This window comes from Triturus cristatus, chromosome 5_2 (genome assembly GCF_964204655.1).
Source record: "Triturus cristatus chromosome 5_2, aTriCri1.1, whole genome shotgun sequence".
Classification (NCBI taxonomy): Eukaryota; Metazoa; Chordata; class Amphibia; order Caudata; family Salamandridae; genus Triturus; species Triturus cristatus.
This window is the reverse complement of record NC_140588.1, coordinates 1023375170-1023447258: the sequence shown is the minus strand read 5'-3', so window position 1 is coordinate 1023447258 and position 72089 is coordinate 1023375170.

The following is a 72089-nucleotide window of genomic DNA, read 5'->3' as shown; positions in this document are numbered from 1 at the left end:
TTGCGAAGACTTGCAATGCAGCTCTTCAGAACTGCCACATCGCTTCAACTGCATGACACATCCTCAGCGCAGGCCCTTGCATTCCTTGGGAGCCTCAACGACTCCGCATGTAGCCTCGTAGCTCTTCGGAACTCATGCATCACCCCGACTGCGGACCCATCCTCGATGCCAGACTTCATATCACAAGTCCTGTAGGCGGGATTCTTGATTACTTTGCAGGCCCTCGCATTCTAACCTCGCCACGTCTCAGAACTGATGCATTGCTTCAACTACATGACACATCTTCACTGCAGGTCCATGCAACGCTCCACTAACCAACAAGGATTTAAGGTACTTTGTTCAGCAGGCCTAACCAGGTCCCCGTAGCTGGCCCGTGCTCCATTGTGGCCTGCCTGAACTTGAGACTTTGTCCCTGTTCAGAGCAGTCAGATATCCACAATATTTATTAAAGAAAGTTATATTTTTCTAATATGATGTGGGATCCATTTTGTGTGGTGTTTTTACTTTATTACTTTTTCAGTTACAAATACTTTACACATTGCCTCTAAATTAAGCCTGACTGATCTGTACCAAGCTGCCAGGGGTTGAAGTACAGGTTAATTTGGGGTTTGCTTTTGGCTTCACCCTAGGAAGAATTGTGGTTGCTGCTAAAGAAGGGTTTCACTCCCTTTAACCAGTAATCTCTTACAAATAACATCTTTCGGGAACATAAGTATGAATAACTTCTCTTTTTCTAAAAACAAAATCATTTTAATGGTGTTAGATTTGGGGGTCTCTAGTTGGCACAGGTAGGTACTTGTGACAAATAGGGACCCTTGCCTCTAGTCAGGGTAAGGGGTACACTCCTAAAATAACCCCTGCTCACCCCCTTGGTAGCTTGACACGAGCAGACAGGCTTATCTCATAGGCAGTGTGCAAAGCATTTGTGAACACATACAGTAATCAAGTGACAACACTACAGATGGACACCACACAAGTTTAATATCAAAAATAAGTATTCTTTATATAGACTTAACACAAGACCATAAACAACAAAAATCAACAATACTGTTACTTCAAATGGTAGTTTTAGCTTAGTTCTCTTTAGTTTTTAAATGCAACACTTTTAGTTCAATGTACCTTTAGACGCGACACGCAGGGCAACGAAAGTGTTGCAACGATGGTGATGCGATGAAAGTTTGGTGCAAAGAAATAAAAACGTGAAGATCTTTCTGATGCGGCATACTTCTCCGAGGTTGCGAGAGGACTCGACTCGATGCGTCAGCTGCAGTGGCGACACCCTTGTTCCATGATGCGTCGAAAACGGCCTTGGCAGCAGCACTCTTCTCCGATGTTGCGAGACGCTTCAGCACGATGCGACAACTGCAGCGGTGACACCCTTCTTCCGTGATGCAATGGCAACAGCTCCAACGGTGGCACGCTTCTCCGCGGATGCGAGGTGCTTTTCTTGATACGGTGCTTTGCGACAGCTACAGCGGCGACATCCAAGATGGGACGGCAGCGGCTGCGACAAGTTTCTTCCTCGATGCGAGACACTTCTCTTGATGCGGTGCAATGCAACAGCTGCAGCGGCTGCGACACGCTTCTTCGGTGTTGCGGGACGCTTCTCGTGATGCGGTGCAGTGTGTCAGCTACAGCGGCGTCACCCTTGTTCCAGGATGCGACGGCAGCGGCTGCGACAGCATCGCGCTCCTTCTCCGTGAGTCGCGCTTCCAGCTACTTGCGACACGCAGTCCCTCAGAAGGCCCATAGCAGCAGCAGGCACTTCCAAAGAACTCTGGGGAGCTGGTGGTTGAAGTCTGTTGTCCCTGAGACTTCAGCAGGAGGCAAGCTCTTTTCCAAGCACTTGGAGATCCTACACAAATTGAAATGAAAATGCACACAAAGTCCTTTCTCCTTTCTTTGGCAGTCAGGCAACCACTGCAGGCCACTCCCCCAAGCAGCACTTCAGCTTAGGGATAGTCTCTCCACAGTTTCTTCTGGTTCCACTCCTCCGCAAAGGTTTCTTCTTGTTTCCCAAAGTGATCTAAAGTTCTTGGGTTGGGGTCCCAATATTTATACTAAGTTGTCCTTTGTTCTCTGAAGGCAGAGAGGCCTTTGCCTAGCCCAAACCAGTTCTGGTCAGTCCTGGAGCACTTTGTTTACATGACTCCTTTCCTTTCAGAGTGCATGGCAGAGACATCAGACGCACCACAGGAGGTGGAGCCAGCATTGTGGAGGGAAGGCACAGCCCTATTCAGGTCCCAGGTGCAACTCCTTCCTCCCATCTAGATGCAGATCTCTCTATTCACCACTGGGCTGCCTCCCCTGTCTCCTGGAATTTCCCAGCCCTGTCACTCAAAATCCAGACAAGGAATACACAGCCTAGCAGAAGCAGGTTTGAGTGGTTAGACAAGAAAATACCCACTTTCTAAAAGTGGTATTTTCAAACACAGAATGTTAAAGCCAACTTCACTAAAAGATGTATTTTATCCTTCTGAGTTCAGGCATACTAAATTCGAATTTCTACCATGTTCCCTGAGTCAGTTAGGATTATAGAATGTAATAATCAAACTGCCCATTCTGGCCTATGGAGAACAGGTAGCCTTGAAATAGTGAAAAACGAAAATGGCTGTAATTCTCTATTAGGACATGCCACACACACTAGGGCATGTCCAACCTTATACTTACAATGTACCCTGCCCTTGGGCCTACCATAGGGGTGTCTGATATGAAGAAAAGGGACGGTTTAGGGACTGGCATGTGGGTGCACTTGCCCAGTCAGCATGACAGTACCAGACTGCACGCAGGCTCTGCAATGGCAGGCCTTAGACACACTTTTACAGGCTGCTTCTGTGGGTGGCACAACCAGTGCTGCAAGCCCACTAGCAGCATTTGGATTTACAAGCCCTGGGCACTCCTGGTGCACTGTACTAGGGTCTGACAGGTAAGCCCAAAGCATCTCACACCAACAAAAACACATGAGGCAACAGCAAAAAATGGAAGGGAGACCCACGCCAAGGTGCCAGGTCTAACAAATGGCAACATGCAAAGACGTGCAAAGACACCATACAAATCTAAATGAAAAATGCCTCAGTTTAATTTTCTGAAGTGTCATAGTGTGTGCAAGAACATAGTTTCAATTGAGCATCAATGGCTATTGTCATTGTACACTTTATTTGAAAGGCAGGCTTGCTTTCTAACAGGATAGACTGCCTTTCATACCAGATGACTACATATCAAGAGGATATGCAGTTTTATAATCCAAGGATTTTACTTACCAGATAAAATCTTTCTTGTCTTGATTTCCTGCATTTGAACCACTAAGACTAACTTACTTTGAAACAAAAGCTTGCAAAGGAAAGCCCAGGACTGGAAGAGCTGTGGGGCATATTTACAAGCCCTTATAGCCACAGGAGCATTACTATCATGACGTTCCTCTAGCAAAATGTTCTTCACCTTATTTAAAAGGCAGCGTTAAGCTACCTAATGTGGCTTAACGCTGCCTTGTAAATAAGGCCCCCTTTCATGCTATACTTAGCTTGAAAGGGATGGGCAATGGATGTTACGTTGGGTGTTCAACTGCAACACCCATTGACTTTGATGCTGCCCCATATTTACAAGGGCAGTGTGAATATGGGGCAGGGCCAAAATTAAGAAGATGGAAAACCTGATCTTAACCTGGTGCAATGAAAGAAATGTTTAATTTCTCCTCGTTTCGCTGTTTCCATATGTGCTGCATTGTGCAGCACACATAGAAATAGCAAAAGGCATTTGATGTTTTATGTGCAGAAAAGTGTTCCTTTCTGCACATAAACAATCAATAAAAACAATGGTATTTTGAAGTTTCTATATGTGCTGCATTAAGCAGCACACATAGAAGTTTTAAAACACCATTTAAAGTTTGCTTATGTGCAGGAAGGGACATCTTCATGCACATAAACAATTTTCCCTCAACGCACACACCCTTGCACTGTGGTGAAAGGGGGCCTGCGTTGGCACTAGGCTGCTAAATTTAGCGCCAGCGCATGGAGAAATGCAGGGCTGCACCATATTGTTGTAGATATGGTGCAACCCTGCTTTTCAGAAGTGGCAGAGCATGGCATTAAGCCAAGGAGGCTAATGCCACGCTCCACCACTTCGCTAGTAAATATGCCCCTGTGTTCCTCTAGTGTTTCATGATAACCTGCTGCATGCCAGAGATGAATGGTGAAGAGAATTTAAAGCGATTTCAACTTATGCAGTAAACCATCACAGATTTTAGTATTATAATTTCTGATGTACAGCTCCACAAATGTTTCTCTGAGCAGGGCCCATAAATAACCATCTAGATTCTTTCATTTTAAGTCAGACATGCCTCCAGTTTATGTTTGAATTGATGGGTTTTCGGGCATCTTTGGTTAGTTTTTCCCATGCCTTTTTTTGCTTCTGGCGTTCTCTTTTTGACTGTGTGCTGCATTTCATTTTTGCAGGTTTTAGGACTCTAGGCAATTTACCACTGATGACCAGTGCTAAAGTACAAGTGTTCCCTGTGTAAAATATGACTGTGATTGGTTATCCATGATTGGAATATTTGATTTAGTGGTAAGTATTCAGAAAATGTGCACCGGGTGTGCCCAGGGCCTGTATATTAAATGCTACTAGTGGGCCTGCAGCACGGCTTGTGCCACCCACATGTGTATCCCTGCAACCATGTCACAGACCTGCCACTACATTGTCTGTGATGTTGACCTGGCACGTGCACCCACTTGCCAGGCCCAAACCTTCCCTTTTACTACATATAAGGCATCCCTAAGATAGGCCCGGTATTCAGTCATAATATCGAGTTGAAAATGTCGACTTACACTAATGTTGAGTTTTGAATATTGTGACACAGAAATATCTACAGGTGTAGATTGTGTGGTTTATAGGGGTAAAGGGTGGGAAGTAATTTATTTGAAATTAATTAATAATTAGTTGTTAATTATTATTATTAAATCAATTGACAATTAATTATGGTAATTGTGTAATTAATTTAAGGTGCGGGTTGTTAGGTGTATAATGGTAAAGGGTGGGAAGTAATTTCTTTGTAATTAATTATTAATTAGTTAATATTAATTATTTAATTGACAATTAAATATGGAAATTGTGTAATTCATTTTCGCCCGCGCAAGCACCCCTGCCGCATCTCTGAAGCGGAATCCCGAGCTCTGGCACTCTCCTACAATTCCCCACCCACCTCCCCTACCCCAGCTGACCTCACTGAAGACGAAATCCTTGCTATCCTCCAAGATTACAATACTGCCCTTGCCAACCCCTGCCCCCCAGTCACAGGTCATGCACACCCCATCAGCACGGTCACCATCAACCCCAACAGGCCAACCACACGACGTAACAGAAATGTGGTTAAAAGCAATCTTGCGCCAATTCTTCCATCCTCCCAGACACTTGACACTTCCCCAGACCCCCCACTATCAGGTCTCCTAATCAACTGTCGTTCAGCAGTTAAACATGCAGCCGATATCGCTGACCTCATCCTGCACAAAAACCTGGACTTAGCTATTCTTACTGAAACCTGGCTAAATGAATACTCCTCCCCTTGTCTGGACTTATTAGTCCCTCCTAATTACAACATTGCTAGGCTAGACAGGCAGTCGAACAGAAAGGGCGGAGGCCTCGCCTGCATCTACAGATCCTCCCTCCTGGTCAAGGAACTCGGAACGCTCACTACCGACTCCTGCGAGTATCTCTCACTCTCCCTCACCAACAACGCCCTTCACCTTTGTAACTTGCACATTTTTTACCCCCCCCCTGGCTCTAATGACTCTTTCACCGATCATCTACTGGAAGTCATCACCTCAAAAATTTCCTCTAATTCCAAAGAGATCTTCCTCGGTGATTTCAATCTCCACTGGAATGACCCCAATGACCCTCACGTCAATACCATCAAAGACCTCCTAAATGACCAAGCCCTGACTCAATCCTGCTCCCTACCAACTCACTCAAAAGGAGCCACCCTGGACTGGATCATATCCAAGGACTCCGTAGTTAAACTCATCTCTATCGACCCTTGTGACTGGTCCGACCACCACACCATCTCCTTCATCCTACCCGGATCAATCAAGACTAAGCCCCCACAACCGATGATTCCCAAACGCTGGATCAGGGACACCAAAAATCTGGACCTTACGAAGCTGGAGGCTCGCTGCAAACTTGAGCTCTACCCGACCTCGAACACTACCACAATCAATGTCCTCTATGACCATTATTCGGCGTCTATGTCGAACATTCTAGACGACCTTGCCCCCCTGAAACTAAAGAGAACACAAATCAAAGACAGAAACCCCTGGTTCTCCGCCTCCCTCAACTCAGAGAGAAGATCCCTACGTCAAGCCGAAAGAATATGGAGGCAGCACCCATCTACCGAGCACCTCAAACTTCTCCGGCAGGCAAGAAACTCCTACAACAGACACATCCTCAACTCAAAAAAAGATTACTTCAGATCCGAACTGGGGAATGCCACGAATAGGCCCCGCAAGCTCTTTGAACTGGTTAAACTTCAATCAAACAAGCTGGCCAAAACCCCTAAAGAATCACCGAAATCTCTTATATCGTCGGATGAATTCTCCTCCTTCTTCGCCGAAAAAACTGCCTCCCTAGGAATCGAACTTAGTACCGCCTCTTGCGCTCAACCCCCTCATGACCAACTGCCTCCCCATGCACCCTCATCCTCGACCTTACCCAAAAACGAAGCTTGCTGGACTGACTTCAAAATCTACGACGAAGACTCCATTGCTAAAATCCTCTCTACATTAAAACCAAACAACCACTTCAATGACCCGCTACCATCCAACTGCCTCGCTGCGGCCTCCCGTGCCATTGTTCCTTGCTGGACCGCGATGATCAACGCCTCCCTCCAGCAGGGATCGATTCCGGACCCCCTGAAAGCCGGCCAAGTCCTTCCTATTCTAAAAAAACCAACGCTTGACCCCGCCGCACCAGACAATTTCAGACCCATCTCTAATATACCCCTACTAGCCAAAGTGTTAGAGAAATGCGTACAATACCAGCTTAGTCAACACATCGACAACTTCCACCTGCTGGACGACTTCCAATCGGGATTCAGACCAGGGCACAGCACTGAAACAACCATGCTCCACATTGTGGACGACGCCCTCCAAGCCCTGGACCAAGGCAAAACATGCCTCCTAATCCTTTTAGATCTATCTTCCGCCTTCGACACGGTCAATCATGAAAAACTACTTGAACGCCTTAAACACAGGATGGGTCTGGATGGCGTTGTCCTTGAATGGTTCAGGTCCTTCCTCCATAACCGATCTCAAAGATTCCTCATTGACGGCAAACTATCCGCTCCCACCCCGGTCACGGTTGGAGTCCCTCAAGGCTCAACCCTGTCTCCTACCCTCTTTAATCTTTACTTGGAGCCTCTCACTGAAATTCTACGCTCCGCCAATATCTCCTCCCACATGTACGCGGATGACACCCAAATTTACATCAATATCTCCTCACTCAAGGAGGTCCTCGCCCTGAACGAAACCCTGAAACTAACTGTTCAGTGGCTTGCTACTAACCAACTAAAACTCAACGCCAAGAAAACTGAATTTCTCCTGATCTCCCCATCCAAAGCCAACCCGGAGCTACAGGTGTGGTTCAAGGCCATCACAGCCCTAAATTGTCCCCCGACCATCGTGGACTCCGCCAAATCACTGGGCATATTTCTTGACTGCAACCTGAACATGCGTGACCACATTAATTCAATGGCCAAGGCAGCCAGATTCCACCGGAGCTACCTCTGGAAATTAAAACCCTTCATCGATGCTCCAGATTTGAAAATGGCAGTCCAAGCTCTAGTCATATCCAGACTGGAATTTGGATGCTCCACCCTCACAGGCCTACCCAAGCGCTCCTTGGCACCGCTAAAAGCCTGTCTCAACGCGGCTGCCAGACTACTCACCGGCACCAGGAAATTTGACCACATCTCTCCACATCTGAAAGCCCTAAACTGGCTCCCTCTAGAGGCCAGAATACAGCTGAAACTGGCGTGCATTACACACAAGGCCTTATACGCAAACTCCCCTGCATACCTTTCACAGAAGCTGGTGCTATCGGGAGGAAATAGGAAATCTCGATCCACTAACAGTCTCCTGCTCCGACCCGCCCACTTTCGTAAAAAAAGAACCTACAATAGGGCATTCACCGGGGCAGCACCAAGAATTTGGAACTCCTTCCCGCCCGCTATCAGAAGAATCCCCACTCTTGCTCGCTTCAAGAAGGAAGCCAAAACCTTCCTCATGGGTAAATTCCTGTACTAAGTCCTCCTCTCAGCAGATATGACTTGCTGCCTGATTCCATGACTATTGCGCCTTCCGCAACCCTATAACCGGACTCCATCGAGACCCAAGGGGGCCACGGTCTCTGCCAACCCTAGCTTGAATTTTAGCTCTCATGTGTGCTCCCTTTGCCCCCATGCTACCTCATCCCCCCCCTTTATGCTATATTTCTTTGCTTTTGATACTTTACTGTTTGCACTGTTTCTCTATGATGTTTTTTTTTCCTGTTAACCATGTAAAGCGCTCTGATACCCTCATGGGTCATGTTCGCGCTCTATAAAACACTAAAATAAATAAATAAATAAATAGTGTGGGGTTTTTAGAGGCACAGGGTGGGAAGCAATTTGTTTGTAATTATTAAGTTTAGCTGTGGAGGGTTTAAAAGGTACAGGGTGGGAAGTGATATATTTTTAATTAATTAATAATTAGTTGATAATTAATATTGATTAATACATTGATAATTCATTAGGTTAATAGTTTAATAATTTTTTTTGTGTTTGTGTTTCGGATTTCTGGGGGCGAAGGGTGGGGAGTAACCTAATTTTACTTACTTTAAAATGAGTTGTTAAATACTATTAGTTTTTTAATAGCAAGAGAAATTGAGTAATTAATGTTTTTACAGTTCAATTTTAGGTGTGGGTTTTGGGGATTATATGTAAAGGGTGGAAAGTTAATGACATTTTTTGTTTTAATTTGTTTTTCAATTATTTAACATTTGCTTAATTGACAACTAATTATGTTAATTATGTAAATATTTATTTATTTTTTCGATGTGGGTTGTGAGTTGAATGGTGTTATAGGCTAGGAAGTAAATAGACTCAATCAATTATTTGTTAAGCGCAGCTACTCACCCGGTCTCAAAGGTGCTGGGGGAAGGGGGGCATGCAGCTCCTAAGCACTCGCGGAGTACCTGCGAGGGCCAAGGGGTTCAGAGGTTTACTATGGCTCGTCAGGGTATGTGGTGTGCTGGACGATTATGGTGAATCGTCAAAGAGCCACGTCTTGAGGTCCTTCAGGAACTTGGAGAGAGTTGGTGTCTGGCAGAGGTGGAGATGGAGGGTGTTTCATGTCTTGGCTGTGAGGAAGGAGAAGGAACGACTTTCCGTTCTGGTCTTCTTGATGGGTGGTACTGTGCAAGGGGAAACTGGGCTGAGCGGAGGAATCTTTGGGGTGCGTGGAACTAGAGGTTGTGGTTGATGTAGGTGGGGCCGGTGTTGTAGAGGGCTTAGTGGGCGTGGGTGAGAGGCTTGAAAGTGATTCTCTTCTCAACGGGGAACCAGTGTAGTGCCTGCAGGTGTTGAGTGATGTGGCTGTGGCACCGTAGGTTGAAGACTAGTCTGGGTGCGGCGTTCTGGATGCTCTGGAGCATGCGAGTGAGGTTCTTGTTGATGCCGGCGTAAAGTGCATTGCCATAGTCCAGTCTGGTGCTCATGAGGGCGTTGGCGACGGTTTTCCGGTATTCAAGGGGGATCCAGTTGAAAGTCTTATATAGGAAACGTAGGGTGTGAAAACAGGAAGAGGTGATGGCAATGATCTGGTGGTCCATTTTGAGTTTGGAGTCCAGGATGATTCCGAGGATGTGTGCGTGGGGGGGGTGGGACTCTGTGGGTAGGGGGCCACAGCATGTCGTTCCAGGCATGGGATAAGGACCGTTTATGAGTACTTCGGTTTTGTCTGTGTTCAGCTGTAGGCAGCTGTTTTTCATCCACCTTGCGACTGTTTCCATTCCTTCTTCAAAGCTGTGTTTCGAGATGTTGGGTTCGTTGGATAGTGAGAGGATGAGTTGTGTGTCATTCGCATATGATACGATGTTGAGACTGTGTGCTCTGACGATGGAAGTGAGAGGGGCCATGTAGACGTTGAACAGGGTGGGGCTGATGGAGGATCCTTAGGGGACTCCGCAGGTGGTTGGCATAGGCTCCGAGATGAAAGAAGGGAGTCTGAACCGTTGCGTTCTGCCAGAGAGGAATGAGTGGATCCAGTCAAGGGCTTTGATCCATATTCCTGCATTGTGGAGTCTGTGAGCTAGGGTGCAGTGTGAGACTGTGTCAAAGGCCGTGGAGAGGTTTAGGAGGATGAGGGCCACAGTCTCTCCTCTGTCGAGAAGGGAGAGGATGTCATCTATCCCGGCAATAATAGCAATCTCTGTGCTATGGTTCTTCCTGAAGCCTGATTGGGAGGAGTCGAAGATGTTGTTCTCATTGATGAAGTAGGCGAGTTGGCTGTTAACAGCTTTTAAAATGACTTTCGCTGTATGGGGGAGTAGGGAGATCGGTTTGAAGTTCTTAAGCTCTGAGGGATCCGCCAAGGGGTTTCTTTAGGAGAGAGTTGATCTTGGCGTGTTTCTAGTCATCAAGGAAGGAGGCGGCCTCAAAGGATCGGTTGATGATACTTTGTAGCTTGGGAGCAATGGTGTCTCCAGCTCTGTGGTAGATGTGGGGGGGGCAGGGGTCCATTTGGGCCTTGGAGTGGGTGGTCCTCATGCTCTTTAGGGTGTCTTCGATGCTGAGGGTGGTCCAGCTGTCCAGTGTCGGCTGTGTGGTGCAGGAGGCGGTGGGTGTCCGTTCCTCATGGAGGTTGTTGTTGTCGAAGCTGTAGTAGATGGTCTTGATTTTGTTATGTAAAAAGGTGCTGAGTTTGTCGCAGAGGTCCTGGAAGGGTGGAATGTCAGTGGACTCACTGTTGGGTTGGGCGAATTCTTTGATAATCTCAAAGAGTTACTTACTGTTGTGTGCGTGGGTGGAGATTCTGTCCTGGAGTACTTTCTTCTTTAAGTGTCTGATGAGTTTGTGGTGAGCAGTGGTGGCTGTTTTGTAGTTGACCAGGTTTGCTGGGGTTTTGGAGTTCCTCCATAGTTTTTCGAGATGTCTGCAGGTTCGTCTGGATTCTCGGTGTTTGGTGGAGAACCAGCTGGCTTTCTTGGAGTGAGGGTTGGAGGATTTCTTGAGAGGGCGATGGTGTTGGCGCAGTCGGTGATCCACTTGTGTAGGGTATTGACGGTGGTGTTGGGGTCATTGTCTGAGGCGATGGGAGCGGAGCCGCAGAGGGTGGCAGTGAGCTACTCATAGGAGATCTTGTTCTAGTTCCGGCATTGGAGCTGGGGTTGGCATCTGCGGGGGATGTTCGCTCTGTAGGTGAAGTGGAAGCAGCGGTGATCCGTCTACGAGAGATTCCAGGTGTGGCTGAAGGCCATGGCGTTTCCTGCTGTGAAGATAGTGTCAAGGGTGTGTCCAGCTGGGTGCGTTGGACCTGGAGGTTTTCTATAGGGAGATGGTGTTGTGGTCTTGGCGGCCGTCGAGGTGAAAGTTGAGGTCTCCCAGCAAAATGAGGTCGGTGGAGGTGATGGCATGCAGGGGGACATATGTCGATGATGGAGTCGGAGACGGGTGTGTGGGGTACATGAGGTCGGTAGAGGAGGGTGTTGCTTAGGGGGGTGGTCAGGTTGACCTGTATCTTGAAGTGGAGGTGTTCCATGATGTCCGTAGGTCCGTCGGTGTAGGTGCTCAGGCGCTGGGTGGCCTTGTGGGTGATGGCGATGCCGCCCCCCGGGCGGTTTTGGTGGTCCTGACGGGTGATTTTGTATCCGGAGGTGGAGTTTGTCCAGGTTTTTGTTTGAAAGGCGACTTCGGGAGCTTTTCTGTTGAGAATGTCCCAGATTTCCATGGCGTGTCTGTGGAGGGAGTGGACGTTGAGGATGATGCATTGCAGGCATTGTGGTGTGGTGGGGATGTTGCTGGTCAGCAGGGGTGGGTCCTGGGTTTAGGCAATGTGGAAGGAGTGGTGGCAGTGGCAGCAGTTGAAAGGACCATGGGTGTCGAGAGGTGAGGAGAGCTTGCAGTTGTTCTTCTTTCCAACGTTGACTGCATGGAGAGCCACTGAGCTGTAGTGTTGGTATGTTGGAGAACCGGGGTTCCTGGCGCTGGTTGCGGTCGGGTCACAGATGGGCACATACACTCTTGCTTTTGGCGCCATAAATTTATGTCATAATTAACATTTTCGTTTATAAATAATTTCTAAATAAAAATATTTATATGTTTCAAAATTATTTTTTTATTTTATTTAATATAATATTTGTAGGTGTTTGTGATATGTATTTAAAATTATAATATGTTTTTATTTTTTATATTAAATATATTGTTATTTTTATGTTTAACATATTTATATTTTTTTTACTTACTTTAAAAATATATATATTTTTATTCTTTTGATGATATTTTGTTTGTTTTTAGTTTTGAACTGACTAGAGTGAGAATAGTGAATTTTACCCTCCACAATCCAACACTTTCTCTACTGATGCACTGACTGGAGTGTGAATAGTACATTTTATCCCTCCGCTATCCAACACTTTCCCTACTGTTGCACTCACCGGAGTTGGAATAGTAAATTTTATCCTTCTGTTATCCAACACTTTCCCTACTGTTGCATCACTGGAATGGGAATAGTAATTTTTACCCTTCCGCTATCCAACATTTTCCCTACTGTTGCACTCACTGGAGTGGGAATAGTTATTTTACCACTAGGCTATCCAACACTTTCCCTACTGTTGCACTCGTTGGAGTAGGAATAGTAATTTCTACCCTTCCGCTATCCAACACTTTCCCTACTGTTGCACTTACTGGAGTGAGAAATGTAAGATTAAAGATTTTTAAATATTTTAATGTTTTAATTTATCATTGAATGTTTTTTTTTAACAGATCTTATGTTATTGGTATATGAGTATATATATTTATTTGTTAAATATTCCATAAATATTTTAAAATTATAAAACTACATTAAAATTATTAGTTTAATAATTGTTTTAAAGTAAATATATATATATATATATATATATATATATAATCTACTGGTGGTAGTTATAGTTAGGACCTATTTTCCATAGGAAATCTGCAACATTCTATTTGGAATAACGTTGGCACCGGTTGACGAATCCTCGTGAAATTTTCCAAACTTGTGGCCAGCTCCGCTCTGCTCCTACCCTGAATTTTTTGCGGTGATCCATCAAGCGGGGGCTGAGAAAAAAGGGGGGTCCCAAAACGCGTTTTCCCCATGCAATTTCCCATAGGATCTGTTGTCGCAGCTGCAGCCCGAACAGCTGAACGGAATGACACCAAATTTGGCAAAGAGGTAGTCCTCCGTTCGGACTCGTGCCTTTTGCATATATGGTGTGAATCTGTTCAGTAGTTCCTGAGAAAATTAGGGTAAAAAAGTTTGTGATATCTATGGCCGCGGAGGATCCGCGGACCATACCCGCACCGCAAGCGCACCCTCCCCGAACCGAGCGTGCTCCCTCACGATCGCGTGCTGAATGCTAATTGGCTGTCGAGTGCCTCTCTACATTCGAAACCAAGAACTGTTGGCGGCCATTTTCTGCCTCGGTAGAAGTGAGGCTGAAGATGCAAGGGGAATAAGTGTGTAAAACATATAAAGGGGGCAGAGTGGAAGTACTCTGACCCTCTAGAGGTGCTTAGGGGGTCCCAGAAGGACCCCCTGGGGCCCCCTTTATTTAAAAAAAAAACGGGGAAATGCGCGCACGGTGCGCGTATCCTATCGCGTTGGATGCACGGATTCTCTCGCGGTGGGTGCGCGGATCCACGGCAACGTTTTTTGAAAAACGACAAGAAATCATTGGTTATATGACAACTTTCTACACTGAAAGGTAGGGTGTATATTTCTGTTTTTTAAAAGGTATGATTGTTATTGGTTAACAAAAACAGATTGTAAGGAATATTATATATGATAAGCTGATATGTTGAAAAGTCAAGCACACTTCCTGTCTTGTGTAGGAACATTGTGTGCTGAACTTGTGACCTGTGAGCTCAGTGCAGTGTTCCATTACCTGTTTCTATGGTAACAGGTAGAAGGCAGATTGGGGGAAGGGTTGAAATGTATTTCAGTTGGAAAGGGTTGAAATGTTGAACCAATAGAAATGTGTGTTTGTTTTTGAGTTTATGTGCGAAGGATTGTGATTTGATGTTTACATGTATATGTGTGGAAGTTTTAGTAGCATTAGAATCCAGTCTTTGCTTATATGTTGATTAAATGAGTCATGCTTTGACACTGATGTGCTGTACTTAAATATGTAGATTGTGTGCAGTCCCCTTACCCCTTCCACCGTAGTGAATGAGTTTTGGTAAAGTCCTAGGATAGTGTTGATTGTCTAAAATCACACTGTGAGTCTGTGTGCATTTGGGTAAGGATTGTGAGAGAAGCATTTGGTAACATCGTGTATTTACTGACAGATAACTGTTTTAAAACCTGTCATGTTGTCAAGTTTTAGTAGCATTAGAAGCCAGTCTTTGCTTATGCGTTGATTACATTAGTCAGGCATTGACATTAAAGTGTAGTCGTTAAATATGTAGATTGTGTGCAGTTCCTTTACCACTTCCACTGTAGTGAATGAGTTTCGGTAAACTCCTAGGGATAGTGTTGTTTGTCTAGAATCACACTGTGAGTCTGTGTGCATTTGGGAACCACTGTGAGAGAAGTGTTTGTAACATTGTGTATTTGCTGACAGATAAGTGTTGTAAAACATGTCATGTTGTCAAGTTTTAGTAGCATTAGAAGACATTTATGGCTTATGCTTTCATTATATGAGTCAGGCATTGACAGTAAATTGCAGTTGTGAAATATGTAGATTGTGTGCAGTTCCCTTACCACTTGCACTGTAGTGAATGAGTTTTGGTAAGCTCATAGGGATAGTGGTGCTTGTCTAGAATCACACTGTCAGTAAGTGTGCATTTGAGAACCACTGTGAGAGAAGCATTTGGTAACATTGTGCATTTGCTGACAGATAACTAATTTAAAACCTCTCATGTTGTCAAGTTTTAGTAGCATTAGAAGCTAGTCTTTGCTTATGCATTGATAAAATGAGTCAGGGTTTGACACTAAGGTGCTGTTCCATGTACTATTCTGTTCACTGTGGCAGAACTGAAAATGTAAAAGTTTTACCTAAGCACTGTCCTAGAAGTAGTCTGATTATTTAGTCAGTTTCTAAGTACCAAATAGATTGCTTAAAATGTCTATGCAGTATGCATGTAGTGTTCTAACATACTATACACTTGTCTTTTACACATTCAATTCCCTAGTCAGTATCCATACACTTCCAGGAAACATCCTGTCACTTATTTTGCAGTTCTCTAGAGACCCATTCAACAGCAGGTACTAATCCATTCACTGTGCTAAAAGCCAAACACTTATAAATTCACCAAGACACTCTCTTTCCAGTACTCTATTGATTCAGTCACTGCCTAAGTATTCATGCACTGAGCCAGGTCTTAGCTCATGGACTTCTTCAAACCCCTATCCACTATGCATGCAGTCCTCTAACCATCTACACACTTGTCTTTCACACCTTCAATTCCCCAGTCAGTATCCGTTCACTTCCAGCAAACACCCTGTCACTCCCCTTGCACTCCTCTAGTGATCCATTCAGCATCATGTACTAATCCATTCACTGCGCCAACCCCTAATAAATTCGCCCAGGCACTCTCCTTGCAGTACTCTAATCATTCAGTCAGTACCCAAGTACTCATCCAGTGACCCAGGCCTTAGTAGATGGACTGCTTCAAACCCTTATCCACTATGTATGCAGTCCTCTAACCACCTACACAATTGTCTTTCTCACCTTCAATTCACTAGTCAGTATCCATACACTTCCACGAAATACCCTGTCACTCCCTTTGCACTCCTCTAGTGACCCATTCAGTACCAAGTACTAATCCATTCCCTGTGCGAAAAGCCTAGTACTTATAAATTCACCTAGGCACTCTCCTTGCTGTACTCTAATCATTCAGTCAGTACCCAAGTAGTCATGCAGTGAGCCAGGCCTTAGCACATGGACTGCTTTAAATGCCTATGCAGTATGGATGCAGTCCTCTAATCACCTACACAGGTGTGTTCACACCTTCAATTCCCTAGTTAGTATTCATACTCTTCTAGCAAACACCCTGTCACTCACCCAGTGTGTCTCCTTATAGTACTGTAATCATTTAGTCAGTTAGCATGTAGTGTTTTAGTGAGGTAGGCTTTAGGGCATTACCTGCTTCAAAGTAGTATGCACTATGCATGTAGTGTTTTAACCCCTTCCCCGCTCATGACGGAACCACTCCGTCATGAGCCACGGGTGCCGTGTGCTCATGACGGAGTGGTTCCGTCATGCTGTGGCCGTTGGCCGCCGCTCCGCCCATGCGGCGCTAATTCCCCGCCTGTGCGGGCCATTAGCGCAGTTGGCGGAGTCATGACGGAACCACTCCGTCATGAGCACAGCGCCACCGTGCTGCCCCCAAACCCCCCCCCAGCGCTGCGGCGGAATTCCTGCCGCAGCCAAGGGGTTAATGATCGTCACACTTGTGGTTCAGGGCTATAGTTTCTTAGTCAGTTTTTGTACAGTAATGGAATAGTGTAAATTTGAAAGTTATTAATATACATTTATTTGTGATTCTTTTTACAGATACAGAACAGGAGTGTTTCTCATCTGTTTGCACTCTTCTCGTGCAAGATTTTTTGGATGAAGGGTCCTTAGGTGTTTCATCATACTTGCTGTGCCGTACGAGTATTTTTTGTTAGGATCCCCTCGTAACAGAACTCTTTGGCAAATCTTGCGAATGAAGAAGGTGGCATTGGTCTATGTTCGCCCCTTGGAAAAAGTAAAAAATTTCTTCACCACTGAAGAAAAACGCTGTGGGCGTGGTGCCTTCTGCAAAAAACATTCCTCAGATTCGGTAAATATTTTAAAGCGGCAACATTTACAGTTTTTGTAAGTTAAACTTATAAAATGTTGTTAGCTGTATACATTTTATATATCTGTGATTTGTTTCTTGTGGTATTTTGTTGAGAATACCATGTTGGTTTTTTTTTAACAATCTTTCTGATTTTCCAGGTCTGTCGTCGACATCCGTGGTTCCCACAGGAGTGTTCCGCCTTGTTGTTTTGTATTATTGTTGTTACATTTTGTTTATTAGTTTATTGTTTATATTTGTGTTAATTAAAAAATAAAGTTTGAAAATAGTTTATCGTTTATATATTTATTATTATAGAAAATAAAGTTTGAAAAAAAAAATAATAATGTTTTTAGTTGTTCTCTTAACTGCTGTGTGACTCTTTCTTGTTCCTATTACTGTTATTTGCTGGAGTCCAACATGGTGTTAAATTTTGGGGCACTTATCGCTGGAATACTAGTGATATCTTCAGTTTGCACCAACTTCTGAATAGTGTGTTAGATTTATCTCAACTTTACTTCCGTTAAAATGCTGATAATGAAATGGAGAGTAGCTGTTCCCGTGCAAAAAGACACGAGGTGCACCATTCCGATTTATTCTAAATACTAAAATCCTGTATTTTATTGAACTGAGGTATTGGCTGCACTTACAGTGTACACACAAAATCTATTGAGAAATCTCATTGTATTTATATTGATTGGGAATAGTGCGTCAGGTGCTGGATCTTGACGAGATACACTGCTCAGTTCGTATATTGTTCTGCACACGAAAAAATCACATCACAACTTTCACACGAATAGCAATGCTAAACAAATTCCGGCGATAAGACACGTTAGCACCAGGGATTTTACACCTGCTTTCTGCTGAAAAGGAATTGGCATTTAAAAAACCTTAGAAATTCACTGAAAAAACCATAGGTTTTAGGGGTGTTATAGTTAGCTGGACATTTCCCTCGTACAAAACCCTAGAAGTTCCCCTGTTATAGTTAGTTCAGCTAACTATAACTCGCGCCCCCGCAATGCACTGCTGATGACGTTACATATTACATCACTCATGACATGGTCAGTGACATCACTGATGACATCACTGATGACATCTCAAATGACATCACTGATGACATCATCCATTGAGTATGTGTTTCTGAACAGTTTTAATATGTTTAATATATATAGGGAAAGGCCTGTTGAAAAATAAGTGGGTGTACAAGTGTGTGAATGGATGATTTTCTAGGTGCGTAACTGACTCTATAAGTGAGTCATTAAATGTATCTTACTGCAGACTAGTGACTAAACTGTGTGAATTACTGTATGTGTCTGTGTGTTGGTGTATAAGTGGCTGCATGGTTTTGTGAATAGCTATATGAGTGTCTATATGGGTTATTGATTGGTTGTCTGAGTATCTGTATGGGTGCCTGAGTGTTTGTGTGGGTAGGGTGTGTGTGACTCTGTGACTAGATGTGTGAGTGGGTAATTCAGTGGGTGCATGGTTTTAAGAGTGCATCTGTGATGGACTGTATGGTTGGGTGAGTGTATGTATGGGTGTGTTAGTGATTGAATGTATATCTCAGTTGTACATGTGTAAGTAACTACATATGTGAAACGCAGTGTATATGTGTGTAAGAGTATATAACTATCTATATGTGAGAGTGTGTGATTTTGGGAGTGGCTATATGCGCCATAGTGCAAGGATATCTGTGTCATGTGCTGTTTGTTTTTCTGCAGGAAGACACAAAATTTGCTAGTATTTTCATGAGTAAGTGAACTTGAGTGTGTTTAACTGTATAGGTGAGTAAATTGGACTGTGATTAATTATTTGCATGACTGACTAGATGTGTCAGTACCTCAATGGATGATTGGCGGTGTGTGAGTGTCTATATAGGTGTATAAATGCACAGAGTGACTGTAAGTATGAGTGACTGTACAGTTGAGTGAGTGGAGATGTACGTAGATCTAAGAGTCAATGAGTGGGTGTGTATTGGAGTATCTGGTTTTCAAAATGGCCGTCTGAAATTTTGAGTCGGTGTATCAAAGGTTATATTAGGGTGTGAGAAGATGCACTAATTTATCACATGGATGACGCCATCAGTGATGTCATCAGTGATGTCATTTGAGATGTCATCAGTGATGTCACTGACCATGTCATGAGTGATGTAACATGTGAAGTCATCAGCAGTGCATTGCGGGGGCGCGAGTTATAGTTAGCTGAACTAACTATAACAGTGGAATTTCTAGGGTGTTGTACGAGGGAAATGTCCAGCTAACTATAACACCCCTGAAAACCTATGGTTTTTTCAGTGAATTTCTAAGGTTTTTTAAATGCCAATTCCTAACTATAACGCCCCTGAAACCTTTGTTTTTTTCAGTGAATATATATATATATATACATATATATATGATTATATGTGTGTTTCACTTTTTTAAATTAAGTTTATTTGTTATATTTGTTAAAATGTATATTAAACCTAATAATTTTTTTATCAATTTTATTCTTTAATATATTTAATATTTAATAATTTATTTTATATATAAAAAAGGCTATTTTTGTGCAACTATATTTATGACATTGATATTTTTTCGATATTTTTGTTCTTACCATTATAAGTATAGGAAGTAGATATTTTTTACATCCATATAATGGTCACAATAATTTTGTATGGGGATATTTTGAGTGTTGATATTTTGTCAGTGTACCCCTGCTGTGAGGGCAGCAGCTGCGGCATTTGATTTATTATCCCTCGCTCACTGTCTCGTCTCGGGGGCGGGGCCATTTCTATTGCTGATTGGCAGCAGGAATGACTGCCCTAAAGGCTATAGTGCGCATGTCATGCTTGGCGGCCGTCTTGCGACAGCCGGCCCGACATGTACACTTCAACCCGCAACTATGGATTAGCTGAGTGAAAGAAGACGGACTGCAGACACAGGCTCCTATTCTGAAAAGGAGCGCTGCGTGAAGCTGCTCTGACCAATCATCATGCAAAAACAACAGTTGATGGACAGAATCCAGAACAATGTCATACATTCACCCCAGTACAGAGATCTGGGCCTAAATCCATTGTTTTTTGCTCACCATGCCATTCCAGTTTGAACCAGCCATATGCAAATCAGTCTTGACCCTGTGCCTCATGGGAACAGTCCAGCCCGAACTGCCAAGCCAGGTCCTTCCTGGACTGGAAACAAGCATCCTAGGACCGGTTTAGGGGTTTCACCCCTCTTCAAACAGGATAGCTTGATTCCAGTGGCATGGAGAGCACGGGACTCACGTCTGAGCATACCCGTCCCATTCGGGGTGACAAATGCAAAAACAACAGTTGATGGACAGAATGCAGAACAATGTCATACATTCACCCCAGTACAGAGATCTGGGCCTAAATCCATTGTTTTTTTGCTCACCATGCCATTCCAGTTTGAACCCATCCATATGCAAATCAGTCTTGACCCTGTGCCTCATGGGAACAGTCCAGCCCGAACTGCCAAGCCAGGTCCTCCCGAGACTGGAAACAAGCATCCTAGGAACGGTTTCGGGGTTTCACCCCTCTTCAGCCAGGATAGCTTGATTTCAGTGGCATGGAGAGCACGGGACTCACGTCTGAGCATACCCGTCACACTCGGGGTGACAAATGTAAAAACAACAGTTGATGGACAGAATGCAGGACAATCTCATACATTCACGCCAGTACAGAGATCTGACCAATCATCAGCCGCGGTCCTTACAGCCGTGGGGTGGTGGGGCCAGGTAAGGTGGTATTTCGAGGGAGAATGCCGAGGGTAAATTAAATAAATAATTAATTTTCCCTCTGCATCGTCCCTCGAAATACCCCCTTACCTGGCCCCACTGCTGTTACCTGCACGGACCGCGGCTTTCAAATATGGAGTACTCTCGCTGAGAGCAGCTACAGGATTGGTTAATTTCGTTGGCTCTTCACTTTAGGCTCCCTGCGTTCTTTCTGTGAACAAACTGGACCAGATTCCGAAAACTCCAGCCTGATTAACCAACGTCGTCGGTAAGTACTTTTGTCTGGTATTTATGTAAAAAGTACACGATTTCCTGGTTTGCAGGAGGTGTGCACAACCTTGTGCTGCACGGGGTCATGGCTCTGTCCTTCATGATGAGCCGTGCATGCACATGGGCTGGTGCGGCTGTGAAGCGGTTGTTGAAGGCACTGGCGTAACGAAACTTGAGGGGGCCTCCCTGCAAGTCACCTGGGCGGGCAGCCTCTGGGTTCAATCAGGAGCTCTGCAGCCAGAGTGCTGTGCTCAGGGGGCCCCCTGGAGCATGGGGGCCCCCCCACATCACGGGGGCTGCGGGGGCCTGTGTTACGCCCCTGGTTGAAGGTCTCTCCCACCACTGCACTTTCAATTTCCATCCATTAAGCTCTTTGTGCTTCACGGTCACAACTTCCAAATAGGGAGAAAAAATTCTCTCTTTTTATTACAGCTGGACTAATCTATAAAAAAGAGCCACTGGTTTCTCTACATAGACACCGGATTATGCTGCGAACTGCCACGTGCTTTATGGACATTTTCTGTCTGCAAACAATAATGATAATAATTCCTCACTTCGTTTGGTTCCAAAATAAAACGTGTCTGCAGATACCGCACACTAACTTGATAAGCATTTTTGGGCCTACTGAATTTGGAAGAATGTGGTAGCTGGCAACATAGTTTGTGTGGATTAGCAGATAATGTGTTTGAACGGAAATGTTTTTTAAAACGTTGACATATATGTAGCTTTTATTTTCGACTTCGGTTCAATTGTTGCATTGCCATTCCGAGGCAATGTTAGAAATGGGATTTCTGTTTGGCTAGGGCTTGTGCCAAAGCCAGGCAGAAACCACCACTCTAGTCAGGGCTGGGGAGTTACACGCCAAAGATAACCCCTGCTCACCCCCTTGGTAGCTTGGCACGAGCAGTCAGGCTTATCCCGGAGGCAATGTGTAAAGCGTTTGCGCGCGCACCCAGCAACAACACCCAAGGCCCACCACAAAGGAAACTCCACACAAGGTATTATATAAAAATAGCCTTTGTATTATACCAAAACACATTAGATAATATTCACACAATTTACACTGTGCCAACTGCCATGATGGATTTTACTTCATCGGCACGCAGCCCAGGGCCTCTTTTTAGTCGCGGCTCTTTTCAGGGCTGGGGAGTTACACGCCAAAGATAACCCCTGCTCACCCCCTTGGTAGCTTGGCACGAGCAGTCAGGCTTATCCCGGAGGCAATGTGTAAAGCGTTTGCGCGCGCACCCAGCAACAACACCCAAGGCCCACCACAAAGGAAACTCCACACAAGGTATTATATAAAAATAGCCTTTGTATTATACCAAAACACATTAGATAATATTCACACAATTTACACTGTGCCAACTGCCATGATGGATTTTACTTCATCGGCACGCAGCCCAGGGCCTCTTTTTAGTCGCGGCTCTTTTCTCTGATTTAAAATACCAAGACGCCCGAATTATCAATCCCCACCCTTTCATGAGAAACCCAAGAGCTGCACTTTTAACACATTCATGGAACCAAACTGTCCCAGGACAAGCCTCTTTTAACACGTAATAGTAATTTGCAGGCGGTCAGCAAAGGGGCGATTTACCAGGAGCCATGATGTGATTACAGCCTTCGAATTACAATATGCAGAGCTCTTCTCTCAGTATGCTCAATACCGCCAAAGCCCCAGACTTTTGATAGGTTTGCTAAAAAAATGTTCCCGCCAAAGATAACCCCTGCTCACCCCCTTGGTAGCTTGGCACGAGCAGTCAGGCTTATCCCGGAGGCAATGTGTAAAGCGTTTGCGCGCGCACCCAGCAACAACACCCAAGGCCCACCACAAAGGAAACTCCACACAAGGTATTATATAAAAATAGCCTTTGTATTATACCAAAACACATTAGATAATATTCACACAATTTACACTGTGCCAACTGCCATGATGGATTTTACTTCATCGGCATGCAGCCCAGGGCCTCTTTTTAGTCGCGGCTCTTTTCAGGGCTGGGGAGTTACACGCCAAAGATAACCCCTGCTCACCCCCTTGGTAGCTTGGCACGAGCAGTCAGGCTTATCCCGGAGGCAATGTGTGAAGCGTTTGCGCGCGCACCCAGCAACAACACCCAAGGCCCACCACAAAGGAAACTCCACACAAGGTATTATATAAAAATAGCCTTTGTATTATACCAAAACACATTAGATAATATTCACACAATTTACACTGTGCCAACTGCCATGATGGATTTTACTTCATCGGCACGCAGCCCAGGGCCTCTTTTTAGTCGCGGCTCTTTTCTCTGATTTAAAATACCAAGACGCCCGAATTATCAATCCCCACCCTTTCATGAGAAACCCAAGAGCTGCACTTTTAACACATTCATGGAACCAAACTGTCCCAGGACAAGCCTCTTTTAACACGTAATAGTAATTTGCAGGCGGTCAGCAAAGGGGCGATTTACCAGGAACCATGATGTGATTACAGCCTTCGAATTACAATATGCAGAGCTCTTCTCTCAGTACGCTCAATACCGCCAAAGCCCCAGACTTTTGATAGGTTTGCTAAAAAAATGTTCCCGCCAAAGATAACCCCTGCTCACCCCCTTGGTAGCTTGGCACGAGCAGTCAGGCTTATCCCGGAGGCAATGTGTAAAGCGTTTGCGCGCGCACCCAGCAACAACACCCAAGGCCCACCACAAAGGAAACTCCACACAAGGTATTATATAAAAATAGCCTTTGTATTATACCAAAACACATTAGATAATATTCACACAATTTACACTGTGCCAACTGCCATGATGGATTTTACTTCATCGGCACGCAGCCCAGGGCCTCTTTTTAGTCGCGGCTCTTTTCTCTGATTTAAAATACCAAGACGCCCGAATCATCAATCCCCACCCTTTCATGAGAAACCCAAGAGCTGCACTTTTAACACATTCATGGAACCAAACTGTCCCAGGACAAGCCTCTTTTAACACGTAATAGTAATTTGCAGGCGGTCAGCAAAGGGGCGATTTACCAGGAGCCATGATGTGATTACAGCCTTCGAATTACAATATGCAGAGCTCTTCTCTCAGTACGCTCAATACCGCCAAAGCCCCAGACTTTTGATAGGTTTGCTAAAAAAATGTTAATTCGAACTGCAGCTGACAGCCATGCTGTAAATGCATATTCCATTGCACACTGCTTGAAAGAGTTCTTCTAGACCTCCATCAAAGGTGCAGCTCACTCTACTGCGCTTCAGTTGGAGAAGTTAATTTTTTTTTTTATCTGAGGCTCAAGTGTGAGACTTAATCATTTTTAGGTCTCGCCTGACCCAGCGCATGCGCTGGTCTGGCGAGAAATTTTGTGAGGGCTCCAAAAAGTGCTACCAGGCCAGCCTAGACCTACAATGCATGTGCGCGGGCGCGCGCATCGCGCTTTACCGCTATTACTTTCACTTTCGCGGCCGCATGGACGCTTTGATGTTTGATCGTGATCGCTTTGATGTTCTCCGTGAGGCTTCAATAGATTGCAGCAGTTAAAACAAGCATTGGCATAGCCAATAGGTCTCGCTTTTGGGACCTTATAAGTGTTTAGTTATGGCTAAACACTTATAAGGTCCCAAAGGCGAGACCTATTGTCTATGCCAATGCTTGTTTTTGTATAGACTGCAGCACGATCTGAAGAGCCCCAGGCAACACATGTTCTTTAAAGTACTGAGGACACTGGAAATAAAAAACTGATTTGCCCAGGATCACGCAGTTTATTCAAGTGGGGAAACCGGGATTAAAGCACGGTCTCCTGGTGCAGAAGTCTGTAACATCTCTACCTAACCACACCCCTGCTCTTCTCCTCAGGATACTTTTCCCAGTGAAGACAAAAGGATGCATGCATTACAATGTATATTCTGAAGAGTAAAAGTGACGAGCTCTGTGCACATTATCCTTCAGGGCACAATATGCTGTGGTGCACTCCCTCTCTGATCATGATGTCTGTTTTTCCCTATCCCTGTTTCTTGTATTTCGATTGAAATCTCGAATAAGGTCCCTCTTGAGAGGTAAGAGTTCTTTCCAGTTTATCTCTTTTAGAAACACATTGAAAAGACGTCTTGCACTTACCCTTAGATCTTTAAAAAATCTCTCTTTTTATTCACGATATAGTTTTAAAATCTGCTTGGGGGGAGGGGACCACCATGCCCCCTTGATAGGGCAGCACCTGCTCAGTGACTAAGAACCTACAGGTTGCAGATCTACACTAGGAGACAACTGTTAGAGCTAAGCCCATTAAATCTCCCTCCATGTGTATTGAAGATGGAGCCTATCCACCTACCCGGGCCTAGCGGGACGTGTCAGCACTGCGGGTTCAAGTGGCCCGCTCCCAACGACCAGTCCCTTGGGTCTCCCTACTCCCATAATTCCACTTGGCATTTTGGACTGGTTAATGCCCGGTCAATCCCCAGGCATGCCTTAGACATCAGGACCCTGTTAGAAGAGGACTCCTTCGAAGCTCTGTTTATTACAGAGACCTGGCTCAAGGGAAGCTCCGGGCCAGATATTAATCTAGCATTCCCTCCTGGATACCATATTCACAGATTAGATCAAGAGGATAAACCTGGGGGTGGAGTTGCCATTCTCCTAAAAACTGCCTTCAAGTGCACCATGATCCCACTCTCTCTTCCAGAGTGGTAAAGTGTGCAGTTCCACATCACTCTCTCTCCCTTCCATAGCCACTCTAGAATCCTTGTTTACAGACCTCTGGGCCCCTGCCCCACATTCCTAGAGGTACCGCCGGATACCCTAGCCAGTTTATCCCTAGTGAAAAATTCCTTCACCTTGTTAGGCGATTGTAATCTTCATTTTGAAGCACTGGACACCCCCCCCATCAAAAGACTACAAGATGATCTGGAGGCTCTTACACAACTGGTCTCCACACCCACTCATGATAAAGGACATACGTTGGACCTTTTGTTCTCTAATGACCCCAGGTCACGATATCAGAGGTCATCCCAGTCCCATGGTCTGACCACTGTCTTATCCGGTTTGGACTGCCCAAACCTGCTAAGCAAACTAGGGATAAGGGGGAATCCACGATAACCAGGAGCTGGTCAAAGGTCAACACAGATGCTTGGTCATCTACCCTAAAGAACACATTGCCCAACATGGATGGCAGTCCAGAGGAGGACTTCAAGAAATGGGAGAACTGGATTAGCCAGTCTCTGGAGGTGTGTGCCCCACTAAACAAATGCCTAAACAAAAACATCAGACCAGAAAAGCACCATGGTTCAATGAACATTTGCTATTACTGAAGAAGCAGTGCAAGAGATTTGAAAGAGATTGGAGATAGGACTTAAAACCCGAAAAGAAAATCAGCTACAAATCCTCTATCAGATGCTACCATAAAGAACTAAAAATAGCACAAGCTAAATTCTACAAGGAGAAAATCTCTCAGGCACTTAACTCCCCAAAGGAACTTTTTAGAGTAGTAAAAAATCTGACCACTCCCCAAGAAACCAACAGACCTCCAACGGCCACGATTGAGAGATGCAACCTAATAGCCTCTTTCTTTCACAAAAAAGTGGCGGATATTTATGGGTGCTTTCAGAACACCACCCAGCCCGCTCAAGAAGAACCCCAGGAGAAAAGCATCCCAGCCCCCGCCCCTAGCCTGACTCATTTTCCTCGACTAGAGGATGATGTGCCCCCTAAGCTGCTTAGGTCCATCAAATCAGGGTCCCCATTAGACTTGGCGCCCCCGCGCCCCATTCTCAAGATGACTGAGGATATTCTTTCCCCCTAGCAAAGATTCTTTTAAAATCACTTGACACAGGGGTGGTCCCTCGAGCATGGAAGCACGCCATAATAAAACGCATCCTAAAAAAAAAACAGCTGGACCCAGACACACTCTGTAACATATGTCCCATTTCGCTTCTCCCCCTCCTTTGCAAACTCCTAGAAAGGCACGTCAACCAGTCTTTAGTCAACTATCTGGAGGAGAACAAGCTACTCCACCCTATGCAGATGGGTTTCCGCTCCCTTCATAGTAGAGATGCAGCGCTCCTGGTAGTCACAGAGGAACTGAAAGCCATACTGGACAAGGGAGGGTCAGCCGCCAAAATACTGCTCGATCTCTGCACGGCATTTGGTACCGTCAACCACGCCATTCTTAAAAACAGACTGAGAGAAATAGGTATCCGGGACAAAGTGATGGAGTGGCTAAGCTCTTTTCTGGACGACCAGTCTATCCAAGTGATGGATCATTAATGTCTCTCAGATAGCCTGCCTATGAAATTTGGAGTACCTTAGGGCTCCTCCCTGAGCCCCACGCTCTTTAATATATATGTTAGACAGCTGGCCACCATTATGCAGGAATTTGGCATAGAGGGAGTATTGTATGCTGATGACACCCAGATAATTGTCTCTCTGTCCCAAGACCACAAACAAGGCAACATGCAATTGGGTCCCTGTCTAAACAAACTGTCCCGCTGGATGTCAAACTGTTACCTAAAATTACATGACGAAAAGACCGAGCGTATGATTTTAGGCAACAAAGCCATCCCCAGGCCACTGAACAACTGACCGTCTTGCATGGGCAATCCCCTGGTGCCTAAAACGGTGGCAAAAGATCTAGGCATCTGGCTAGACAGCTGTCTCTCAATGAGCCAACAGGCCAACAAGCTATCGGGTATCTGTTTTGGGCTCTTGAGAATGCTCCGAAAGATACTGGACCTTTTACCGGAGCAGCTTAGGAAGACCGTTCTGCAGTCTCTGATAGTCTCACGTCTGGACTATGGGAACTCTCTGTACTTGGGTTCTCCCAAGTATGTGATCAAGAGGCTCCAGACGGTGCAGAATGCAGTGGCCAGGCTCCTGCTTAACCTCCACAGACACACCTCAGCATGAGAAGCCATAAAGCCACTACACTGGTCGCCAGTAGCAGCGAGAATAAAGTTCAAATCCCTGTGCATCGCCCATAGGGCGGTAAATAATAAAGGCCCAGAAAAACTAAGACATCTAATCTCTGTGCATGTCCCCAACAGTCAATTTAGATCCTCTCATCTACACCTTCTCCGTACCACCAGAATAAAAAAAATCTAGGTGGGGAGGCAGATCCTTCTCACACCTGATTCCAAAACTATGGAACGAGTTGCCTCAGGACCTTAGAGAGCTGAAAAATGAAATGGCATTCAGAAAAAAATGTGAAGACCTGGCTATTCCCCCTAAAACTCTAATGGGCTTCTCCTCCTTTCACAGCTCTCATCGTCAGCACAGGGAAGCCTTAGTGTAACCATGCGCTATATAAATCCACAATCAAATCAAATAGCGCTTGTGCTAAAGAGACCTGTGAGGGTGGTACTGCGGAGAATAAGTGCTGTGTGTTGTGCTCCCGAGGTTAGCAGTGAGATCACACATTGAGAACTGTTGGTGTATCAGACCTTTCCTGCTGGAGGGACAGGAGTCCGGGTATGTTACCCTTGGTGTCTCGTTTTATTGTCTATTGCTATATTGCCATTAGTGTGCCTCGTGGTGTGTTTAGATTTCAGCTACCTTCACGCACTGGTCTTCAGGACTGCATCATAGATAAGAGTCTGGTGGTTGTTAGATTGGGTCATCAGTTGAGTACATGTGGTTAATATGCTTCATTGGCATGTATGTTTGCTTGTATGTCTGAGTGAGCATTAATGTTCTTTTGTATATTAAGAGGTCGCTACCAATAGGGGTTTGCCATGTTGTAGGGGTGGCAGACACCGAGCCAGCACATTCACAGCATTTGCCAGCCTACATTGCCACTTGATTAATGGTATAAGGATTGCCAGAGAGTGCTAAATTGGGTTGGCGGAAGCATAACAGCACTGATGAGGGCACTAATGAAAAAGAGCTTCTTACACTTTGTACTGATTGCTCAGCCTCACTCCATCACATGGAGATCACATTTTACTGGATATGATAAGCCATGCTTTATGTCTTAGATGTGTGGAGCATGGTAGCGCAAGAGGTTGTGCCAATAACTAGGGAGGTGAACTGTGGTTATACTGAATAAGCAGCACCCTTACGTCATTATCATATAAAATCTCTTTATTGATGTCATACCTATAGTTTCCCAATTGCCTTATCAACCTTGCCTACTCAAATTAGCTTGAAAGTGCACCATTTGCCCTCTCTCTTTTTTCAAAATTTTCTCCGCGGGGAGAACTCCCCAAACCACCCCCCCATAACAGTCGGGTTCGATCGCTACGCTTGCGCGCCATAGGGCCCTCATCAGGAATTTTTACGCCTTACCACTTTCAACTGGCACCAGCCACCACTGGTGCAGTGTATTTAAAAGGAAGGACATGTACTGGTGCGCTTTACATGTCCTGATAGTGAAATACTGCTAATTTCGTTTTTCACTTTTGGACTATCTCCCCATAGATTATTATTGGAGCTGAGTAACTTCCAATTGGGAAGAGATGGAGATTTGGAGTTTGGAGTCCCTGAACTCTCAATTTAAAAATACATCCTTAACAGAAGTTGTTTTTTTAATTGCATGTTTGAAATTGCCACTTTTATATAGCTGCTGGCAACATGAGAACAGCAACAGTATTGGCCTCAGCGCCCTCAACTTGCGCTCAGGCCCTTATTTGGTGTCTATCGGGCAGTTGTTTCCATTGTATTGTCAATTGATAAAACTTTTAGCTAATGCTGAAAAATTATTGGTGTCTGTAACCTAAGGGTTGTCTTAATGAATTAGGAATTATTTACAGTGATTGGTTTTAGGCTGCTGACATCTCGAATGATCTTGCGTCTTGGCTACTATGTTAATTAGGCCCCTAAGAATATATGAAAACACTGATGCCCTATCATTTCTTGTTTGCACAATGGAATTCATTGCTTAAAGTCTAGCCCTCAGGCAATTTCAGATAACAGGCCTCAAAGCATACAGAGATACCTTATTGCTTATTTGCATGATTATCCGTAATGTTATAGTTTGTGCACATTGGCACTTTATAGCATAACTGCAAAATTTAATATAATGTGTTGAGTTATTATTGTATACTCCTGGAAATGTAACCATAATAGGCTATCAGTTTTATGATTACAGTGCATTCGTGATAAAAGATGTTAATATGTGGTTTCAATATTCTAGTACGGCATGTAACCATTGAAACATTCTTCTTGTACAGGCGAACATTGTTTAAAGAAACTGGGAATCGTTTTTTTTTTTCCTATTTAAGTTTTTAATATTTTAATTGCAATTATTTTTATCAATCAAGCAGTAAAGAATTAATTATCTCTCTTCTCTCTTACAGCAGTAGGCTTTCGTTAATGCACTTGTCTAGGCTAAGGTATAAGCCATTATCGACATCACCTTAACTATCATCACCACTACAATTACTGTCATCCCTACCACTGCTACCTCTATTATCACCACCATCACCATCCGCGGTAAACAACGTTTACCACAAAACTTTTTCCCCGCAGGGAATCACAACGCGGTTGTTACAACGACCGCGTTGTGATTCCGCATACCATTACTCCGCAAGTCGGAACAACGACTTGCGGAGGGGGGGTGGAGGTGTTGGATTTAAAATCCAACACCTTCCCTAGTGTGCGCACAGACTGGAGTTGGAATAGTAAATTATACTATTCCAACATCCAGCGCCCCCCCCCTCCGCAAGTCGTTGTTCCGACTTGCGGAGTAATGGTATGGGGAATCACAGCGCGGTCATTGTTATGACCGCGTTGTGATTCCCTGCGGGGAAAAAGACGGCGGGAATGCGACCTAGATTCCCACCCGCACCATCATATCCGTTGTTATCATTACCAACAAAGGTGCCATCACCATTACTGCCACCATTATAAACATTACCACTTACACTATTGCCATCACCACCATTACAAGCAACATTGCCACCAGCACTATTACCGCCACCATTACCAATACCACCACAGCATTACCCTCACCACCATTACTAGAACATTACTATCACCACAACTATCACTTTTACTGCCACTAGTACCACCACCATTGCCACTATCACCATTAGCTTCACCACCATTATATCTACCTTATGACCACAGCAGTTGCACGTGCCTTTCTTTGCATGCTTTACATGAAAGCTAGACGCATTGCCTTTGTCAGTGCTTGTTTTTGTCCGGCCGCTTCAACATAAAGTGATTTAAAGTGAATAATAACATGATATGTTTGGTGCCATCGAAAACAAATGACATGCGTGCAGCAATAAATGCACAAAGGGTCAAGGGTTTTGTCTGCAGCCGTTTCAGAGAGCTTCCAATGCCGCGAAGCTTGATTTGTATGCTGGCTTCGGGTAATGCAGGGGTAAAACAATTCATCAGAGGGAGGCCGGCCGGCGGTGATTATGATAAGCCTCGCGCTGATAACAATCTGGTCTGTCATTCTTCTCTTACGCTGAGCCTACACCGAGAACGTCTGCCCCTCGTGCGATGCTTCAACCGACGTCATTGGGGCCCGAGGGAAGCAGCGCTTCCTTCTGCTTTGAGATAAAGCCATTTCTGAAGAAGCGGAGGTGGTAAACCTATTTACATCCCCGGAGGGAAATATGCTAAAATGAAACATCGGTCTCTCTTCCTCAGACAGAGGAGGAGAGCCCGAGGCGCGCTGAATATAATGTTGCCTTTTCCATCCCTTTTAGAATGTTTTAATAAAGTTTGATGACTTTCTGGATTTTTGAATAGATGTCTGTTAAAGTTCAAAAGAAAGCACGATCATGCAACGCAGATAAAAAGAGGCCTACATTAGTGTAATTATGATTGCAATTAAATAGTTATAAATGTTGTTCGGTTCCATAATGTATCGCACACTGTACTGTTTATAACTAATATCCAGGGCCGCAGGAATTATGTGGTAGGGTAGGACCAAACTATGTGGAAGGGCTGTCTAAATTGCGCGGCAGGAAAAGGAAATTTATGTGGCATGAGTCAGCATAATTTGTGATACTACAAATTCATTATGTTGTAATTTTTACTCCTCAACACTGAGAAAACTTTTCACCTCATTAACATTAGTTTAACAGCCAAATATAGCATTAAGAAACTTAAACAAGCATTTGCAATGCAATAGGACTCCCATTTACATTAGAGTTATTGCATTGCGGGTGGGCGAGAAGGAAGGCGCGGACTGTGGGGGGGAGGCACAGCAAGAAAATAGTGCTCACAGTATAAATAAAACATACTGTTGAGCACTCAAAGTAAAGGGGCCAGTAGCAATGGAAGGATACAAATGACGACATGCTCATCATAAATACGGACTAACAAGCCTAAAACCAATCGGCAGGCAGGATTTAGGAACTAAGCTGGTGAAAAAGATGGGCGGAGAGTGGGCGGAGCTTCCACAGAGGTTCCACTCCATACTAAACACTGCATGCCTCGCAAAGCGAGCAGCACATGCGCACTGCCGCTATATGGCTAGACATGCCCCAACATTATTAGTAACGGTGAAATTGAATTTCCAGATCTGATTGACAAACCGTTTTCAGACAAATGTATTTTCCACTCCAGGATTTCGTGGGTTCTACTACCAGAGCTATTTACAGGGCTAGATTTAACGTGCCAATGTAAATAGCTGTTTTCTACTAGTGTAAAGCCACAGTTGGCATTGGAAAAAGGGCCTTTTTGCACACATGAAACAATTTACCCACACAAAGGCATTTGCATGATTTCGTCTACTCATAAAGACAAGAAGTGCGCTTTTCAAGGTGGGAATGTAGTGTCAGTCTAAGCACACACACTGCTTATTTCTAGGCACTTGCAAACTTTACATGACCTCTGTAAGAGGACATTTATAGAGAAATTAACAATTTTTGTCAGAATTTCAAAGAAATTCATTATTTTGAATCTTCAAAGCTGCAACTTTGCTTGCATGTGTGCAAATCTATAACTTCCAGGAATTACAAAGGTTTCTTAGGTATGCAACTGGTGCATGTTTCAAGGTGTGCTTTCTGGAGATTAATTTCAACTTCCTGGTCTTGGCAAGTGCAGCCCTTGTACGGTTGCATCCTAGAACTCCACTCAATGAGTACCAGGGAATTCCCAAGTCTGTTTCATTTCTTTGGGTGCCCTAAAGGTGGATGAGGTGCCCTAAGTGCCATTGAGATCCTCTGGGTTAATATGAATATTAACTGCGCATGTGCAGTTCTTGCAAGATGTACGGGAGGACGAGGAGGGCAGTCCGGGGACGCTGCAATACCGGTTAGTGACTTTATTTCTTTTAAGTTAGCTTGTAAGTATTTTTTATTAGGGGGGGTGGAGGCGGGGAGCCAATTTAGCCGGGGGGGGGGGTGGCTAACTCCGCTCTGCTGCGGAGTCGGAGTTTTGCCCTTTACTGCGCGTTCTCAGTGGAGCATGGAGTAGGGAAATCTCTGCACACTCAGCTGGCGGAGCGGAGTTCTCTGCCCGCCCTTACTTCTGATCTCCCTATGTAACTCAATGCAACTTCTGTTCTTTTCCCTGCAATCATATGTTGACATGTAACATCTTGATGACACTCTTCTTCTGCAAGCTTCCTAAAGTTTTGGTGGTATCTATTCTTTCTAAAGTGATGTTTCATTGAATCCCTCTCTAAGTTTGTATGTCCGTGCATGCATTGTGTCATTGGAAAAGACAAACCGTCTTGCAACACTCCCATCAGCTGACATTTGGATGTCATTTGCGTTTTTCTCAAAATCCGTTCTGATCCACCCTTGTTGTTCTGACTCTGAAACATTTTCTTGTACCGCTTTCAACTCTTCTCAAGCGTACGCTCTTGACATCAACATTGGATAGACAGTGTTCTTGTGAGATTCACATGTGAAATTTCTCTAAAATGTGTAAGTTACCAGGACACAATATTGGGTAACCGAATTACCATCCCACTTTCCTATGACAGTAGTGAATAACATTTGAGCAGTTAGACTGCATGCTATCGTAAGGACATTCAATTTTGTATCTTGTGCTGAGGTAACTTCCTGTAACCATGAAGCTTCGGCAACATAATTCATGGTGCAAACGGCATATGCTTCTCCTAATGTACCATTGTTACCTGATAGACATGGGCCATCTACAAATTGGACATGATTGGGCTCAATCAGGGGTTCATCATTAGTGTCTAACCTTGGCTTTGTGCATTGATCCATGACACCTAGCTATTCGTATTTAGTTTCTCAGAACATTTGAATTTAGACATGTTTCGAACCGAAGATTTTTCAGCAGTAAATTCACAAAACAAGAGTCCATTTCAGTTACTGCACATTCCATCATTCTATTCTCACTCTTTTATGACTGACATCAACCACAGCTACTAAATTAAGGCAGCCGGGCATTTCTGTGATGATAGGGTCAAGAGTCTTTTGGGCATATGTCACAGACTTTTCAATGTCTTCATGTTTTTGAACAAGTACTGAGAGAGTGCAGCCCTACCTCTCACTGAAATTTTGTGAATATTTTTTAATAAACTTGTATCCTTAGTGCCGGGGCACGACTCATTTTCTCTTTTGACTCTAGGCATGCTTTTGTGCAGTCGTTGTCCAATGGAAGCAGATCAGACACATCCTTGTGTGTCAGCCTCAGTAAAGGCTTAGCCACTAGGGAAAGGTTTGGTGTCGACTGTCTACAGTAGGTAACCATTCCCAAAGCATCCTAGCTTCTCTCTGAGTTTGAGGTGGATTCATCTGGTGAAATGCTTCCACTCTCTCTGGTGACACTTTTCTAGCTCCTTTTTCAATTATGTGTCCCAGATATTGATCTCCTATTTGGCAGTATTCCTGACTATCCTCATGCAATTGTAGTATGATATAAACAGTAAGCCATTCTTTAGTAAATGCAATTTAAAAAGGTATGTTGGCTGGATTCGGTTCCATAGGACAACACAGAACAATTACGCTGCTAATCTCCTTCACTATTCTGTACTTCACATTGGGTTTCTGTAAACCTGTGATCAGAGAGTTACATGAACTTGCAATCAATTCTTCTAAAAGTCCCTTGCTCAGTTTATCTTCAATTATGGGTGAAATTCCTGCAACTGTCTCTTGTGTCATCTTGTATGATGGTGTTCCTGAATACTGGCATCTGATTTTAATTTGACTAATACTTGTTCTGCACTTTTTATAAATCTGACATCTTTCTCTGTGAACTCAGAAACTGCTGAGTTCACTGTTTCTTCCAAATCATAGGGTCATTTTTGAACTGGCGTTTCTGAAACCAATCCTACAGCTGTCTCTTGTTGGACCATTCTAAACTGAACAACCTCCTCAGGGGTCTGATATTCAATATCATCCAGCGTACAGTAAGTTATGCAGTTTCATTTGCACCACAAATATTTTCTGTCAGGCCTACATTGCTTGAATTAAAACTCCTATCTCTGTCCTGCAACACCAAATCCTCCTTGAGCACCTTGTACTCCTGCTTGTGGAACTACACCTTGTATCTCACCTTCTTTCTATGCAATTCCATCTATCAACTCTCTATGCCAACCAACCACACTTTGCTGAATGTGCACACCGATCTGACCAAAGTTCATTAATCCAATAACAAATTGAGACACAAAGAATCTCCTGCCACTGACATCAGTACACTTACCTGCTGCTGTTTAAACTCCTGACACACTCTTTCATAAAATTCATGAACCAATTATTTTAGTTCTCGTGAAATTCTTTTGATCTTTACCCAATTAAGATCTTTTGGTGGCACTTGGCCCTTCAGAAAAGAAATTACGGCTTAATTTTTCTCCATAACAACAGAAGATGGTGCAAGAATCTCCTCACTTGGCCCTTGCACAACAACTTTACATTCAAACCACAATTTAATTGGCTTTGCAGTATCAAAGAACATTTTGAAACTAAATCACAACACCCCTGAGATTCCAATAAATGTATCAACTTGCACGTACCACAATACAGGCTTGTCTTCAATTTTGGAAATGTGTTCACAAATGCTGCAAGTTCACCTTCGTCCAATGGTACTTGAACACGCACTATTTCTCTCAATGGATAAGCTGCAGCCTCTCGCCCATCCTGTTCATTGTTTTCCTCAACTAATGCTGGAAGTTTCTTTTTCTTTTGTTTTCTTGCTAGGTCTAGTGGTCCCTTTTTCTTCTCATGTTTCGTTTCCTTGCTCACTTGTCTTTCAGTTCCTTAAAACCCTTCCATTTACAAATGAATTTCGTCAATTCTGTAATGTGTAATCGCATTCGTGAAGAACGCATTGTCTCAATTGCTTCATCCTCCATTTGTGCCCTGAAACTTTTCGGAAATGGAAAAATTCCTGAAACATCGATTTCATATTTTCGGGTTGAATCAGTCAGTCTGTCATGTGTAGTTACTGCACATTTAGCATTTTCTTTACTCAGGTCAATTACGTCTTTTATCTGATACTTGTTCACATTCTCAAGATCTAAACCTTCCCTGATATTATCTCCAAGTTCAGTTTTCAAATTTGAAATATTAAGTTGTCTCTCTTTCTCAGGTTCTCGGTCAATTTGTTCCATGAAGCTCTCTGTCTGATTCTTCAAACCATGATCAAAAAATCCCATCTTCAGATACATTTGTTTCTCCCTTGGTTATTGGTGTTGTAAAGATAATCCCTCCACTATCTTTCAATGCTTAAACCGTCTGGGGCAGTTTCTGTTCTACAACCTGTGAATTCTGAGATGTCAAGGCAAATTCTGATGTAATTACTCCTTCTGCAGTTCTTTAAGCTTCTTGAGTTGGGATCATATTAATTTGGACAGTCAGAATCTGTCTACATGCTGTTCGTGTAGCAACAGTTTGTAAAATGTGTACCGAATCAGTAACAATTGGAGCAGTAACATCTGTCAGCATTTTGTCAACCAGTGGTGGGGCAATCTGAAATGTTTGTGAAATTCTCTCAATCTGCATTTCTCTTGGTTAGACAGCAGTAGCCACTGTTGTAATTGCTGTTACACTATTGTCAGAATTTGCAGTGGAGACTACTTATGGTGCTGGACACTCAGTTAACACTGCATCCAATATTTCATCCCCTAAATCACTATCAGTTTTAGACTCTTTGTCATCCTTAATTTCCTTCTCCTGTATCTGATCCTTTACCCTTTAGTCCTCTCTTTCCTTATCTCTTGCTGTCTTTTCCCATAGGCTAAATGCTTCAAATTGTGTGGCTCTAGATGGTGACTTTATTTCAGATAACATTTCGCTTAATCTGTCAATAATTTGCAGATCAAAAGTAACATACTTCGGAAAACTAGGAGGACCCTCTTTCTCAGTAACCTTGCACCCGTGGCGAATCCACAAACATGAAAATAATCCCAAATTTGTTAACATAAAATGTTCAGGCATTCCATTAGGTGGTGCCTCATCACTGACCCAAATCAAATTTGTTGATTTACCTTAGTAGTGTCTTAAAACCTTTAAACAATTAATTTCTTCAATAATCCAATCCTATGTTTTGATTCAATTCCATAAATGTAAAGTTGTCCTTCCAATCCTGTTAAGTTTAAATTCTTGAAGACTTTCAACCAATCTCAATGCGGTAATCTCACAACAGACCTATCACTGCACTGCACACTCTTATGTCACTCTCACTCCTTACAGCAGCTCAGCCTCCTTCACAATCACTCCAAGTGCATTCACCCTCGCACTCATAGAAGTATCTGTTTACCCTAAAGTTACAAAACCAAGTAACCACCTACCATGCAGTCACAGTAATGTGCAGTTACAGAAAACAAAGTAATTGTCTGTCGTGTAAAAGATCGATAGTATAATCTCTCTCAAGAACATTCACACCCCGTGACTCACGACCTGCGTTAGTCACTCAAATCGCTGCAGTTTACCCTTGTACACAAGGTTTTCCACAAACGACTCTATTGAATCCATTCACACAAAGTTTCCTCTTCCAAGTGAGTCGTTGATAGTGCTCCACGATGCCCATCTCCAATGATCGGACAATTACATCCAAGTGGTGCCTTTTACACCAAAAATCTATCCCGGGATCTTGGACTACTCTTGAGCCCGAATACCAAAACATCCTGGACCGCGTGCGTTCGGACCAGTAAACCGATAAACCCACATTCACTTGCCTTTCATTACAACTCCGCAAGACATCACACAATCAAATCATCACCGCAATCTAACACACTCACGCAATTACCACAACTGGAATAACCGCATGCCACAATCTAATCCAATGCAATTACTGCAACTGCAATTACCGCAATCAAAATTTACTGTGACCAAAATATACTGCAATCATTGCTCCTGATTGATACTCACGCCTTAATCAGCAACCGCCTTCTTGCATTGCCTTATATACCCGCTTTGCCAGTCTTCAAGTTCTGGGCATTGGAATTAGGAAACAGGACTTTTCGGGGCTTGGGCCTATTCTATTTTGGGACTATTTTTGTAGCTCTTTTCAGGATGTTAACCTAAACTCTGCTCCTTTTGGTCAAAGTGTATAACCTTACCTCTGCTACCATCCCAATGGAGAGAAAATCTCACGGTAATCTCTCTTTGAAAAATTCAGGAAATGCGGCATTATTACCTGTGATTACCGTTACCCTTGTTTCAGCTTAAGGTCGATAGATCTTTGCCACCGTGTTTTGACCCAAAAGCCTCCAACATAAATATGGCAATGAATCAAATGCAAATAAACATTATAGTCATTAATGAGGGTTGTGAGTAGTTTTAAAGGGATTTAATTGCAAGGTTCTCTGACTCATTAGTGAGAATTCAATTCGGTGACAGAAATGAAAATAGAAAATGTAAGTTGGTACACGCATATCATAATTTCCACACAAGCGTTCCATAAAGAAACAATCCCTGTGAAAGACAATGTGGCACAAATGATGTCAGTCAGAACTCATGCAGAGTTAAAGAATCATAATGCAAGAGTGAGCGTAGCATGAATCTACATCAATCATTAATAATTGCAGAATCTTTCATGAAGAGAAATCAAGCTTAAAACAAATAAGCCTTGCCAAAGCTTGGGATGTTAACAAAAGTCAAAATGGAACTAAATCTACATCTAAACTGCCTTTGCCTGCCTCTGATATACTATCCATCAAGTCTGCCCTCTCCTTCCCTACATCTGCAAATCACATCTGCTCTTCTCCTTTCATTTCTGCATCAGATCTGTCTGCAAGGGTTCTGTCTTTCGAAAAGGTCTCTGCAAGAGTTCTGAAAATGTTTTGAAAATTCCTAACTAGGGATGCATTTATCAAAGAATAATGTTACAAACATGTAGTGTGACATCTTCCCTCAACCGGAATCTGGCATTCTCCACAAGGACACTTGGGCAACTGCACACCTCATCTTATCAAACAAATGGATCTGTGAATCAACCCTTTATGTGAAACAAGCCTGGGACGTCATCATGTTTGCACAAGCACTACATAGTGGTAATGTGTCACAAGTCTGCTCCTTACAAAAATAACAAATAAATAAAAAAGAGACCTGCCTCAGACCCGTCACAGAGTGTACTGTAGCCATCTTTGCTTACACGCCGTGCACATCTGTGATTCCAGTGCAGGCTGCAGAGCAGATTTTTAAATGATTTGTGCTGCATGGCACAAGGGAGAAACGTAGTATAGAGTCATATCTACAATGATCACCTGTGCTGGTGCCTCAAACAGGCTGCTTGGCGCTTTCACTCACCTTGGTACCATAGTGCACAACTCTGCATTATGGTGCAGAAGTGTGTGTCATGTATAGCAGGTTTTGCCCTGCAAGAGATCCTCCTAGCAAACAATACTATACGTACACTACCTTTAAACTTTTCCTACATTATATTTGTGCTGTACAGTGCACAGTTTAACAACAGTGTGGAGATATCTGCAGTAGTAAATACCACACAAAGGGTAGGAAGTGGGTGTTCCAAGGTGTGGTTTGCAGTGTTGGACTGACCTTTCAGGTAGTCTGGTAGTCAGGCACGGCCAGATGGGTCAGGGTAGGAGCTGTTTATTTGGGTCCAGTGGGCAGTGATGGGGCCAAACAAAAACAGACCATTATCTGGTCCTTCCTAGCTAGCCCATCTGGCAGTGCCAGACTGAAAACCTGCCAGAAAAGGCAGTCCGCCTCGGGTGGTTTCCATTGTAAGTTTGTAAATACCCCCAAAAATGTACATCTGTGAGTATTCACATACTGGAATCCAATCCCTTCCCACCATAGAATGTTAACCAAGCCCAACAATGTCCCCCCCACCAAATAAGAAGAAGAAGAAAAAAAGTGCAGTTGACATTTGGCTGCTCTTCCCACTGTGTCGAATTGCACACTTTGCACAGTTCTGCAGAGAGAGATCAGGCACCCTTAAAGAGCAACATGACACGCCCAATAGTGTACCTGAACCTGCAACTGGTATGACGTTCTAGGTCTCCTATTACACCTGTTTGGTGAATGGCAAAAAAGTGAGAAGTTATATCAGACACTGTCTGGAATTTTGCATTTCTTTGGGGGATTAGGCCAACTGAGAATAGCAGATGGAGAGTTCGTTAAGGATTGGTACAAAGATAGACATCATGGTAATGCACTGAGATCCATGCAGGTTAGAAAGGAAAACTCCTGAGACTCTGACAAATATAACTGTGATCATCCATGTGTTCCTAATCAAGAAGCCCTTTCTGAGCCTGCCCAATCCATGTTTTACTTATAGGCAAGCACCGAGCACTTCACCATGACAGCTGGAGCCAGCAGCCTGACATTTAGCTCCTAAAAACCAGTGGGATTGACGACAATTAAATCTGCTGTTCAATGCATTATTTGCTAAATCGTGGTTCCCTACAGAGACAGCCGGACCTTACCTCTTATGCAGCAAAACTATTATCTAAAATTAATTAAAGCTGGAATAAACAACATTTGTTGCCTTTAAATGTATTCGTCCGTAGGTTTAGTATGCAAACCGTCCATAACTCTCTGAGGAAATAAACATTTGTTTTAGAGGTGAAATCGTAATTAGCAAAACAAATAGCAGTGAGAAAACAGGGGTATCTGAATCTGAGTCGTCAATGAATGCTAAATACAAACTGACATGACTTTTATAACAAGAGAGATGTGTAGCCATCCTATGTCATTGCTGCTTTATTTTACATATTAGCATAAAATGTATTATGCAAGAGAAATTCTCACTAAATGGTTAATTTTGAAAGCTGGAGTGTACAGAGTCGGACTGGGACAGAAAATAGACCTGGGCCCTAAAATGAAAGTGGCCCACATTAGTGAATTGGATAGCTAAAAAAATGCCCCATGTCCACAAATTGTTCGGGGTGGCTACCTCCTCCTCGCAGAGAGTTCACCTGCCCGTCAGCCACTGAAAACTTGATCCCTACCTCACAGAAACTCTGTGATGCCCTTGCCAACCACTTCCACAACAAGATAGCCACCATATACAGCACTGCGATCCCATGATCCCTGCCGCTGACCACCAGCTCACCACATGGGAACAGCTCAGTACACCAAACACAACTACCCTAATGAACTCCTCTACTACAATTTGGGTGGAATGTTATAGGAGAATGGCACTCTCAAGGATATCCGCATAAAGTATTTAATACAGTCAAAATTGTATGTGGTGCTAAAGAGGTAGGGAAAACCACCCTAGTCCCTGATATGCGGTCACAGATCACATGAAATGTATACAGTAAGCCTCTGCACACACTCAAAGTGTATAGTTAAGTGGCAGTAACATAAATCGTCTTCTTTGGTTCTGTAATTTTAATATTTGCTTTCTTCAGTAGATAATGTCTTTTTACAGCTAAATGAATCGCTTGCAGCCTTAGCCAACACGTTTTTCACCACCTTTTTGGGAAATGATTCCGCAACTTCTTCAGGGCTAGTGTACTACTTTATGGAGTCTTGCTGCTCCTGTTTCCCATCTAAGAGAAACCATCAACCTCTAAGTCACCAAACACCTGGAGAGAAACAACCCACTGGACCTCCCCCAATCAGGATTCAGAGCCAAGCATTGCACAGAGACTGCCCTGATCACCGCACAAGACGACATCCGCACCCTACTTGAAAGAGGAGAATTAGCCTCATTGGTCCTACTCAACCTCTCTGCACAGTGGTGTAGCAAGCAGGGTGGGGGGCGGGCCTTGGGCGGCATGAGTTTTGGGGGCGGCAGCTCCCCAACACCCTTACAGGAAATCTTGCACCCGCCACTTTTCTGCGCGGGTACGGGAGGCAATGGCAGGGACCGCCATGGGCGGCCAAGTGCTTAGCTATGCCACAATCTCTGCAGCTTTCGACACCATCTCTCACCATACACTTATTGATTAACTGTGCCAGGTTGGAATCAGAGCAAAAGACACACAATTGATGGACGGAATGCTGAACAAATCAAAACATTCACCCCCAGTCAAGAGATCTGGGTTAAATCCCTCATTCTTTTGCTCACCATGCCACTCCAGTTTAGACCTGGCCATATGCAAATCAGCCTTGACCATGTGCCTCATGGGAACAGTGCAGTCCGAACTGCCAAGCCAGGTCCTCCCTGGACCAGAAACAAGCATCTTAGGACCGGTTTCGGGATTTCAGCCCTCATCAGCCAGGATAGCTCGATTCCAGTGGCACAGTGAGCCCGGGACCCACGTCTGGGCATACCCGGTGCACTTAGGGTGAGAAAGCAAAAGACACACAATTGATGGACGGAATGCCGAACAAGAATCAGAGACACCGCGCTTAGATGGATGATATCTTTTCTCATGGGGCACACTCAGAGAATCCATTGACCCCACTTCACCTTACAACCCAAGCACACCCCCTGCGGCATCCCCCAAGGCTCATCCCTCAGTCCTACCCTCTGCAACATACACATGACTCCACCCGCAGACATCATCAGAACCCACAGCTTCAACATCATCTTCTACGCTGACAACACCTAACTTGTCCTCTTGCTCTCAGAGGACCCCACCACGACAAAGACCAATTTCCACAAATGTATGAAGAACGTCTCGACCTGGATGAAGTACAACTGCCTGACCCGCAACACGAATGCAACTGAAGTTCTGATCTAGGGCAGGCACACCTCCCTCCGGAATGACGCCTGGTGGCAATCATATCTCGGACCCACCCCAACTCCAAAAGATCATGCCCGCAACCTTGGCATCATCCTGGACATCAAACCACCCAGGAACCTCCTCTCTGCCCAACTCATGCTCGCAAAGGTTTGACGCATCTTCCGCTGCTGTACCGGCGGACGCTCATTCTAACACCTCACCGCCAAGTTCTGGAACACCCTTCTTCTCCACCTCCGCATGTCGCCGTTGCTGACAAATGCCAGGAGGGGTCTCAAGACCTGGCTCTCCAACTAACACCTGTAGCATAGTGCCAGGATACCCTTACGGGTGATAAGCTGTGCTTTACAGGTACAGTTTGATTGATTTATTGATTGATTTTACATTTATAAAGTATGTACATGTTTACATAAATGTGAACATATACAATATGAAAAACAAAATAAATAAAAGTATAAAAAACAACACGTGTCATTCACCATACTAAATGTTGTACCCTGCATCTACTATTCATATAAGTACTACATATGATGAAGATATTAAACATTAAAGTAGACACATTAACTATTCCCCCTCCAATCTAAACCATTTTGTGGAAGAAGTTGGATACTAGAGGGGTCACACTGATTAGCCCCACTCCAATCCAAACCATTTTGTGGAAGGTGTTGGATACTAAATAGTGCATATTTACAATTTCCACTCCAATCTAAGCCAATATGGGAAAGTGTTGGGCACTAAAGTGGTCATATTTCTTATTCTCACTCCAATCTAAACCATTTTGGGGAAGGTGTTGGACATCAGACAGGTCACATTTACTATTTCTACTCCAATCTGAACCATTTTGAGGAAGGTGTGGAACACTAAAATGATTCTATTTACTTTTGCTACTTCACTTTAAACCATTTTGGGGAAGGTGTTGGACACTAAAGTGTTCCTATTTACTATGTTCTATAAAATCTAAACCATTTTGGGGAAATTGTGGAACACTAAAGTAGGCACATTAACTATTACCACTCCAATCAAAACCATTTTGAGGAAAGAGTTGTGCACTAACGTGGTCATATTTACTATTACTGCTCCAATCCACACCATTGATGGGAAGGCGTTGGATGCTATTGTGGCCATATTTATTATTCCCACTCCAATTTTACCAATTTTGGGGAAGGTTTTGAACACTAAGTAGGGCACATTATTCCCACTCCAATCTGTACCAATTCAGGGAAAGCGTGGGACACTAAAGTGGTCATGTTTACTATTCCTACTCCAACCTAAACTATTTTGGGGAAGGTGTTGCACAGTACAGTGTTCACATTTACCGTAGGCCCACGCAGAATTATAATTCTGCTTGCGGAGTTGCAGTTGGCGGAATTTGCTAATGTCGAGCAATGCTTGTAACATGGAGTTCCCACTAAATTCCACAATACCGTGCGTGGCGGAATTATAATCCCATTAGCGCATGCAAGACTTGTGTTAGTGCGCTGGTGAGCCTGATGAAATTTGCCAGCTTCTATTACACACATGCATGATTTGCTAGCCGCTAGCACTCTTCTGGCCGACATGGCCTTCAGATGCATTTTTTCTGGTGCTGGCGAGAGGCAGCGGTGGGTTCTTGAGCAGATTTACTACTTGAGAAGCAGCTAAATCAACCTGAAAAGATGTTTTCAAGTCAATATTACCCTCCAACAGACCGTTCAGGTTTTATTTTAGTGCAAAAAGCATTAACTTTTTTAACAAGAAGCAAGTGCCCAACTCCCTCTTCCTGTCCAGCAGCCTCCTACCAGTGCTTTGTCCATATCCAGGTCACTTTTCATTTGGATTTCAAGTTGGAAAGATCACTCTATTTGTCTGCGATTCCTGCTACAAATATACCATTGGATTTTTAAGAACTTTGTTTTTGTGATATCACAAGTACGTTCAAAAACTGTTGTATAATTTTATGATTTGTTTGATAGAGATTATGCACCATTATATTTATTGTTTTGATTGTGGTTGTGGTGGGTGGCCTGGAGTTGCAGTAGGAGCCTAGTTATTGTTTTACATTTCATTTTTTATATTTTGTATGGGAAAAAAGGTTGCACAGGTCAGTACCTTTTCTCCATATTTGTTAAATTTGCACAATTAATTTATGATACTATGTGGCCATCCAGCCAGTACTAGTCATTTGGTACTTGAAACAACTGTTTCTGTGGAATGTGTTGTTAAACATCATTTTTGCCAAGGGTGGCATTGGATTAAATTGAAAATGTGGATTTTACTTTTTTTCTACAAAAAGTGTATTTTGGTTTGGTAAAAACATTTGAGGCCTTGAGAGGATGTGTGTTGTTGTAAAAAAATGTATAGCGCACTTTATTTTTCTTTTTAGCATTGCTGATTTAATGGTAGTGTTTTTTTTTTACTGTTTACCTTGCCTCCTTTGTCTGGCCAGTGTGTGTGTGTTTGCCATAGGCCACCATTTGTCTTTGTTTTATGTCCGGGGGCCATTTTGTGTAGTCAGTGTCCACAGGCCTGCATGTGTTCTATGTTGTCCATGCCTCCTTGCTTGTTGTTTGACCAGTTGACTGATGAGCATGTTGTGTAGCCACTAAGTGTACTTTTGCCATAGACCTGCATGTGTTTTGTTGCATCCAACATGCCTCCTTGCTTGCAGTTGTTGTTTGACCATCTCATTTTATGTAGCCAGTCAGTTTGCTTGCTTTTGACATAGGCCTGCATGTGTTTTTTGTTGTCCATGCCTCCTTGCTTGTGGTTGTTTTTTGACCATGTAGAGATCCCATTTTGTGAAGCCAGCCAGTCTGCTTTTGCCAAAGTCTGTATGTGTTCTTTGTTGTGTACACCATGAGTCCTTGCTTGTAGTTGTTGTTTGACTATGTGACTTGTGGCCATTTTGTTTAGCCAGACAGTGTGCTTTTGCCATAGGCCTGCATGTGTTCTTTGTTGTCCATGCGTCCTTCGTTGTAGTTGTTGCCTGACCATGTGGCCATTTTGTGTAGCTAGCCTGTGTGCTTTCGCCAGAGGCCTGCATGTGTTCTTTGCGGTGTCCACCATGGATTGTTTGACCACGTGGAATGTGGCCATTTTGTTTAGCCAGACAGTGTGCTTTTGTTGTAGGCCTGCATGTGATCTTTGTTGTGTCTACCATGCCTCCTTGCTTGTAGTTGTTGTTTGGCCATGTGGCCTGTGACCATTTTGTGTAACCAGCCAGTGTGTTTTTGTCAGAAGCCTGCATGTGTTCTTTTTTGTGTCCAACATGCCTCCTTGCTAGTAGTTGTTGTTTGACCATGTGGCCAGTGGCCATTGTGTGTAGTCAGTCAGTGTGCTTTTGCGATAGGCCCCCATGTGTTCTTTGTTATCCATGTCCTCTTGTTTGTTGTTTTTGTTTTACTACATGGCCAGCAGCCATTTTCTGTAGCCAGCCAGTGTGTTAAATCGTTCATTCATTCTTTCACAGTTTCCCATTTTCTAGGAAGACTGACAGAAGAGGGATATGCCTTTCTGTTTTCTGTTAATTCTATTTACCTTTTTACCTGAAATTAGATTAATGTGCTTGAGGATCTCTACGGTATATGAAATGAACAGTGTTTGGTAATATATGCACGTTTTCAATTTTTCCCTTGAACATCTTTGCCGCCCAGCAATTAATTTTTATTATTTAACATTGTTTTATTATATTTAAAATTGTATGTATTTATTTTTAATATTTTACCTTTTCCCTCAACCCCCTGCATGCCATAGATGCCTACCACACACCATCATACATTTTTTAAGGTTTGTCATTACTAATTTTCCCCTGGACCACCTGCCTGCCATAGGCACACACCAGCATTCATTTTTTAAGGATTATTTCATTTCTCCCTGAACCCCCTGCCTTCAATAGGCAAAGACTAGAATTTATTTTTTAAGGAGTATTCCATTTACACCAGACACCCTGCCTGCCAGAGGCGTACACCAGCATCAATTCATTGAGGGCCCTGAGTTGAGCCTTGCAGTCACATCAAAAATCACAAAATACTCTGCACAAACGCCTTTGCCCCCAGAGCAAATTGTGCACTCGGAGCACTCAGAGGTTTACCATGGCAGGAAGACCATATCCTTCACTCGGGAAGGATTAGGCAAGATCTGCAATCTTTACTCATTTTATTTATTTTTTATTTTTTCATACTTTTCGTACTTATTAATCATTGAATGTCTTTGAAAGTCGCACTTTACATGTGGAATTTTATAGAAGATTGAAAAACATAAACAAAACTGTGTATAAGAAAATGTTTTCATTAATCTGCGCTGGTGTTTAAATAGGAAAGGCTCTACAAATGATGCGAAGGAGGTGCTGAGGCGGCGGGAGACCTCAATGAGATATAATAAAAGACTAAAATGTCACACTCCTTGTAATTTGATACACTATGTATGAAAAATGAGACCGATTTAAAGTAGCATGATTGATTGAATACAGACAGGCACAAGAACCAGGAATGACCCGGTCTAATTACGGGTTGCAAACTATAATTTAGTTTGGCTTTAAAGTCAATAATAGATCATATGTGCAGATATTGCCCACTTCAATAGCCTAAGTACTTCACCCTAATTCTCTGGGATCCAGTGTCTAGTCAGCTCTTGGAAGAGGTCCTGCCTGTCTCCGAAAACAGATACGTGCTGCAGCTGAGCTAAATGCCAGCTTAATTTTAATGAGGCAGTTTGTCTGCTTTAATATAGGTGTCTATGCAAACTGATTACAGTTAAATGTGCTGTAATTGAATTAATTAGTGGAGTGGAGTTTACTGTCCAGGCCTAATTTGTAGACAGTATAATTTTTCTTTTAACAATCATAATTTTCGGAACTTTGTGGGTTCATGCCTCTATAAATTTGTATTTTTAAAACATAGATGACAGAACATTTAGCTACATATTAACTTGGGTCTCCGGGGCTGAAGGACTGTTTACAGTGTATTTTTATGAATGTTAATTCCTTCATTTCCTTCCACATCAGATTTGATGATGATGATGGGCTGCTCATCTACCTGATGGATATTGTTGCTGCATAGTGTTTATCTTTGTCACACATTTCCCCGACTACCAATTCCCATCCATTAATCAAAACCCTAACCCTTTTCCGTCAGTCTGTGTGATACATAAAGAGGTGTGACTTATGAATTTACCCCATAAATGAATTACCCACTTGGTGGGGTGGATGAAGTGAAAGTGACACCAAAACACTCTGAAATCTTCTATTACCTGAGCAATAGCCCACACAAGCCCCACACACGCATAAAAAGGAAACTTAACTTACATATATAATATCATTCACCAACATCATCATTTAGGCCTTGTGTTGCATACACCTTGTCCAGAGTCCACGTCTCCTGACTTAAATACTACTTTCCCAATGCTCAGAAGATGCTACTTCTGCTAGATTTTGTAATAATATCAGGTCTTTGCATCATGGTGCTAGTCTGGTCTCAGTCTTTGATAAGTTATGATATAAATAATTCACTAACTCTGTGCTTCCTTTCAATCTAGTTGCCTGTGATGGATAATCCTTTTGATTAATCCTACTGTTGTAGTTCACTTAGGTGTGGTTGGGACCTCGCTTGTGATGTCTTCCCTGTGAGCACGCTAGCCTGCTACTACCAGCATCATTAAGAAGGCCCCTTGGGAAATCCTGAAATAAGGTTTTGGTAGATTGAGAGAGGTAGAAGCCTTTGCTTTATCTATTCAGGTATGAGAACTATGAAGTGAAGTGAACTAAATTAGTTATTAACTAACGTGTACAAAAGATTAATATTTTTTGAATATATGTTGTTGTAGGCAATATAGGCATAGGTGTACCCCCTTAATGGTCAAGATAGTTACAGAGGGGGTAGGACACAGGTTAAACTTACTAGTACATACTTAGATAAGTGGATTATTTTAAAAACAGGCCATGCTGAAAGCAGTGCAAAGTAAAACACAAAAGACAGATTTTCCCCAATATAAATCCCACCCTCTCCACCCACAACAGGCCCACCCCTCTCCCCAAACAAATAAATAAATCACCCCAACCAATGTCCAAAGAAACTAAAGTCCAACAAATCCACAGCTCCTCTTCCCAATTCCCACCCTCTCCACCAACAACAAAAGTCGCTCCCACAAAAGCATAAAAAGGGAGTTAGAGGGCATCCATCTGAGGGCAAAGGCATGCCACCTCTTGGTGGAGCAGCTCCAGCTCATGTAGGATGGGGCATTGGAAGTAGTCTGTGGATGATGATGATGAGGAGGGGGGGCAGCGACAGCAGTGGTGGATCCCATCTGCCAGCAGTGCTGGCAATGGGGTGGCTGGGATGGAGGTACTGGCGGCAGGGAAGAGGGACTGGGGCAGTGACATGTGCCTCCTCCTTTTCCTTCTCCTCCACAGCCACCAGCCAGCGATAGTCAGTCTGGATGACCTCCATCCGTTGGCACCACAGCCAGAAGGTTATCTCCTGCCATGATGGTAGACCAGCAAGAGTATCTATATCCAGAAAGAAAAAAGAACACAAATTGTAATGCTCAGTGCACACAGTTTTTATACAGTGGTGGCACAGTAGCAGAACATTGCTGGTCCCCTAGTGCCATTTGAAATGTTGGTGTGATTACTCACAAGGCCAAGTTTTCCCCACACATGCATCACATAAAAAGTACTGACAAGGAATTAAGCCATAATACCACCAGATTAAAACAAAGTTATTTTTTTCTTTTGAAGGATTTATTTGTAAAAAAGTTAAACGTACAGTTTGTGCGGAAAAAGAAAAACAAGTTATCTCTTGTTAATGAGTAAGGCAGATATATGCAGCAAAATTAATAAAATTCATGTTGTGCAACATTAATGGAGACATGCTAGCGTTGTGTACTTTGCTACTCTCTGCAGTCTGCAGCACATTGTTGGGGCAGATGTACTGGAAAATGTATGACCTTACTTTAATTACAATGGCCCTGCTCTCCTGTCCGACTGCCTTTCAATTTTACTCTGACTCCAAAGAGGCAGTTGGGTGATAATAACACTATGTCACACAAGTCACTAATATATAACGCACATATCCTGCCTGCCCTAAGTAGACAGTGGAAAAACGATGCACTCTACAGAGAAGGGAACGGGATATAGATTTTCTTCGGCACGTCTATCACAGAGTATCCTGTTGCAGGAATTCTGCTCTGAAACAGAACTATGCTTTGGACCATAGAACACTGGTAATGTAGGAACTGAGTCACTATACCACCACAGTATCTATGAGCCTGAGTCTGACTAGCTATAGTGCCTCACTTGCCCTGCTAACCTTACCAGAGAGACAAGCAATATGATACCCCAGAACACAACAATCTCGACCCTCTCAGGAATCATGGTAACAGGACATACCATTTTGCTCTGTCATTCGTACCTGCCCACAATAAGATAAACAAGAGACACAAAGTAAGTTTAGAATATTTATTCAAACTAACATGCTCAAAAATGCAGTATTCGTGCCACAAACAGGAAACAAATGCATACTAAAAACAATGTTAGCATGGCTAATAAACTGTATATCATAAAGGGCCCTGTCATGTTATAAGACAGAGTAACCTAAACCCAACTTCCCTTCTACTGAAGATAAATGATTATATTTCAAAGATCTCCAGGATTAGTTGTGGAACCTGTACCTCAGCATATACAGATGAATGCTCCACATCTCTGTTGATGCAGTGCACCTGTCTCAGAACTCCCCCTCCACGTGTGTTTTTAGGACTTCTGTGCTCATATATATGATAAGACGTGTGCTCATAACCAACAGCTGCATTCCTGTGTTATGTCTAGGTGCTAGTGCTTGGCCAGAAAGAATAACAAGGGGCATTGTTGCTTGACCTTGTTTGTGGTGTGCAGACTAAATCCCAGGAAAGAACAGAACACAAAAACATATGCAGATTCTGTGTGAAAGTACAATCTGGCACAAAAGCAAGCATTTTTATATAGTAACATGTGCAAAGGGAAATGCTGCCTACTACGGGCACAATTAGGTTAACATAGGGAAAACTACAGTGGGCAATGCAGGAAATACAGGACAAGCCCATCCACACGCCTCAAAATCAGGCATTTTACTCACTGGCCTCTCCCTCCACCACAAATTATTTTCAATAAATACCTTCACTTGGCAGTAAGGAAAGTTACTCTACTGCAGGGTAAGTTAGAGGGATCAGGCTAGGTAGAGGTTTTGCTAAAGAATAGTGGGATATCACTTATCATGATGTGCTAAGCTGTGGCTTAGTCAGTCACTAAGGTTGACAAATGACGAAAGGGAACAATTTAAACAGGCGTAAAAGCATCATGGAAGCAATGAAATATATATATTCATAAATCATTTGGCCAGAAAAATGTGGCACATGGCAAAAATTTATTTTTTAATTTTTTTAGTATGCTTGGACAGAACTTAGGAAAGAATAATGGTGTGAAGTACTAGGAGGAGCTGACTTAGTGGGCACTGGGAAGAATACCTGGTTTTCGGTTTGTAAGGCATTGAAAACTTCGCAATGCTGCATTAACTGAAGAGGATGCACATTACACAGAAAATACTCCGTATTGAGTCATGCTGCTGTTAGGTCACAGGTGGCAAAACTCCAAGGGCAGGGAGGTGATGAATGATGATGGGTGGGATATCTGCCTCCTTTAACAAATACAAAATACTTAATTTGACAATGAGGAAACAATTTGACCTACCACCACCAGTCCCTGTCACAGCTGGGATTCCTCCCTGCGGCATCACTAGGGTTGGTGTCACCCAGTGCGGTAACTCATGGTGATGTGCGGTCCGCACCCCCCTAGTGACGCCACTGCTGCTGCTGACACCGGTAAGGCTTCAGCTCTTCTGTTTCCCCGTATGGAGCGATCTGGTGTAAGGTGAGAAGCGCCCATGCTTCCGGGCTAATGTGTCCCTGGGCTGGAGACGAACGCCGTGGTCGACATGGTGGCCAAGATGCCGGGGCGGCTGAGGGGGCTGTCCTCGCGCCTGTCTACTTCGTCTCAGGTAGGGGAGGGACACTTTCACGGTCGAGGTATTTATTGATAAATTAGGTGAAACTGATGACGGAAGGAGTGAGTGCGCACTGCGTGTTACTTGGGAGATCTGCAGACAGGGACTTTTGGTCACACTTATAATGTGACCATAACGACAGAAATGCCGTCCGCTTTCATAAAGAACGAAGGGCCTTATTTGGAGTTTTGCTTTATAGACTTCGGCACTTGTAGTACGGTGGATCTGGGATATTACCATGTTTGACACAGTATATCCTGCCCTCCATTCTCCACATTAGGCCCTACATTTGGTATTGTAACCTGGAAAGCTGCCGTGTCATATCTAATCCCAGCAATGCACTAACAGGCAGTGTGCTTTGAGAAGAAAGGTGCGCTCCCCATGGCAGTTTGCGAACCCCCTCCAGGATGTGCCGCACGCTGTCATGCAGTCAGCCTTCGGGGTTTGCACCTGTTGGAGGTTTGCAGCTGTGAAGTGTGGCTTCCTTTGAGAGAATGTGTATGGCTCCGTGGTTTGTGGAGCGGTGAGTAGTTGTGCAGTGCTTTAAAAAGAAATATAGAAGTGCAGGTACTCGCTATTTGGAGTTCCGGTGCCCACGAAGGTGACACATGCCTGAGCCAGCGCATTGTGTGGGTGAAAAGAGGTGCGAGCCTGTCAACTTTGAAATAATTTCCACTATGTGACGGTAGGGAGAACGAGGAAATAGCGCTTTGAAGGGGTAGGGCGATGACGAGGGGTGCTCCTTTCTACCCACAGATAGCCATACCTAATCAAACCCCCCCCCGCACCTTCAATTAAGAAGCGCTCTGCAGCTGCCTGTCTTGTCCTGGGCTGTTTTGTAAGCGTAAATGGGTTTGTGCAACTCGGAGCACGTGTGCACGCACGAGCTGGGAACCTACAATGCATGGTGGTTCCAGCTCACCCCACAGTTCACCGTGTGTCACACAGTTCTCGCCGGCCCAAGAGAACACGTGATGAGTGCCGAAGCCTTGTGTCACACAGGGCACCGTCTGTCGGTGTCACCCCATGCGATGGTGTCACCCAGTGCAGTCCACACCCCCCGCACCTCTCTAGTGATGCCACTGATTCCTCTACCTCCAACCAACTCCTAGGCCAACTCTGTTGTACTGGCACTGACGCTCCCAGCCCCAGCACTGGTGGTCCATGTGGCTAGAAAAATAAATTACATATTTTAGAAACCAGATTCCCCTCCTAAGGAACTATTATTATTTTTTACCAAAGTACAACGCCAATACCTCACTACAGTTTGGTTAGCAGTATCTACACTAACACTTTGGGAGGTTTGTTGATTGACAATGTTAGAAAAGCCAGATAGTCAAGCCACCCAAAAACGTTCTGTAATGGAGGGGCAAAGCTGTGATGACTCAGAGTCATTGAAGCACAAGGAATGTGTGGAATGGTCAATAAGGACATATGGTCTTAAACGGCAAATGCAATGGGATCTCATACTCTCCTGCCAAGCTGCACTGTCATGGAAAACTGCTGGTATACTGTATAAAGGAATGATCACACAATATTGGGGAGATGTCATGACAATGGCTCTCATTTGACTATTTGAGCATGAGGTGGAAAGCCTTCTCAACAAACATAGGTGATAAATAATTGCTTACTTCGGCCAGAAATCTTCACAGTACCACAAATCTGTTCTCTAAGTCTTATAGTACCACAAGACATATAAGTGGAGAGGGAAAGCAGGCGAAAGCTACAGACAGGAAGAAGTCCGCTACAGGAACACGAAACATAGAAAAAAAAGATAATGCAGGGATAACAAGAATTTAACAAACATTATTCCTAATTTCCTAAACCTAAGCCCTACTCCTAATTTCCTAAACTACATTTTGAACTGCTAATGCATTGTGATGAATCATCTTTGTTTCTCAAACCCCTTTGATGGGCCGACTCAGTCTCCCTTTTCAATGCATACTACACCTCACTGGGGCATTACGACTGTATGAGCTACATACAGAAAGGCACTGAGAACTATTATCTTAGTGTCAGGATTCCTGCCACAGGTCACCTCTCTTGACTATCACAATAAACAGGCATGACTCATTACTCCCAGCACTTATGAATAAATAAAACGTACCCTGACTTTTGACCATATTACATGCTGTTGGTAATAGCTAGCTGCTTCGGGTGATACTCCATTTTGTTTGAAAAGGCTTAACATCTTTTACAAATGCTTTACCAAATGTTTTACCATGCATGTGCAAGGTCAGGTTTCAGGCGCGCCAGAAACATCCAGAAAATTGACCAGAATAAGCATCAAGCAACCGGCAGAGATGACCTGAATGTGAAACTTCCGGATGACGGTATTCCTCAATTTAATCCCCTGCATCTGTTCTTTGCTATAAGCAATTAGAACTCGGCCTTTGTGCACATTCTAAAATACCTTCTAGAAGACAGCCTCATCAAATTAATCATCTGCACCTGATCCTTGCTACAAGCAATTAGAACGCAACCTTTGGGAACATTCTAAAGCACCTTCTAGAAGGCAACCTCATCAAGTTAGTCAAATGCACCTGTTCCTTGTTACAAATAATTAGAATGTGACCTTTATGAACGTTCTGAAGCAGTCTTATTTAAAGAGTGTCCACACTCGTCCCCTTCGCTTAGCCTCTTCACCTGCCCCTTACCTCTTTCCCAGCTTCCAGGACTCTGTCTTGCCATCTCCCTTGATCCTCCAGATTCACCTCACCACAAAGAATATCCTTCACACCTGGATGGAAAAAAGAACAAGAAGAAAAGGAGAGACGCATTAACAGACTTGCTTTTACTGTGCGCAACATCGTGCTGTAAAGAAAGGTAACCAGTGTTTTTTTTCAACTTGTGCATCCTATTTGCAGGGCTCTGCCAGAGAGGACTTGGGTGAATGTAACCCCGTCCAATTTTGCTTGTGGTTTTAATGCTGAAATCATACTCGGTACAGTTTTGAAAATTTTGATAAAGGAGCCTCTACAGACAATCTAGATGAAAACAAAACAACAACAAAACTAAAGGTTGGTTGAGATTTAAAAAGCTTTTGTGAGGTGATACCTTAAGAGATAGAGTTAATATTAGACTAAAGTCTTATTATGTGTTTATAGGTACCATATCTGCCAATAACATTCATCAGACTAGTGTGAATGCCTACTGCAGTGTTACTGTTGAGTAGACAAGCCACAGCATCTTTGACTCTACACGCTCTCTCCATTCCAACCCCCTTCTCCCTGGGATTTGTGTCTCCTCTTGTAAACCGAGGACAAGGCTGGGGAGGATTCAGGAACTAGTGTTGTCACCCCGTTGGAACCATCTGGGATCCAGATAGGTGGCTTATTACCCTTAGGGTCTCATTACGATGAAAGTGATTGGACCATCGACTGGCCGCCGATGGCAGTCTGACCGATGAAACCCATTCGGTATGACCACCGCATTATGATGCTGGTGGTCAGGTGCAAGACCGCCGCGTCCACCAGGATCAGAGATCTTGGAGGGGTGGTTGTCAGAACAGAATCTGAATGGAGGTGGTGCTGAGGCAGGCACTGCTCTCATGATTACAATATGCCTTTCTAACAGTCTTTTCAAAGGTTATCAAAAGGTGATATGAGGGACCTCAAACAGGGCCCGTTCATTTTGGGCCACTGAAAAGTGGCCTTGGGGGTACATGTAGTGCCCCACTCACCTCCATGCACCATGTGCATGGCACACTGCATGGATGTGCAGGAGGTGCTGCACAGCGGGGTCATGTGCTGCTGCCCTTTTCCTTGCCACATTTGCCCCCACCGTGGTACAGAGCACTTTCCGGCCACCAGTATGGTGGTCAAATAGAAATGTGTAGGTTGGACCGCCACATGCTTGTTGGGTGGTCTCTTTTCCACCGCAATAGTGGCTGCTGCAGTCTGACCGACTGACAAAGTAATGGGACCTTATGTAACAGGACGGAGGAGTTTGGGTCACTTCTTAAATAATCAGCCCAGGTGAACACTGACGAGTATGAGTAGATAGCACCGTGCACCTTGCTGGCTCAAGCTGGATCAGATATTACTCGCAACATAAACTTAACTTACCTGTGAGTGTGAGAGCAGCATGCTATTTAAACAAAATATTTGCATTTTTAGAAAACAAAAGATATTTACTTACTGATCCTTGGAACCTTGACACCCAGCAGGTTGAGCAGGTTCTGTTTACGATCTGTTAGATCCCCCATCATTGTGTAAACTGCTGCATAGCGCCCCTCACCCTGGTCATACGGCGCACGCACCTGTGCACTATCCCCGCAGCAGCCTATGCTGCACAGGATGTACCCTCACCCAAGCCTGCCGCCTGGTGTCAGCATGAAGGGGAGGTTCAGTGCATATAATAAACAAGCGCAGTCACCTACACATCTGTAAAAATGGGCCAGGTTGCACCACTGAGTGCCACTGGTGCCGCTTCTTTTTCTGCCATGGGGCAGGGTGAAAAAAAATAGGTCAAAAGTAGAAAGGAAGACCTGAAAGTTGTAGACCACAAGGAAGAAAGGTTAAACAAAAGAAAGTAGAAAAGGTCACCAAAATGTGTTTTAAAAAGACAAAAACGTAAAATGCACACATACAAAGACAAAAAATAAGTAAATGAGGAGTGGCTGAGTTGGATTGGGGGAGGATAAAAGTAGATTGAAAGGGGTCCAGCACCATACACAGAACCGCAGAGAAAGCAGGAAAACTAAATGGTCGCTCCCATTTGGACTGTGCAGTGCCGTTCACGCTGAGTTTTCACTATGGAACACGTTACTGGCCTGAAAAAGTGGTGGATACAGGCTGACGACCCCTCTTCTGCTTGTTTGTGTTGAGGAAGGTAGCGGGCACTAACGTGATCGCCTTTACTATTCTCACCTCAATCTAAATCATTTCAGGGAAAGTGTTGGACACTAAAGTAGTCACATATTCTATTCTCACTCCAATCAAACCCATTTTGGGGAAGGAGTTGCACACTAAGGCAGGCCCATTAATGATTTACACTCCATTCTAAAGTATTTTGGGGGAAATGTTGGACAATAAAATCGTCATATTTACTATATCCAGTCAAATCCAAAGCATTTTGAGAAAGCTATTTCACAATGAAGTGTGCACATCAGCAGTTCCTACTCCTATCTGAACTATTTTGAGGAAGGTGTTGAACAATTGAGGGGTCACATTTACTTTCCTTTCCCATTCTAAACCATTTTGGAGAAAGTATTGGACACAACTTACTATTCTCACTCAAATATCAAGCATTTTGAGCACATTAACTATTAGCACTCCATTTTAAACCATTTTGGGGAAGGTGTTGGAAACTTAAAGAGTTCCATTTACTATTCATAACCCAATATAATTTAATTAGGGTAAGATCTTTAACGCTAAATATATTAGAATTCATTATAGAAACTCATTTCTGAAAAATATTCTATAACATTATGAAAGGAATAAACACAATGTTTTATTAATGGAAAAATACTTATTTTATATAAAGAAAATGAAAAACACATTAATTTAAGTAAATAACACAGCTTTTAATTATGAATTAATACATAGTACACTAAAAATCAAAAAAACATTATGGACCTAAATTAAAATCCATCATAAACACCTCTTTTAATAATTTAGATACAACATCTGCAATGCAGTAGGTCTCGCATTCACGCAAATTTGAGCTGTTGGCATTGTAAATGACAATGTCTTTTATTTCTGTTTTGGGTTTTAAAACATAAATAAAAGGCATTGTCATTTACAAAACGAATAGCTTAAACTTTTGCAAATGCAGGACCTATTGCATTGCAATAAAGGGCCTTCTTGACCGCTTGTTAGATTGCAAATATCAGAGGAAGGGGCCAGCCTGTGACGTCTTCAAAGTAGTGATAAATTGTGCAGTGAAGAATATGTGTAAGTGTTGTAAATTACACAGACAAAAAGTGTGAAGTGAAAGCTACATGTGATCCAAGCTATGAATACTAACAAAGCGCTCCAACACCTTTCGATCTGTGATTATACTGTTGTGGCTCAGGAGGAAGAGCGAGAAGTGGGGGCTATTTCCTGCCCTGTCCGTGATTTGAGTTTGCAGTGTGGCATTGTGTAAAGTCATTGATATCTTTGGCCTAATAAAAAACACTCCAGCTGTAGTAGGGCCATGGCTTCACCTCCTGGTGCAGGGCGGGCTGTGCTTTATTGCAGGCATGAAGGGAGGGAAGGATGGACAGTCTCGGCTGCATCTCTGGCATCATACAGTGCCCCTGCATTTACTAGTGAGCGAGAGGCACTGAGGTAGTGGTATTTGTATTGGTGGTGGTGGTATTGGTGGTGCTGGTATTGGTGGTGGTGATGTCATTGGTGGTATTGTTGGTGGTGGTGGTATTGGTGGTGGCGGTATTGGTGGTGGTATTGGTGGTGTTATTGGTGGTACTGGTATTGGTGGTGGTAGTATTGGTGGTGGTGATATTGGTGGTGGCGGTATTGGTGGTGGTATTGGTGGTGGTATTGGTGGTATTGTTGGTGGTGGGGTATTGGTGGTGGTGGTATTGGTGGTGGTTGTGGTATTGGTGGTGGTGATATTGGTGGTGGTATTGGTGGGGTATTGGTGGTGGTGGAATTGGAGGTGGAGGTGGAATTAGAGGTGGTGGTGGTATTGGTGGTGGTGGTATAGGTGGTGGTGGTATTGGTGGTCATGATATTGGTGGTCGCGGTAATGGTGGTGGTATTTGTGGTATTGTTGGTGGTGGGGTATTGTTGGTGGTGGTATTGGTGGTGGTTGTGGTATTGGTGGTGGTGGTATTTGTGGTGGTATTTGTGGTGGTATTGGTGGTAGTGCTATTGGTGGTGGTGGTATTGGTGGTGGTGGAATTGGAGGTGGTGGTGGTATTGGTGGTGGTGGTATTGGTATTGGCGGTGGTATTTGTTTTGGCAGTATTGGATTGGTGGTGGTGGTATTGGATTGGTGGTGGTGGTATTGGATTGGTGGTGGTGGTATTGGTGGTAATGGTGGTAGTGGTATTGATGGTGCTATTGGTGGTGGTGGAATTGGTGGTGGTATTGGTGGTGTTGGTATTGGTGGTGGTGGTATTGGTGGTGGTACTGGTGGTATTGGTGGTATTGGTGGTGGTGGTATTGGTGGTGGTATTGATGGTGGTGGTGGTATTGGTGATGGTATTGGTGATGGTATTGGTGGTGGTGGTATTGGTTGTGGTGGTATTGGTGGTGGTTGTATTGGTGGTGGTATTGGTGGGGATAGTGGTATTGGTGGTGGTATTGGTGGTGGTGGTCATATTGGTGGTGGTAATGGTGGTGGTATTGATGGTGGAGGATGGTGGTAGTGGTGGTGTTGATGGTGGTAGGGTTGGTGGTGGTATTGGTGGTGATATTGGTGGTGGTATTGGTGGTGGTGGTATTTGTGGTGGTGGTATTGGTGGAGGCGGTGGTAGTCATGGTGATAATATTGGTGGTGGTGGTGGTTTTGGTGGTAGTGGTATTGGGGGTGGTGGTGTTAATAAAACAGGCTTTTCAAAACAACCAGTCAGGTGGCTTTAGTACAGATGACATGCAACACAGATGTGCTGCTGTTAGCTTCAGCCCATTAGCACAGGATTATGTGCAACCTGGAATTCACATGACGTAATTTGCTGATCGTTTCGAAATCCATTTTACTTAGGGGGTTGAAACAGACACAAGATAAAAGTTTAAAGTGACTGAAAGTAAGCTCCCATGATACAGGGGTGGCCGTGCTGCTTAAAAAATGGTTTCAGCTGAAGTAGTGTATGTCCGGCCTGCAGTAAGAGAAACTCAATAAACTAAATAGTGCTTTACAGACTAAATAACAGGTCCTGTGTAACAAGTAAAGGGGCCAGTTACCATGGGAGGGTACTAATGAAGACTACTAGAGACCATGGGCGGCGGGCCGGAGATGGCCCCTGACCTGGCCTGAGGCCTGGGAAGCTGTGTGCTTCACGCAGGATGACCACTGAGCTGCCGCCCAAGCCTAGCGTGCTGGCTGAGGCCTTCCCGGGCCGGAGGAGGCGGCCTCCGGAGGGTACTGGAGAGGGCAAAAACCGGAGGATGAGGAGTTGAAGTGCAGTGTCAAGGACCCGCACCCACATGGACTCTACCCACCCAACGGTCTCATCACCCCTGAGTTGCGGCACCTGCTGCGGCCGGCCAGGAGTAAGGGCCATCGGCAGGAACAGGAAGCAGGCATCCTCCCTCCCCTCCCCTAACCCAATCAAAACAGTGCAATAGCAGCATTGTGATTGGTGCGGACGGCACCCAGCCTGGCACCTGTAGGGAGGCCATTTTTTCTATGTAGGCTGCATGCAGCCTACATAGAGAAAATGCAGGGTGTGCATGGCTGGTTTGGTTGGCCCCAGAAGGCCGGCCAAACAGTCAGGTCCTACAGCATTGGGCAAGCTACTCCTCCCCGAGACGTCCGTCCGCCCCCAACCAGGCCTCCCATTTTGCTTTCTCGCAGCGTGAGAAGAGGAAACATAAAATGGTATTTAAAATACCATTGTATGTTTCTGCTTCTCGCACTTCGAGAAAGCAGTGGGGTGACTCTCCTCCGCTCCAATGGAGGAGCTGCCCTGGGTTGTCTTATGCAATTGTATTTGTTGCCTTCACTATTGTTCCTTTAGCATTCTCATGCTTAAGTTGATATTTTTTTCGACCATTAGGGTTTGGATTGTTGTAGCTTTATTGCATCCATCGCCCCCTCAGCCAAAATGTTGGTTGATTCAGTTCGATCACCCACTGCTGCTATTTTATCAAGTTTGGTGTTTAAAAAAATTTCGGTGGTCATGTGAGCCTTCGTGGATCATTGGACCTTTCTCATTTTCTTAAACTATTGTTCTGTTCTAGGGAAGGTACCATTATCAAAAAGTGTGTTGCTACATAGTCTGACTAGTCCCAAATTAAATATTTCTGTGTGAGGCAGGACACTGGGGGAGGGGAGGGGACTGTGGGTGAAGTCGTTTGTAGTCCCTGTTGGTGGATGGTGTGAAAATACAGCGTTGAAGCAAAAAGTCCCTCTGTTTTTTCAAGGTCTCAAAATAGGTTTTGTGAGCCAGTGCTTCCTCATTTTGTTTCATGTAGGTAGGTGAATGATTGGATACAATTCTGGTGCTTGGCGGTTGAATATGGGACACGAGTACTCAGCCGCTATACAGTAATGTATAACAATCTTTCTCTATCCAAATAACTGAATAACATATCCACCACTCAAATCACTTTCATATTTCACTATACTAATTCACCACTAATCCTTTATGAATTCCGTGGTAGTGTGCTACTCGCCAAAAGGGTGCTTCAACACCCCTTCAAGGGTAACAAGTGCTATATATATGCAAACCTTTTTCCCCTCTTCCATCCCTCTCTACCCTTCTCAATCCAAATAACTGACTAACATATCCACCACTCAAATTACTTTCATATTTCACTATACTAATTCACCACTATTCCTTTTATGGGTTCCGGAGTAGCCTGCTACATGCCAAAAAAGCGCTTCAACACCCCATCATGGGTAATAAGCACTATATAAATGCAAATCTTTTTCCCTCTTCTGTCCCTCCGCTTTCCTTCTCAATACAAATAACTGACTAATGTTCACCACTCAAATTACTTTTGTATTTCACTATACTAATTCACCACTAATCCTTTATGGGTTCCGGAGTAGCGTGCTACTCGCCAAAAAAGCACTTCAACACCCCACAGTGGTAACAGGTGCTATATAAATGCAATCCTTTTTCCCTCCTCCATCCCTCCACCCTCCACCTTCTCAATATAAATAACTGACTAATATCCACCACTCAAATTGCTTTCATATTTCACTATAGTAGTTCACCACTAATCCTTTATGGATTCGGGAGTAGCGTGCTACTCGCCGTATAAGCGCTTTGAAGCCTTGTCAGGGGTAGTAAGTGCTATATAAATGCAATTACCATACATTACAATTTACAGTAACAATCCACCACATAAAAACTACAATAAAATGCCAAAATGTATATAAATAATGATTTATTCATAAAATGTATGAACAAACATAAAATTACATATATACACAAACTATATTAATTTTATTAATAAATATCTAAAAATTGTAATAACAAAAACGTTTACAAAGGACAAAACATACATTCAAAATGTTTAAAATATAAAATTATAAAATAAAAATTATACAACTGCTACATCAAATTGTTATTCTTACTTACAGTATCCACATAAAAACAACATTAAAACAAATATATTTTAAGAATATGTTAAAATTAAAGAAATAGTATAATCATTTATTTAAAATAAAACTGAAAAATCTAATTTCTACAAAGAATAAATAAAACAAGAAATTACATTAAAAAATTACATGATACAAATAATTATTACAACACAAAAACATAGAAAATCCAGTATCAAAACAGTATATACAACAATAATTTTGCAAAAAATATTTTTGACAATAATATTAAAACAACACTTTCTTGCCTCCGTTGTTTATGTCCATGATACTTCACAATATTCTTGACACAATATTTCTGTTACACTATATTTTTATCCCAATATTCTGTTTAAATACCCAAAAAGCTCACTTTCTGGACCAAGATATAGCTTTCTGGCATATTTTGTGTAATTATGTTAATCTGTTTTGGCTGTAGCTGTGTGTAATTTTCCTATGGAACAATGAATAGGGAAAACGTTTTTAGAGAAACCCCCGCCCCTTTTTTTCAGCCCTGCTTGATGGATCACCCCAAAACTTTTAAGGAAGAGCTGAGGTGGATGAGAGTTTGTATGCATGAAGATTCGTCAAACAGCGCCTAAGCAAACCATAAAATGTTTTTCCTATGGAAACGTGTTCCTAACTATAACTACCGAGTGGCAACTGTGTCTAATTAATATTGCCTTTACACAGTTTTATTTTACACAGTACCCAACATGCACAGTAGGATCTGTGCAATGAAAGCTGGGAATAAAGCATGGGCAAAGGACATCTCTATACCCAGAATGTGCTTTGGATGCCCGAACTACATGTACAGTGGCTCCGGGAATAGGGTACATGTTCACACACAATCATGCCCAGATGTCATAACAAAAGTGGGGGAAATTGGGTTAGAAAGTGTGTGGCCTGCATAAGTAATAGGTCCACAATTCTCCTTACTGGAACCAAGCACAACATTGTAGCACTTTATTCTTTCAGGCTGGCAAAGCAGAGCAGTCCAAGGCTTAATCAAGTTCGGTGGTGTGAGCTACTAATCACTGTTCACTGGCACGTAATAATAATAATCAATAAATGATTGTCCGGTAAGTACTTTTTCTTTAGAAAAAGGCAAAGTACATTTATTGCAACACACTACTAAATACACCGCAGTCATTTACAGATATGTACATTGGCAGATGGAAAATACCATAGAAGAAATTACATAATAACCTTTGACCCCTTAACGGGTCATGCAAACATGTATGGTAAGTCTACTGGCTTGGTCAATATTTTGAACACAAATGAAATCATTAATAATAATCGTCAGGTGTAAATGCACTTACGAATGTCAATAAAGCATATACACTGTAATCAATAAACACTTTGAGCATTGTTATGTCCATAAAGTATTTAAAAATCAGTGAGACATGTGTCTGTGTGCTTTTGATAGACTTTAAAACCATGAAAATGCAATCATAAAAACAGCCCTGAGAGGACCTCACATTTTGACTACATAGACCAACAACCATAGACTTAGCCCCATAGACTTTAACATATTCAGGTCATTCTTGAACTCAGCAATAGAACATGTCCCTAGAGAGTGCAGCACTCCCACTTCTAGAGCAGAAGCTCCAGCCTTGGGAGTTCTTTAAAACTATATAAAAATATTTCGAGGGAGTCCTAGTGCCTAGGACCCGGCAAACATCGGCTCAGTTCCTCACAAAATCTCTTTAGGAGGGGGCTGCTGTTGTGCTCCTGCAGCCCCCACACTTCCTTGATATGGTTGGTTGTGTCCCTGCCCTCCTAGGGCCACCACATGTGAACAAAAATTAGGCAAATACCAAAAGGCCTGTGGGTGATTATGTTGTCCTCCAGCCAAGAGCAGTAAACATTTTAACAGCGGCTCTCCTGCTGTGCTGGGAGAGCCACAAAGCTTTTCTTTTGTGTTTTTTTCTCCTGTTTGTGGGGTGCCTGGTCCCAGTCGGACACCTCCATGTCTCTTTGACATTGGGGACAGCTGAGGGAGCTCACCCCTTACTGCACCACCAGTTCCCATGTGACTCGCACCTCAATGTACAATGTACAACCGCGGGAACAGGCAGCTTCTCCTCCCTGCTCACGGGGGCAGCAATCTAATTTCTCATGGTAGCCACTAACTCCCCCCCCCCCCAGACAAGGGTACTGGAAGCAGGGCTGGCCCACAGATACAACGGTGCTCACCCTTCATTGGTTGGTCTTCGGTGGTTGGGACTTTGCAGCGAAGCGCAGAGAAATCAACAAGAAAGAGCAAGTCTCCAGAGACAGGCACCCCTGGCCAATCCTAGGGTGACACGTCACCTCTCCACCCTCCTGCACATTGTACTGGGACAGTTCGAGATGGTGTCATTAGGAGTCACTAGTCACAACTCCTTTGGGGAGAACTCAGCTCCGCCTCTCACTGTCATCCCTGCCAGAACCTTTCTCACCAAGTTTTCAAAGGGGAGCCCCCTCCTGTGTTGGCTCCAGCGGTCTTGGTTTCCTCCTTTATTCAGTGGGCTTGGGCAGGCCCATCCATGGTACAGTGTGACAGCTGATCGATTGATGAAGTTCCTTCAGCCCCACCTCATTCCTCCTCATGAGCTGAGTGAAGAACTGTTAATAGCTTACTTTTTGTTGGGAGGTTCTTTGTTCCTGCTGGTTGGGAGAAATGTAATTAAACTGGCACAGCAGGGTTACAAAAGGCCTGGGCTCTGATACTGAGCTGAGCCAGAGAAATATGAATATTCTGAATGACCCATAAATTGTACAGATTGTGAGAAGTTGGCATGGTATATGCTGTCCACTAATTAAAGTGGGCACCTTGCACCAGTCAAAACGACCCTTATGATGTATGAGGTCAAAGATAACTTTTAGAAAGCTATCCTAGTGGGAGCTGTGGAGAGCAGCCTTCAGGTTTAGTCTTGAAGGAATGTAAAGCAGCTTTTTTTAACAGAATATCACCTTTAGTACTAATCAAATGAAAGGCGAACCACACAGTAGTTATACAAATATTTATTTATTTATATAACACTACCTAGTATCCCCTACATGAGGATACAACACAAAGCACACAATACTTTAGCAAAGAAACAGTTGTAAGTAGCACAATACACAGTGGGATCCAGGGGGAGACCAAACCATATACTAAAATAGTGGTATAAGAACCATGACTGAAGTCGAGACAGAGTCCAAAACACGTAGAATCGCTGGGACCCCAAGGAACCACCCAAGGTGAGTAAACAGGGACCCCACAGAGTACGGGTGCAGTGTGCTAACGCAACCGAGGGCTCAGTACAGTTCTATGGGGAAGTCGCGGTTACAATTTTAAAGTTTAAGGACACTTCTCGGTGGACTTCGAGGAAACCCTTTGGAACTTAGGAGGTTGGAGAGCCACCCCACCTGTGGATACCGGAGTACCTAAGTTACACATCCCAGAGGAGTCGGGTGCATAGGTCTGGAGTGGTGTCGGAAACCGCTGTCGTTTTCAGTGGAGGGCTTCAAAGAAGAGCTGTTGCCGGGAAGGAAGAAAGTGTCTGTAGGAATCCAAGGGGGGATTCGTGATGGAAGGAAACTGAAAGCAGAGGGGAAAGAGTCTGGGTTACTTCAGGGTGACCAGGGGCTCGGTAGACGAATGCCCACTGATGTCAGGTGCTTCAGGTGCGAAGAAGGGATGCAGCCATGAGGTCCAGGAAACATTTAGGATGACCAGGAGCCGAATGCAAGCTGTCCCACAAAGGATGTTGAGTGCTGAGGGGTCGGTGTCCAGCTGGAGCACCAACAAGCCTTGGCAAGGTCAAGCAAGTTATGGTGTGGGCCAGCAAGGTCCACGGGACTCACCAAGCAATGGGGAGTCAAGGCACATCTGGAGAAACCAGGGAAGCCCAACAGAATTCAAGATGACCCTCAAGAGGACCCACAGGTCGAATGACCAGGAGTCACAAGGGGACCTAGAGCAAGATCACAAAGTACCAGCCTACGGAGCACTCGGGGTGAGGAGGCTGAACCTCTTTGGTGGAAATACTACTCAGGGTTAGGACTACACACAGTCCAATGCACAAGCTATGGAATTGCCAACAAGCATATGCACTTGCAAAAGTACTCTGTGCACAGAGGTTCAGGTTATGAGATCCCCACGAGGGATACTGGCCTCAAACTCGGTGAGAGGGCAGCTCAACCTCAAGGAACTTCAGAACCCACCTCCTGTGTTGCTGGAGCCTTTGGAGTCCACAGGAGCTCAGGATCAGCAGACCCGTCTGTTGTGTTACCCAGACTGCAAATGCAGGGGAGTGACTCCTTCAGCCCAAGGCAGATTCTTCAGATGCCCTTAGTGCTCTACAGGTCCTGCAGAGAGCCTGTATAGTGCAAGGGTGCAGACAAAGCTTTGGATGGAAAGGGAGACGAATTTGGGCCCAGTCGAAGTCCAGCGAAGTCCAGGGTGTCTAGACGGTTGTAAGTCAGTGGTTTCTTGTTCAGAATCTTGTCCACGTCAAATCTAAGGTCCTACAGCCAGGTAAGCCCTTATGTACCCACGGGAGAGGGCTGGACAGATTTGGGGGACCCTTCTAGGGGAGGGTCAGGACAGGATGGAGGTTACTCCCATATACTTTGTCCAGTTTCATGCCAGAGCAGGAGCCAATTGCTCCCAGAAGTGGTTTGAGCTAGACTATGCACAGGGACACCAAGTGTGCCCCAGATGCAGACTTTCAGGCACCTTGAAAGTGCAGCCACCCAGCCCCAAGACACTAAATCCTGTCTGGGAAGTGGTCACACCTTCCTGTGACAGGATGCCTATTGTCCTGGCTTCCTCTGCTCGAGCTATGCTCAGCAGCAGGAGGGCAGAAATGTGTCTCTGGTGGGCAGCATCCTTTTTGTGCTGTCTGGGTCGAGAAGGCTGGCACCGGCAAGACAAGTGACCCCACGAAGCTCACTTCAGAATGGTGGAATCATAGCTATACACCGGTCACCGGTGTGGAGGTATGATTCCAAGGTGTTTGATACCAAGCACGACATGTTTTGTTTCAGACATCTTCAAGGTAGAATTTACCGCGAGGTCATAATGCACCTCTACCTATATGTCTGGCTGAGTCACAGACAACCCAGGAGAATAGTCACCAAAGGCTGCAGAGGGGTTCTGCTCATGCAGGGGCACCCTCTCACGTAAAACCCTGCACCCTGCTTTCAGGATTGTTAAGGCCTGCTATAGGGGTGACTTAGGCTCTCAGTCAGGCTAGTCAAAACAGTGTAACATCAAGCAAAAAGTGGGGGTAACCATAAGAAGCAGATCCTACTTTTCTACACAGATATCTTTTTGGGACTTTCCGAATTTAGTTTCCTGCACAGGTTACACCCCATTTCGTCACTAGGCCAAAGGAAATTGACACTGCATTTTAAGGCAGTTTTACTCCATATGTACTATAAAGGGTCACTACAGACAAAACAGTAAATCACCCATGAACATTATAAAGCCTACCCCAGATTGATATCTAATCCTGCTGAGTCCCCACTGTGCAACGGTACCTGTACACAGTTATCAGGCTTCGCATGACAATAGACTCCCATGTGCACCCTACATACAGGATAACCTGTAACCAGCCAAGTGCCCCTTACACTTGCGGCGTTGCAGTGGCTTTATCTTAAAAGGCAGACCCTGGTAGTTAACATGTGATTGTCATGGGTGAAACACATGGAGTGAGACTCACCCACAGTAAAAAGTCCAAAACCGGGTGATCCAAAAAGCAAACAATCCAGGCGTACTGAATGGGCGCAACCCAATTGCAACAAAAAGCAAAAGCAGTCACTGCAAACATACACTAAAGAAATCCTGGTTCTTTGCTGGGATCAGAAAATAATGTCTGCTATAAAATAAAAAGCATAGCTATTCCAATATAGAACATAGGAACTGATTTAGAGTTTGGTGGATGGTTTACTCAACCAGGAGCGTAAAGGATATCCTGTCCACCTCATTACAAGTGTAATATATCCTATGGCAAAACTCTAAATCTGGACCTTAAATCATTACATAACATAATTTCAACTAAAAGCTAACATCCGTTGATCCCTGGCAGTTATAGTGAGCTACAAAACCATGCCCATTGCCCAATTCACACTAAAGTGCAGGGGTTCCTGGGTTGGGTCCAGGCAACACACAGTGCGCTGGTGCAAGGAGAGAGCAGAAAAGCTTCATATCTTTGTAAATATGGAGCATTTCTGCTCTCGCCCTTTCACGCAACACAGCACAGAAAGTTCCCTTGCTGCACCGCGTTGCATCAAATAATGGTAAATGTGCCCCTATGTGCCTATTTTTCAAATATTTAATTTGTAAAATGAAATAATAAGTTCTGTCACTAATGAAACAACTATGACTAATTCATATTTCTACATCTAAAAACAATACAATTATTAAAGCACATATAAAACAATGACTGGCATATTGTGATCATTCATTAGTGGAACGCAGGTGTGACGGGACGTGTCCGAGCCAGCTCGAGAAATCCGACAGAACAGTACCACCTAACTAAACTTTTAGGTGAGTACAATTAAGAAAAACCTTAACTGCTGTAGGTCAAATAATTGTATATATTTGGAAATAAAACCTATAACTAGATGTTCTTCCTTTTCCAAGAAAACACAATTATTAATAAGTAAATCAACACCCACATGACAACACAAACATTACTGAAGTACCACCAGTACCTTCCTTAGAAACACGTTCTCATCTGAAAAGAAAATGAATCAAAAACATCGAATACTTCTGATTTTTTTTTAGGTAAAAAAAAATGTATTCTAAAAAACAAAAAAAAAACAGCTTTTCTCCTGAACATAAATAACAAAATGCCCGAATAATAAGAAAATCTAAAAAAAAATTCAAAAAAAACAATTAGGGGTGGGTGATAAACCTAGCTCTGCACTCTTACAAACACTAGACCAAAGAAAACTGGTCAGCATGCTGCTGAGGTATCACTGCTGGGTCAGATGAACTCTTCTGTGTGGTGGGACGGTCTCCTCAGGAAAGGCTGGGCCATGGTCTCTTTGAGAAAGGATGGGCTATCCTTTTAGGGATGGGCTGTTCTTTCTTACCATTCACTATGTCAATGGGGTAGCTCTGCCACCTAACCAGTCCCAGTACCGTAAACTTGCTTGTTCTATTTGTACAAACTAACTTACTGAGGGGCATATTATCAAGGACGGCGTTAAATATTATCGCCGGTTTAGCGGCAGAAAACTGCGGCAAAACCGGCGATAGTGGGCTTGATAATATGCTCTATGGAATTCCCATAGAAGCCCATGTTCTGGTGTGAACATGGGCTTCTATGGGAATTCTCCAGAGCATATTATCAAGCCCATTATCGCCGGTTAAGCAGCAGTTTTCTGCCGCTAAACCGGCGATAATGTTACCGCCGTCCTTGTTAATATGCCCCCGAGTGCCTCTCCCTGTCTTCACCTTTTTGAGTTAAGTCAAAAACAAGGCAGAGGTAGTTGGATTTTCCAAGTTCCTATGTCGGGAGGCGGGAGAAAAGTCCCACACCTCCTGCCTAATTCTGGGAGGGGGATTTAGCATCTATGCTTTGATTGTGTCTTGCATTTAGGGGCAGCGTGCAGCGGGGTATTGAGGTCGGGTTGTATGTGCGAAAAGTGGACCCCAGAACTGCTCGCACTCCGAACACAGGGGCATAATATCAAGGGCCTTATCTCCGCTTTTTTGGCTTTAAAAGCCAAAAAAGCGGAGATAATGTTTTCACCCTATTAACAAGGCAGTGCTCACATGAATTAGAGCATGTTAGCAGCCCTGTTATCGACGCCTCGCTTTGTATCTCTAATGAGATGCAAAGTGGGCACCACTGGGAAGTACATCCTTGCAAATATCGCTGATGTGCACATCGCGATATTTACAAGGCTGCCCCAGCATTTAAGCAGACGTTAGTTTTTGGAGAAAACCGCTGTTTTTGCGAATAACTAACGTCTGCTAAAATGCAGACTTACCTATCCCTAACATTGGGGTGGATTATGCTGATACGACCACAGGGTCGTATCAGCAAGGTTATCACTGTTTTGCAGGGAAATTGCTGGAAAACCAGCGATGTTCCCTGCAAAAAGGCGATTTCCACGCTACCGCTGGAATTTTTATCGCCCTGGAGAAACGCGTTGTTAATAACGCGCTACCAGGGTGATAAATTCTAGCGATAGGCGGCGGTAAATAAAAAAGCGCTAAGCGCGCTTTGCGTTATTTATCGCCGTCCCTAGATAATATGCCCCACAGTTTGTCAATCTTAGCATTGCCCTTAGTAACAAATACCTGTTCTAATGCCTTTCATTGAAGTTACACTCTTGCATTGGTTTTTGTTATGGGACCCCTGGTAAAAGTGTAATCTTTTGCACCTGGGACTATATATTGGATGTTTTGAGTTTCTTTGCACTCCTTATCAATAGAAGTGTTAACTTTTTAAGTGGATGGAAAGATACCCTCGTGAAGTGCTTTGCATATTTAGGCACCGGGCGATGCAGTGGTTTGCCCAGAATCGGGGGATGTTGAGCAGACGCGGGGTTCAAACCTGCTTCCTTCCCCACTTGTAATATCGGCCGCTCTGTCCATTAGGCCATAGTAATTCCTTTCTCATTTATGTGTGGCACATGCACATTATAGAGCCCTGAAGAATGACTAGTTGCAAGATACATTAAATTTCTAATGGGTTGAATTCTGTATCAAATACTATTCCTGTTTTTTAACGGAACCGCCTTCAAGCTGCGTGACTAGAGACACTCTATTTTATAAACATATACAGTAACCCTGGGCGTAGTTTGTGTAGTGGTACTACACGTAGCTACGCGGAGTACACTTTTATCTACGTTCAGCTACTTTAATCTATGCGTAGTTGATAACACAGCATCTTGCACACTCCCAATTACGATAAAATTAGAATTTCTGTCTTTACATACAATAACACATATAAACATTTCACATAAGTGAAAATGATACATTAGCAAGCAGTGAGAGAGGTGATGATTTTGAGATCCTCCCTAACCTAGGGAGAGAACCAAGCAGATGCCTTGAAAACAAAAAGCACATTTTCTTGAACGATTCGGCGGTAGTCCCATCCTCTGAGGACCACCCCAAGCACAGTTATTGGCAAAAATACAATCCCAACCAAAGGCCCTGCAAAGCATTATGGGACAAGATTAGCAGTGGGCAGTGAATATTATAGTATCCAATATCAAAATATTTCTACACAGAGCTGCAGTTCAACTAGTCGGTACTAGATGTCCCTCACGAGTCAAATGCAAAAGCATTGAAATTATTGTTACATCAAGCTGCAGTTCCACTCGTCGTTACTAGATGTCCCTCATGAGTCGATACGAGTCAAATGCAAAAGTTTCATGAAAGGGTTTCAATGCTTTTGCATTTGACTCGTGAGGGACATCTAGTAACGACTAGTGGAACTGCAGCTTGATGTAATAATAATTTCAATGCTTTTGCATTTGACTCGTGAGGGACATCTAGTAACAATTAGTTGAACTGCAGCTCTTTGTAGAATTATTTTGATATTGGACACTATAATATTCACTGCCCTCTGCTAGCCTCGTCCTAATGCTTTGCAGGGCCTTTTGCTGGGATTGTATTTTTGCCCATAACTGTGCTTGGGGTGGTCCTAGGAGGAAGGGACCACCACGGAATCGTTCACCAGCGTGATATGCTCTTTGTGTTCAAGGCTTCAGCTTGGTCCTCTCCATAGGTTAGGGGGGACCCCAAAATCGTCACCTCTCTCATTGCCTAACATTTTTCATTTCCAGTTCATGTTTGTGAATTGGTTATATGATTTCTAGCTTGTAAAATTGCTGTAGTAAAGCATTTGTGAGTTATGTTGCTATGACTGCAACGCTACATACTGGAGCACAGATTTCCACTGTGCTACATCCAT